Raw genomic sequence first — 69,598 nt, forward strand, 5'->3', positions numbered from 1 at the left:
CTCTGCATCTCATATGCTGCTGGTTTGTAACTGGCTGAGGGGCAGCAGGGGTGTTTAGGTAGAATGCTGCTGTTCCTCTGCACCGTGTGTTTCTGTTCACTGGGCTCTAATCCAAGCTAAATACTTGAATTCATTGAGGAGTCGAGAGGAGCCCTACAGAAAGGTACTACCAAATTCTTCTGAGCTGCCTAACTCCTAGCAGGTAATACTCTCAGCTTTCTCTCCAGTTGACCGTGTGCCACGGGGCTGTTTCTCACTGTGGAATCACTGGGGTGATTAATAGACACGTTGTGTTCGTGCAATTTCACTTCTTGGTCCGCAGGGGCCCATAAGGTAACCAACCAAATGCTTTTTAAAGTTGAATGTTTTCCAGCGTTTGTGTGGGGTTATAAATGAAGCGCTGCCTCCCATGTATCATCCCAAGAGCTGCTTTCTTTCACTGTCCTCCCCTGACATAACAGCAGGAGAAAGGGGATGGGCTGATGCTGAAGGAGAGCTGGCAGCAGGCTGTGTGGTGAGACTCTTCCTGTCTCTCTAGAGGTGCCAGGCAATTCCTGGGGATAGAGGAGCACTGGAGTCCTTGTGCCTTTCCTTTGCCACTGTGGAGCAGGGACCTACAACCCAATCCACACCAGAGAAACACCATCTGGCCAGGCACAGATAAGTTGTGTGCACGTATTAAAGACAGTGACAGTTACGAGTCAGACATTGGCATTCCCTGAAACGTGCTCCAGGGTGACCCCACAGCCTTTCTGGGATGGCAAAGGCCTCTCTGTGAGGCTGCACCCCTCAAATCTTCATTGAGTAGCCAGTGAAAGTCAGGGTGCTTGCAAATCAGCATTTATTTGGGTACCTGATGCTAATGTCTGTATTTATACCACAGGGTACTCATTGTCTCTGGCTTGGGCAGGATTTGAGCTTGGGGTGAGTGTCACGTGCAGGGTCTTTCCCTGCCCGCAGCGTCTCACCATGTCCCAATAGAGTCAGTTTTGACCCGAATATCCAGGCAGAGGAACATGGTGTTTCTTCCTGCCAACCTGAAGCGATGTCCAGAAGGGACAGGGAGGGAGGGGAAGAAGGAGGTGTTGTCACAGTAACGCTGTTGTTCGTGAGGTGCTGAGGCAACTAAGTTCCTGTGTGAGTTTGCCCTGTCTTACCACTGATGCAAATGAAGTGGCTAAAGACGTTTGTGATCTGGATGTTTCCCACATGCTCATCAGGAGGGGTCGCCCAGCATGATCTGTGACCTTGTCACTGAAACACCTCTCGAACGTGGGCTCACTCCAAGTGAAGGGTTGGGAAGTTAAGACCTCAGTGCTATTGGCTCTCATGTCCTTTAGACACACTGATCCTTTGAGCCTGATGAATGTCCATCAGGTGTACTGGTCCTGTATAGCTACTTTATCTCAGGCATTGATTAGTTCTAGGTAATGGGTCAGCTCGAGGCGACTCCAGTCCCTGTGGGCTCACAGACCCCATCAGAACTGTCCCCCAGGGAAGGAGCCCTCTTGCAGTCACACACTGTGCTGTGAGCCCTTCCTCCTTCAGAGCTGGGATGGACGTGTTGCTGGCTCTTAGCATGTGTACGTGTGGCGACAGGACTTTCCCTGCCATCCAGCGCCCTGGTCACCGAGGTTGTGGTGACAGATTCCTAGTGGAGGTGGTCACCTCTGAGCCCTGGCTGGCTTGTCACAGGCCAGTTCCCTGCCCGCATCCCCTCTGGCGTGGGCCAGGCTTGTTTATCCCCTGCTCCTCGTCCTGGAATTGTTGTGAGGGTGCCAAGGCTCGTAGCTCCGTGACTCCGAGCAAGGCGGGGTGTAAAGGTCACAGTCAGGCCCATTAATAACAAGGTGCAAACGGCTGGTTTATATGTAACGTGAAGCTTTTTACTTATTTCATTTTTGCACTTTGGGGCTCTGTTTGCTTATGGAGCTCTTGGTGTCTGGTACCTATTTAGGCGAGCGCAGGCAATTGGGTTCCTTCAGGCCTTCGGAGGAATGCAGAAAATTGTTCTCTGGTGTTGTAATTCTGCTGGGATAACTGGAGCTTATTTGTCTCACTGCTTATTAAATGCATACTTGTCTTGAGGTCCTCTCTTTTTTTCTGAGAAACGTTGGGTGAATCCCAAGGACCACAAGTGAGAGGAAGATTCCAGGGGGAGGGGGGGAGAGTGAAGTGCCTGCACCTCTCGACACGCTGCATCATCTGCCTGCGGTGCCAGCGGGGTGAGGAGGTTAAACACGAGCACAAACTGCCTTGGAGAGAAGGAGATGGACGGATGGGCTCAGAGAGGGGTAAATTCATTCTGCCCTTCCCCTTGCCCCGAGATGACACAGCGAGGGGGGACGGATGCACCTCCCAAACTGCTAATGTCTGGTTGGGGGGTGGTTGGGAGCCACAGGAGGCTCTGCTGGGACTTGGGAATGGGACCTGCTGTGTGTTGGTGCTGTGTTCTTGGCTGAGGACAGTGCTCGTGGCAAGGGTGGGGAGAGCAGATGGCCTTGTGCTGTACCGGCCTCTTGGTAGTCCCCAGCTTGCCCTGTTTTGCTGTTGAGAAGGACAGAGGGACTCCTCCCTTCTCTCCTGCAGAGAGGCTGCACGGCTGTGTCGGTGATGTGCAAGCTATCCTGATCTGCTCATGGGTCAGCAATCTCTAGACATCAGGTCACGTCAACAGTAGCAATCATCGTGGGCTTTGTCCTGGTCTTCTGCAGTCTGAATTCATCCAAGGTCTGGCGAAGGTGGATAGAGTGGAAAGGCAGCTTCAGCCTCCAGCTCGGTCTCCAGGCTCCCTCCTCCCTTCCTCCAGCCTCCTTCCTGGGGCGTGCTCTGCATGCCCCAGCCCTTAGCGCTGTAGTAACGGGGTGATCAGGGATGCTGCTCATGGCCTTGGAATTTTCCTTGCTTCCAGCTCCTGTTGTTGTGTTGTGCTGTTTGGTAGGCCCTTCCGTGTGGCTGGTCATTGGGGAGAGCTAGATAACACACCCACGCCTGCTGCATCAGTGAGGGCGCATCCGTGAGGATGCATGTTTCTCCGTTGGGGATCTTGCTTTGGTTGTGCCTGGCCAGTGACATTGTCCTTTCCTCTGGATGCTGAACGGTGCAGTTGTACCGTGGCCTCCTCAGCCCTGACCCTTCTCTGAAGAACCTCTGGGTTTCTCTTCTGCTGGGGCTGTGGGCTGTCGGTTACAAAACAGTGACACAGGCTGTGACTATTGCATTCTCCTGCATTGACTCACCAGCTGCCCTTCCAGAGCTGTAACCCCCTGCTGCTGGCTGGAGCAGCCCTCCTGACTCCACTCAGGATGCGAGAGCTCCGGCACAGATCACAGGGTCGCCTGGGTTGGGAGAGACCCCTGAGGTCACAGAGTCCAACCACAACCTGACCCTGCCCAGCCCACCTCTAAACCCTGTCCTTAAGGACTCCATCCACAGGCCTTTGAAACCCCTCTGGGGATCCTGACAGGTTATACAGACACCATGTCCCAGGAAATCCATCGCTGAGACTTGGGCCTGAAGAGCAGAGAACCCCACAGCACGCTCTCCTTGGCGCAGGGACACGAGCCAGGCGTGTGTGTGAACAGGATGGTGAGTGGGCAGGGTGCACAGCAGCAACGAGGGGGCTGAGGGCTGGGCTGTAGCTCAGCACTGTACACACTCGGTGTATCTGGGGGTCAGAAACGTGACCCACCCCAGCACTGCATCCAGAAAGAGAGCAGGGTCGCCTGGGCTGTGGCATGCTCTCACCCACACATGGTTTAGTAGAGAAAACACCCCAAATTGATGTGGATCCTGCTTCCAGTGCCTTCTACCTTCTGTGCACCCTGTCCGGATGCTTCAGAGGAGGTAATGTATTCAGCAGCTCATTAAGCAATTAATTCTGCTCCTGGTCCTTGAGTTCAGACGTGCTTTTGACTGACTGGATGATAATTAGAAGGTGATCCTGCACAAAAGGCGCCCTGCACATTTTCAGCAGACTGAGGGGCTTTGGAGGGGAGCTGAGCGCTCCCTGACAGCACTGCAGCCTTCACAAACGTCCGGAGATGGGAACCATCTGCTTGCTGCAGATGGGTGTGCAGATAGGGGTGCTGATTGGGGGTCCTGATTAGGGGTGCTGATGGGAGCTTCAGCAGGGCTCCTCTGTGGGAAGGTACCAGTCTGAACCTCCTTCAGCCGCAGCAGGACATCACCTTGCCCAAGCCCCCTGGGGCCAGCCCCAGCTGCCTGGGTGTTGCTGGTTCCCCCGTGAGGAGCTTTTGCTGGTGGCTGTTAATGAACAAGGTGTGAGCGTTGTGTCATGGGGCCCTTTGCAGAAGAGACACTTGCCTCTTGTGCTGGGAGGACTCGAGCTGGTGGGGCCGTCCCCACCACTGCTCCTCCAGCATCTGCAGCGCCGGTACCAGCACTGAGGGGTTTGTTCTCCCCACATTCACTGCTGGCGGGGTCAGGGGAGGCAGCTGGCAGGGAGTCTGGTCCTGCCAGTGGGGAGGTTGCCTGCCCTGCTGTGGTTACTCCGGGTTTACTATCTCGGTGATGATATGGGAAGAGGGGAGGGCAATAAACCCAAGCTGACTAGTCCCCTGGAGCTTACCCCTTTGTTTTGAAAGGGTGAGATCTGCACCAAGGGAGGGGCTGTTTCAGCAGCAGCCAGTGATGGAGGTATCATTCATCAGGCCTCAGCTCTGCCGTGCTGCTGCTGCGAGACCCCTCCCAGGCTCCTCTGGAGAGCAAGAGATGTTTATTGACAGCTGACCCTGGGTCCCTGCACACCAGGTCCCTCCAGCCCCCTGAGCATCATGTCCTGCTCTGGGAGCGGTAGGGAGGGAGCCCTGGATTGATTGCCCCAGGGGCAGCGTTTTTTTAAGGCTGTCATGAACTGAGGGTAGGTGGAGCAGTAATGAAGATAAATGAGGCAGCTCTTCCCGGTAGATCAGCCGGTGTGCTGACGGACGCTGCGCTACGCGGGCTTGAAACGCCTTTGGCCTGGCTCAGGCCTCCCGCTCACCTGCCAGCATTCCTTGGCGCAGATGGAGGAAATCACTGGGGAAGTTACCTCCCCTCGACACTGGGAGAGGCTGGGCTGGGAGCCGGGAGCCTCCCTGCCCAACACCAGCCTGTGGCCAGGCCCTGTGAAAGCCACGGGTGCCGTGCTGGGTCTGCAGAGCTTTAATGCAGGTTAGGCAGGGGGGGGTGGGACCACCCTTACTGTTTGACAGGCTCCCTTAAACCTTCCTGCTGGTCCGTGGCCCTGCAGCAGCTCTGCTGAGGGTCCTTTCTCTGCCTTGGTGTCTGCCACTGTGTAAGGTGCCCTGGAGTGATGCTCTGACCCATTAAGGCTCATTAGGTGCCCTGAGCAGTTCCCATCAAAGCAGGTTCCAAAGTGGTTTCCCCTCAGGCATAACCCACTATTTCCTAGGGCTGCAGCTCAGGGCAGAGAATGACCCTCTTGGCTTTAATCTCTGCTGCTCTTCCCTTCCCTGCTCACCCCCTGCTCACCCCCTCTACCCCCATGTCTCGCTGCTGCTGGGAGGGAGCAGACCCCCAATGCCTCAATGCTCCAGCAGCTGTGTCGGACCCTGGCTACAAGTGTTTACAGGTGAACGTCACTGCTGACTCCTCCTCTCCCGTTGCTCTAAGCTGGAACCTTGAGGACAACTTGCCTGGAGTGTGTGTAACATCCTGACACGCCGGCACCACAGCAAACAACACCAGAACAACCGTGTTTCTCCTGGGCCAGGGAGAAGGCACAGCCGGCCCAGGGCAGCCAAGCTCTGGGCACGAAGCCCCCAGCAGCTTCAGCACGAGCTCAGGAACCACTGTGATGAAGGTAACGTTGGGGTTGGGGGGTAGGTTTTTACCTGGGTCAGTTAATTTTGCAGGTTTGCCTGTGGTTTGCACAGTGTCTCTGTGAGGTGTGGTGCCTTTTGGCCACAGTCTGCAAAATATCTACGTGAAATAAAACCTCTTTGCAGTCACCCCGTGCCCTAGTGGGGGGGAAAGGACCCCATGTGATGCCTATAGGGGGCTGGTGTCTGTGGGTACCTATGGGCTGAGGTGACAGCTGATGTTTGGGGTGCTGGGGGAAAGGCCTGGGAGCTCACCCACCCTCTGCCACTCTGCACACTGTGTCCCTGTGTGTCCTGGCAGGAAGGGCTGCCCTGGGCTTGGTGTGCTGCACGCCAGGCTCTGCTTCCTTAGAATCAGCTGATTCCTGGGGTGGGGGGTCTGTGCCTCAGGACCATGGGTGGGGGGCTGCCAGCTCGCTCCCGCTCTGGAGCAGCACCCAGGCAGGTCAGGATTTAAAGAGCAAAAGAACATTGTTTTCTGATACAGGTTTATAATGAGTTTTGACTTAAAATACTAAGCAGTATACGCAACATACAGGTGGGTTTTACAGAGATGCCCTTGTATCTGCTGACTTCAGAACCTACCGGTACGGTCACAGGGGGTTTGCTTTCTCTAGCCCTCGTGTCTGCCAGCATCTCGGGCCGGCCCTTGTCTCAGAGCAGTCAGTCAGGTTTCAGTTCCAACTCACAGCTCTGCTGGCCCCTTGGCTGGGGATGGGGAGAGGCCTCACGCTGGCTCCACTCAGGGACACGCGGGATGGTGGAACCACCTCCCGATCCACAGCACCCTCCTCGGGCCTCGCAGGAGGTAAAAGCAAGACTGCTTTCTGTTGGGTGGGTTACTCAGGACTAGTGTTTTTTGGCTGGTGAAATTTTACTGCAACGTGAATTCTCTGGGGAGACACAGGCTTCCTCAGCCGCCGCATCCCGGCGCTCGGTCCCTGCCTCCCAGTCCTTCACGAAGAGACCAACGGGCAGCTGCCATGTCACAGTTTGAGGGGACTGCAGACTCCTCCTAGGCAGGGGATTCGTTTTTGCTGAGCAAATTAGAGGGGCCCCCACAGAGCCTCCTGGGAAGCGCAGCCCTCTCTTCCGTGCCTTGCAGAATGAATTAAATAAAAGCCATGCAGGTGAACCACCGCTCCCGGAGTCCCCCGGCCCGCAGGGCGCAGGGGTGAAACGTTGCCGGGGGTGGCAGTGGCTCCTTTCCCTCCGCGCTCCCTCCGGTTGCTCAGGTCTGGTCCAGCCACTCGGCCCGTTTGGGCGCTTTACACGTGTGCACGTCCACAGTGTCCTCGCACTCCTTGCAGCGCACAGCGCAGCACCAGTGGAACTTGCACTCGCACTTGGTGACGCGGGTGACGCGGGTGGTGTCGTACCCCCGCCCGCAGCACATCACCTCGCAGCCGTCCGTCCCGCGCGACATCTTGTTGCACACGCGACCGGCCGTGCCCAGGGAGCCTGGGGAAGGAAGCAAGAGGGGGGTTAGGGGGTTCCCTCGCCATCCTCTTCCTGTGGTGTTAGGGGGGGCAGGGTCTGGGCCACGAGGCTACAGCGGCTGTTAAATAGTGTTTGTCACAGTGGTGCTGCGGTACGGGGCCATGGTGTGTCCCCCAAGTGCTGGGGAAGAGGTTGGGGTGCCTGCGCTTGCTTTACTACAGGCAGGGGCTGTGGTGTGGGCAGCAAACCTAGCTGGGGGGGACATGGCTGTGGTGACCCCCTGTGTGGTCCCCTCCCCACACCCGCTGCTGCCAAGAGCCAGAGGGACACAGGGACAGGATCTACACAGCCCCTCTGTGCCCGGAACAGGGTTCTGTGGGTGTCCTGAAGCAGCCCTGTCAGGCTGTGGGGCAGAGCTGCCCCTGGGCAGTGCCTGGGGCTTTGGCCTTTACCTGCTGACTTGTCCATCACGCAGTAATCAGGTGAGTTCTCAAAATACACCAGATCTGTTTTTGTGGGCTTTCTGAAGTTCTTGTTGGCCACTGTGAAGCCAGTGCCATCCTGGTTCATGGTCACCTGGATGGCCCCGTTGTATTTCTTCCTTAGGTAATCCCCCGTTTTCCGGAAATCTGACATGGCCAGCCAGCAGGTCCTGAGCGTGCAGGAGCCACTCACCCCGTGGCATTTGCACTCCAGCTTCAGGAAGCGCTTCACAGCCTGTGGGAAGAGGGATGGGTGAGGACTGGTGCTCACCCTGGGCACTGGGCATCATCCCTGGGTCTGCTTATCCCTGGTGCAGCTTTATCAGCCCTCCCCTGGGCAGGACTAGGCTCCTAACGGGTAAGGGATGACGCATACAGAGGACCATTCCCATGGTCACCGATGCCAGTAAGGATACCTGGGGCAAAGGTATGTGGGGTCCTGCCCGCCCCATGGGGCATTCCCTGGGCAGAGCACACAGGGAGGTGTGGGGAAGGCAGGGTGGCATCCTGCCCTCGGTGGGCACCCAGGGCCCCCTCCCATGCCCCAGCTGCTCCCGCTGCCCCTTCCCCTGCTGGGAGGTCCCAGTGGGACAGCAGCTCGTCTGGGGGCTCCACTCACCATCCTCCCGCAGCGGTTGTTGTGCAGGTTCATCAGCGCCCGGGCATCCTTCACCTTCTTCTCCTTGGCGTCCACGAAGGCCTTGGCAAACCGGATCCCATAGTTGATGTTGTCGCTGCAGCCGCCCCAGTCGAACTCCCCGCGCTCGTCCTTGGAGCGGCCCCTCTTGAGCGGGTCGCAGCTGCAGGCCTTCAGGTCCCCTTGGCTGCAGGCCCGCGTGATGGCGTAGACCACGCCGGCCGAGGAGATGGCGTAGACGAAGGCGGCCTCCCTGCTGCCTGCCAGGGGAAGAGACGGGGATGGGGAGTGAGTGCACCGGGCACCTGCGAGGGAGTGGGACATGGTGCTGGTGGCTGGAGGGACAGACTGTCCTGCACACAGGTAAGTCAACCCAGTCATCTCTGCCGGCCACGAGTCCAGCCTTGGCTTCCCTGTCACCTATTGGGCTAAGAGGAATGCTGTGCCGAGCCTTGGGCTGGGCAGCTCAGGGTGCTGGGCCGCTCTCAGGGCTGCCCAGCTGGTCCCCATGCTGACCCATGGCTTGGGGGCCGTGTGGGTGCCCTTCGGCCGGGGCTGCCTCCCTCCCGGGGTGATGCTGAGCGCGGGAGCTGGCGGCAGCTCGGGCCGGGCTCAGCCTTCCCTGCGCAGCACAGCGTGCCGCCTGCTAGTTTATGTCTCTGGTTCGAGTTCACAGCTGGTTTTATAATGCTGTAAAAGAAGCTGCAAATCAAAACCACGTTCGTCTTCATTTTGAGAGCCTTTGAAAGCAACTTCAAAGGCAGCAGAGCTCTCCTTGGGCCCCGCAGGACGGGGCTGTGGCGAGGAGCTTTCACCATTCCCCATCCTGTGCCGGGGAGGATGCGTGCGGGAGCAAAGGTGCCATCGTGGGGCTGGATCAGCCGCAATCGCGCAGGGTGCAGCATGGCAGGGTTGGGTGCTGCATCCTGGTGCTCACAGCCCCCTGCTCCAGCCAGGCTCTGGCTTGCAGACTCTGCTGCTTGTTCGCCCTGCTGGGCGGCTGCCCCATCCCCCCACCAGCTGGGAGCAAGCCCCCCCCCTTCCCCAGCTCCCACCACAGGCGCTCACATGTCCTCCATATGAGCCGCTCCTGGAGAGTGGGATGGCTCTTCCCAGCCGCCTTTGATTTGGAGGCTGCATGGCTGGACGCACCCCAGCGCGGCGCATCACGAGGCGCAGCAGCATCTGTCCCGCAGCACTGGTGCCTGTGTGGGACTCATGCCGACTCTGCTGCTGGAACCCTGTGGGGGGTGGCTGGAGCCCAGGATGCTGCTCCAGCTCTGGAACCACTCCTGTCCCCATCACACCTTTCCTCTTGGCAACTCAGGCACATCCCCACTCGCGTCGTATCCGTCCCTCACCTGGAGCGGGCAGGTCCCTCCAGGGCAGGGGCTGTGCCCAGCCATAGGCACAGGGCTGGTGGCTGTGGCACAGCCACGGTCCCCTCCATGCTGGAGCGCGAGGCCAGGACCGGAGCGGCGGCTCTGCCTTGCCTCCCTTGCCATGCGAGGGAACAGCCAGTTCCCACGTGAACCGCTGAGTCCTGGCCAACCCTGCTCTCCAAATATTTATATATCCCATTACTGTTTACATATGAGCCTGTTCTCTGGAGGTGTCTCCTCCTTCCCCCTTCTCCCCCAGTGCTCCCCCTGCTCCATCTCATCTGGTGCAGCTATTTCAAACGCAGTGCTCTGCTCCCATTACTGCTTGATTAATTTACAGGGAAAGGCAAAGCTCTCCGGAGGGAGTAATCCAAGCCACCGGGCACAGCAGCCCAGCGAGACTCTCCCAGGGAGACGAGGCACATGGCGCTGGGATGGGGACAGGGCAGAACCTACTTCGCAGCATGACCCGGCCGAAGACAGTGTGGTCCCGGTCCAGGGTGCTGCAGTTCCAGCGGTGGTGCCGGAACTGGTGCTGGCACTCCCGGATCCACTCCTTGGCTCCCTCCCCGACGGACTGCATGATGTCAGGGTACCTCTGGCACAGCTGCCGCTGCTTGTTCACCAGCCCGGGGATGTTGTCGCAGATCACCCTCGCGCCCAGCGCCCCGATGTACCTGCGGGAGAGAACGGAGCCGGGTTACCAGGCTGCCAGCATCGGGGAAGGTACAGGGCTCTGGCTCCCCGGGTCCCCACCCTGGGTGGGGGGGTCTTTATATTGAAGTCCCCCTTTCCCTCTTTTCTTCCTGGCCATGTCAGCTTGGCTCTGCTGAGGGAGGCTCCATGCAGCATCCCCTCAGCATGGGGCATCCAGCAAGACCTGCCTGGTGCCGTGGTTCAGCTGGGTGGGATGCAGGGACAGGGCCCTGCTGAGCCACCGCAGCCACTGTGCTTTGGTCTTTGTGTTTAACGAGGGAACCCCAAGTTTTACCAGCCTGGGGTGGGTGATGCTCTCCTCTGTGCACGCGTGGCTGCGGTGGGGAGCAGGGGTCCTGTGGAGCCCATCTCCTGTGGGTGCTGCTGGCCCTGGGAGCCTGAGCACTGTGAGCTCCTGGGGCCGCAGCCGAGGAACTTGCTGATGTGCAAAACCTCTCTCCCGCCCTCTTCCCTACATCCTGGCCCTGCTCTGCAGCCTGGCGCTGCTGAGCACAGCAGGATGGAGCCCAGCTGAGGCCAGCATGGCCGGCGCTGGCTCTGCAATGCTTCTGGCCCGCACGCTGTCTGGGAGGACAGGGGTCTGTGGCACAGGGATGTGCTGCTCAGGGAGAACAAGCTGCAGGTTGCTGCAGTCCTCACTCGCACCCTTATCCCCAGCTCTCCAGCCTTCCCTGTGCATCACCTGCACTGGTGAACGTTCCTGAGTGCTCCAGGGCTGGATAACTGGGAGAACTGGGCAATGGCTCGCCCCCTGCCTGTACCCTGCCCGCATCCCAGTCCTCTCCTGGCAGTGGTGGGGAAAGGGCAGGAGCTGGAGCAGCAGGACAATGCATAAGTCTGTGGGAGCTTGGCTGAGCCCCACAGGCAGCCTTCCACGGACACGGGGGGAGGGACCCCAAGCTCTGCCCCGCGGCCTCACACCAGCCCCGGCAATGGCGGCAGCATGGAATTTTCCATCCCACTGCAGGACGAGGGTTGCTGTGGAGCTGTGATCCTGGCTGGAAGGGATGGATGGGGTTTGGGTGGGATTCAAACTTTTCACCCCCCTCAAGACTGGAACGTTCCTTCAGTGAGGTTAAAAGCAGCGAGGCTGGGCAGCGCTTCATTGTCTGTGGCCGCATTCCGTCGCTTCTGTCAGCCCAGCAGGCTCAGGAAAGCCCTGCGAGCGCAGAGCAGTGGGAGCTGCTCCCTTCTTATAAAGTATTTTGTTTAAACGCTGGCAGAAGCACAAGGTCATCTCAGGCTGGAGCTGAGGATAATAAACCCGGTTCCCCACGGCTCTGCAAGCCCCAGCTCCCAGGGCCAGTGAGCGTTTCTTTCACAGGCTCGGTCGTCAGCCTTTCGTCCTGCAGCGGGGAATGAGGGAGATGCTGGGAGCTCTTTAGGGAAGACACAAGCCAATGGGAGCTCATGGAGTGATGCTGGCCGTGGGTGTTTGACCCCTCGCTCGTGCTGGGCTGCAAGACCGGCTGGCTCCTTCCCAGGGTGAGCATCCTGCTCTGGGGAAGTGCGGCCAAGTACCCCGGCCCTAAGCTCCTTCTGCCCAGCCTGCCTGGTCCCAGCAAGGACTGGGATGGCTGGTGTGGCCCTGCCCGCGTTGCTGAGAGCTGGGATGCTGCTGCCAGGGCCAGTGGTAGCCAGAGCATCCTTTCATCAGAAGAGGCTGCTGGGAACAACGGGCAAGGTAAAGCGGTGTCCCCCCACCTCAAGCCCTCCCCCTGCCCCCCTCCAGCCCCATGGAGCTGGGACACTGCTCTTTAACAGTGGGCAGTAAGCGGGTCTGGCTTTGGGATGCGGCAGAGGAGCTGCCTTGGCCAGGAGACCCATCAGATAATGCACTAACCCCATCCCCTGGGAGACTGAGATCAAGGGAAACCCTCCAGACAAGATAAACACCAGGCACTCCCTTCTTCACACCATGAGCTAATTACTTCTCCTTAATTCTCCTGCCAAATACCCAGATCAGAGCAAACACTATCAGCAGGAGAAAGTGGAAGGAGAGCAGAAGGCGAAAGGCAGCGGCCGCCGAGGGAGCACCCCTGTCCCAGACCCTGCCAGGGCCAGAGGCCGTGTCTGCCTCTGCTTGTGGCCATGAGAAGCAGCACGATCCCTGCGGTACCGACAGGGTTCCATTGGAGCTGACGGAGCGAAATCCACCACTGCACAACAAGGGGAACCCCCTCTCCTGTCGTGGAAAGGCTGTGGGTATCTCAAGATCTTCCATGTCATGAGAAACACTCCAGTCAGGTCCAGGGGCTCTGAACTGGGGTGAGATGGGGAACATCAGAGACTTCTGCCAGGTGGAATTTCAGGAGAAACCCCAAACCTTCGTTCTGAACCGATGGAAGGATCCCTTCCCCTTTTTATTTCAAAGAATCTGTGGTGTTTGCAGAGCACCAAGCGAGGAGACACGAAGGATGTTCTGGGAAGTCACCTGCTGCCTTATCAGAACTGTGTTTTAGAGACTAAAGTCTTGATGGAAGCGGCGGATCTCTGCAAGGTGCTGGGCTCCTGGGGCATCGGCACCTTTACAGCTCCTGCTGCGTCCTGGACTCGTGCTTCGGGAGGAGAGGCAGGAGCAGCCCACAGCCAGGAGGAGCTGGGCAGGTGTTAGTAGCTCCGTGTGTGAGGATAGCAACGCCTGCCCTGCCAGATGGGGTCCCAGAGGGTGCTGCCCTCACCCAGTGTCAGCAGAGCCAGCATCCCCCCACTGAGGGCAGGGGTGCTCACTCGGATGGCAGAGCCACTGGCACCGATCCCTCCAGCAGCCTTTGCTGGCGCAATGCTGCATCATTTACTTCTCACAACCACACACAAGCCCCAGCGTGCTGGATTTCCCGTTCCTCCCAGAGCTCAGCTGCCAGGAGGTGGGTGTGAGCTGCGGTGCTGCGGGAAAGGCCGTGCTCCCACTCATGGTCTGGACCTCTGCTCCCTCCCTTCCCCGCTCCCAACCGCCAGCCAGTCGTACAAAGCAGCAGAGCCCAGAGTTTGCGGGTAGCAAGGGCGAGTAGAGCCCAGGAGGTGATGGAGGCGAAGCAGCGCTCCGTGCTCCCTGCCAACCATCCTCCTCCTGCAAGCACACGGCCCCGCGGCCGCAGCCGCCGGTGCAGCCAGAGCGAGCAGCAGCCCGGAGCTGGGATGCGCTGGGGCAGCAGGAGACAACCCTCACATGTTGGCTCCCAGTTGTTTTTCTTGTTCTGAGAGTCTGCTGACTTCGACTCGTGTAAACATGGAGAAACCTAAATTGCTTCTAAGATAAACATGCAAATCAGAGGCAGACGCATCTATTTACTTGGCAGCGTGTGTCCTGGGCTAAGCCCCTTGCAAGGCTTGCCTCCGTGCTGGATGTGTCCCGCTCCCGTGCTTCCCACGACAGCCTGCCTGGCTTCCCGAAGGGCTTGTGGGCTCCTCAGGATGCTCCTGCAGAACTGTGGAGCCTGTGTCACGTCTCTGCCCCCAGCTGAGACCACTCTAGGGGAAGTCTGAAGGGCTGCGAGCCTTCCCGCTCTCCTCTCCAGACATCAGGAGGGGATGCCCACAGTTGTGTGGGCTGTGAGTTCCTGGGATCGGCTGCATCTTGTCCCGTGGGACAGCCCCCAGTATGCCTCTCTGCTTCTCCATTCCTGCAGTGCTCAGGGATCTTTTGCTGGATCAATGAACTGTGCTTTGGTGCTGACACAGCCCCCAGCTGCTCCTTGTGGGACCAGTTCTGCTCTCAGTCCTGAGCATGCTGTGTTCAACCACGATCGCCGCCTGCCCCCTTGTCCATGCCAGGTGAAGCATGGCCTCTTCTGACCCGACCTGTGCCCATGAGGACATCTCCAGCCTCTTCTCCAGGACCAGCACTAGGGTCAGTGGTCCCCATCTCCCTGGGTGAGCCTCTTGCACCACCCAGCCCTCAGGTTAGGGCTGGGAGCTTATTCTGCACAGGGCAGTGTTGCTGCTGGCTCCTGCTCCGAGAGCTCCGCTGCTGAGGTTGAGATGAGAGTGTGGTCTGGCTTCTTGGTGGTATCAGAGGCTTCTGGAGTCCTTCCCCTGGGAGAACTGATTCATCTCCCCATCGCTCTCATAACCACTTTGATAGTCCTGACAGATCAACTTGGGAGCCAGACTGCCTTGGCTTCTGTTCTCTTCCCATCCCATTGAGTCGACAAGGAATCTGTGTTTTGGCGGGAGGCTGGGAAGCCCTAGGCAGCTGTTGGAGCCACCTCCTTCAGATAGGACCAACTCCAACCTCCCTGCCTGATAAAGAGCAAATTCCAAGGTGCCTGGCAGCGTCTCACCTCCTCGAGTTCCTTGCATACTTCCAAGGATGCTGCGCTTCCCTTCCTCTGCTCTCCCTGGCTGGGGGCAGACAATTTATAGCCAACTGCAGAGCACTTTTGGGTTGCAAGGTGCTATAGACATTTGAGATATTATTTTATTATTATAAACCCTGAGTATTTTATTAAGCCCCACTGGGAACGGGGCCATCCTGGCCTGCTGGAATTGTTAACGCCTCGGAATGATTAATAGTCCTAATTTCCTCACTTAGAGCCACTACTCTGTATGTTGAGAGTGTTAGTCTCACTTGAGTAATTTTTAATATCATAATGCTGGGCTGTGACCAGTGCCAGTCAAAGTACGTTCTCCCTTTCTGCCCTGGGATCTCTGTCTCTGTGTGAGGCTTTGCTGGTGCATCTTCTCTCTAGTGGGGGCTGGAAACCAGGTTCTGTTCTGCTTGTGGTGGTGCAGAGGTGAGGTGAGGTATGGTGTGTGCAGAGGATCTGGGGGCAGCAAAGCCCCCGAGTGCCCGGGATGCCATAGAGCCAGAGGAGGGGAGAGGGAGGGATGTTATCAAAGCACAGGGAGGGAAGGACTCGGGTGCCTTCCGCAGTAGCAGCCCCATCCCGCTCGGTGCAGCTGAGAGCTGCTCCCCACATGCCATGATGTAAGAGTAACGTGCAACCTGCCCATCAAGAATCCGCTTCATCCTGAGGTATCTGTCTTTTTTTTTTCCTCCCAGGATCTCAAAGTGCTTTGCTGAGATGCAGGAGGTCAGACAGTCACCAGGCATGAGGTCAGACAGATGATGCTCCTCCTGTCGCATCGTGGGTGCTGAGGGTGAGCTGCTGGGGCAGAGCCTGAGCGTCTCCACAGGACTGAGCCCAGAGAGATGCTCTCATGGTGGGCTGCAGGCACTGCTCAAATCCCCATCAGCACTGGGAAAAGCTAATGAGTTTGGAAGAGCAGCAGGACTTTTTCTCCTGCTTTTCTTTCTAAGAAAGATTTCCTATAGGTGAAAGTGACCCTAATGAAAAATGAACTAAGACACCCAATTAGGATTATTATCATGGTGCAGAGTGACTGAGAGAACACATCTGTTCAAGACGCCCCAACCACGCACACCAGGGCTGCTGCAAGGCCACAGGGTTCAGTCTCCATCACTCTGACGTTACTTTAGAACTGATTTTTCAAAGCCGGAGCTGCGGAGCGCGGGGGGTAGAGACTTCCCGGTCACTGACCTGCGGCTTCTATTGCCATGCAAAGCGCTCCGCAACAACCAACCTGCAAGCTCCCCGCCCGTCCCCCGAGCGCTGCTGCTCCGTGTCGTCTCCCCTTTGCGATGGCAAATCCCCCTGGCACCTCGGCTGCGCCAGCCCCGGGGCTGTGAGCGGGTGGGCGAGGAGCTGCCCCGCAGCCGGAGGATGGAGAGCCCGGAGCCGGTGCGTCTGCGGCGCGGGATGGCAGCGGGAGCTACAGCCCCGGGAACCGCCACGTAAGCTGCTCGACCCTCGGCTATAGCGAAGCCCTCCTGGGGGTCTGCCCTCCCGCACGGCCGGGGAGGGGAGCCAGCGACCCCCCTGCACGCCCCACAGGGTTACACCGGCTGGCTGCGGAGCTCCTCCGTGCAGCTGTCTTTCCCTTGGCTTAATTTCAAACATTCCTATTGATGCTATTTCCCCTCCCACACACCTCCGTGCGATGCCTGTCGTGGCTCGATTTTTTCCATCCCTCTTTGTGCCCACCCGTGGCCAGCGCCGGTGTCACAGCCGAAACGCACAACAACCCCCTTAGAGCCACGGCTGGGGGAGCACCTCTCCTTCCTTCGACACCCCCCCTGCACCTGCCGTGGGGTGGGCACAGCCGAGCCCTTGGGAAAGGAAGGGTCCCACACCAGCTCCAGGCGTTGCATGGGGACCACGAGGGGCTCTTCATTTCTCTTGTTGTGAGAACACAGACCCCCTTCCCCAGGCAAGGAACAGGGCTGGGATGTGGTGGCTGGAGCATCCCCAGTGCCTGTCCAGGCATCGTGCCCTGGGGTGCGGCAGCTCTCCCCAATACCCCCGATGCCTTGAGGAGCCCACGTGGCCGTCAGGCCCCTGCACGCTCCCCGACCCACGCCCAAGCTTGTGTTCGTCTTCCTTCCCCAGATTTGTTTTATCTCTTTGGGAGCCTGATGCCTCCCATCTGTTCCGATGCCAGATGAAATTAAATATTTGTAGTTTCCAAGGGCTGTGGTTAGCAATGCACAAGCCAGCTAACGAGGGCTTGGTGCGCCCCAGGGCTGGGGGGGTTCACGTGGGCTCGCAGGCGAGCGGGTACGTGTGAGGGTGGGGTGCTGGGGTGGGTGCTCGTAGGGCTTTGTGTACATTTCTCTCTAACCAAACCTTCCATTTCAAATGGCTTTCCACACCAGAGCAGCTAGCCGGGCTCTCAACAGCGAGTAAACCCTACTTAGTTATTTACACCGAGTTTGTTTATTGCACAGTTTGTGTTTATAAGCAACGTTTGCCTAATCTTCCAAATCTTCCAGGAGGAATGTCAGAGGCCGCTTTCGGGGCCCAACGTCCCCTTGCAGCACACCCAGGGCACAGCCCTGCCCGGCACCCACCCAGCAGAGCCACCGTGCTGCCCTGTTCCCCCATCCCCCTGTCCCCCATCCCTGGCCCTGCCCGGGGTGCTCAGGGCAGTGGGATTTGGGGACTTTCCCGTTGCATTCTTTCTTCATTTCCGCCTGGGTTTCAGCTGGTATTTTGTTGCTAAGTTACACTCTGCAGTTTGGGAGCCTTTCCGCACGGATGCTGCTCCCCACGGCCTGGCCTGGCCCAACGGACTCACGCCAGCCTCAGAGCCTGGACACGACCACGCCGGGCACAGCCCATCCGCTCTGCCCACCCAAAACCTGCTCCCCACACACACAGAGGCACCCACGGACACTTTCCCCAGCCCCAGAGTTCGGCGGTTCCCGGCAGCGCTGCGCGGGCCGTGCCTGACGTCACTGAAATTAATAATCTGCAGTTGTTGAGGAGCAGCACTTGGTCAGTAAGTTCCCTTTCCACGCGCTGCCACCAGAACTGACCCAGTTTCTCTCTATTAATCTACTTCACAAATCAGCTCTGGAAATGAGAAGCATTTCCTCCATCGCCACAAGTTTATTGTGTGTGAATCCCTGCAAGAATTTGGCAATAACAATAAACATAAGGAACGATGATGCACCACCAAATGCATTTACTGTAATATCAGTAGTGCTAACGATGTGCTTGGAAAACCTATGTAAATCACTGAATAACTTTTTCCCCAGCCCACAGCTGGCTGAAACCGCTCTCAATAGAACATCCATCCCATCCAAACACGCTGCTGTATCAGAACTGACGCGGCCGAGCGGCGCTGGCTTCGGCAAAGGCTTTTCTTAGGAATGTTCTGGTCCACAGAAGAGAAAGCAGGACTCAGAGTGTGAACCCGGGAGTTTAACATTTGCTTTCTGATTTAGTTTTAGTTACTCGAGGTACCCCAGACCACTTCTGCTGCCAAAAGCATTCCGAGGGGCTGCCCCTGCTCTGCCTTCTGCCTCCGGAGAGGAGCTGCCAGCCAGGGAGCTGCTCTGCAAGCTGAGAACACAAGAGCAGCAGGAGCTAAATCTAGCTTCCTCTGAGCGAGCCACAGCTACCGAGACTGAGAACGTGGCTGGGTTTCCTTCTGTGCTCTCGGAATTAAGGCCGACACCACAGCGGGGTCATCGTGGGGAGAAGCGGGGTACAGCAGCACGGAACGCTGGTGTTTCCCAGAGTCTCCCCAGGGAAGGAGTTTTCACCCTTCAGCCAAGGTCCGAGTGAGTTACAGGAGCTGCCCAGCTCGGAGCTGTGACTGCTCCACACCCGTCCTTCTCCATCCACTTCACCCCACACTCCCCAGCCTCCCTGATAACGACGTGAAGTCACCTCACTTCTCCTCTGCCCTAAGACCCTTCCTCAGCTTTTAGTGTTACCGGCACCATCACCTTGCCGGGGTCGCCATCGCATCCCATCCCTGCCTGTCCCGACGCGTGGGGCTGGAAGCCGTGCCAGCGCTTGCATCAACCTGCTGCTTGCCCACGGCCACTCGTCTGCTCGCCCAGGGATGTCAGCTCCCAGGGGCTGCCCAGGCTGCACAACCCCCCCAATATGTCCAGTAACACCACTGGTCTCACTGGTTTGTGTTATACATGCCACCTGGGCTCCCCACTCCCCAGCCTCACAGCTTTTCTGATCACCCCCTCACCCTGGGATCGCTCTCCCAGGGATGCCAGTGTGGCCGTGACTGCCACACGCCCAGGCGTGCTCTCAGACACTACCAATACTTGCATTACCCACACGACTACCAAGTGCTCCGAGCCCTCACAACGCTGCTGAGGAATTCCAGAAACCCCGGCTGGCTTTCAGTGTCAGATGGGATGGATTTGATGGAGTTGTGCTCCATCCCCTGCCATGCGCCAACGAGGATGAGGTTGTCATGGCAAATGGTGTTTTCCACAAGATTAGAGAGGACTTTTACAGGGTGGGGGCACTTTGAACTTTCCTGCAGCAAACTATTCTGTTCTCCGGCGTTCCTGAGCTCCTGAAGCAGCGTGGGGTCGCCCGGAGAGCTGCAGTCCCTGTTTCCCTAATTCTCTCCTCCTGCAAACGTGAATTTTCCTTGTTGCAGGAACCGAGGCAGGAGGAGACTCGTCTCTAGCAGGCTGGCGCTTCCTACGGCATCATTCCCACCAGAGACAGAGCCTGACCGTGCCCAGCTGGGGGAGAAGGGCAATTTGCTGCCTCACGAGAAGTTACAACCCAGGTGCGGAGGCAACGCCGCAGCCCGGGGGATCTGCGAGCTCCGCCGCGCCTGGGCAGCGCCGGGGGATCCGGGAGCCGCTGCCGCTTCCCCGCTCCGAAGGGCTAATCCTGCTCCCCGCCGCCGCCCCGGGAGGGATGGCTTTTGGGGGGTCACGGCGTGTGGGGCTCGGGGAGCTCCCGGCGTGTGGGGGCCGGCGGGAGCCGGGGGAACTCCCGGCCCGGGGGGCAAACGGGCGGCTCTGGCGCTTTCGGGGCGCGGGGTGTCCCGGGAACACCGCGGTAGCTGCGCCCCGGGGAAAGATCCGGTACCGGCGGTGCGGGGGAGGGGAGACCCAGCAGACGGAGCATCCCGACCGGTCCCCGGCGGCTCTCGCCGCTCCGCTCGGGGCTCCCACGGCCGCACGTCGGGCGCTGGGCTCCGGCACTGCGGGACTCGCTGCGCCGCTGCCCCCAGCCCCCGGCCGGGTATCCCCCTCCATCCCCATCCCGTCCCGCCGGCGGCTGCCCTGGGCCCGTCGAGGCGGCGGGCGCGTCGCGGGGACTCACCACCACGAGGAGTCGGCGCGGGGCGTCAGGGCGAGCAGGAGGAGGACGAGGGGCAGGCAAAGCCGCGGGGCCGCGCCCGCCGTCCGAGGGAAGGCTCCGCACTCCGCACGCCCGGGGGCCAAGGCAATCCCAGGAGACGCTTCCAGGCGGTTTGGGCTGAGCATATCTCTCCGGGGCGGGGTCCAGACGGAGAAATGACCGGGAGGGGGGTCCTGCCCGCGCTCCCCTCGGGGGCACTGCCCGTCACGGCCCCGCGGCGCGGCTGCCGGCTCCGCGCTGCTGAGCGAGCCCCGGCTGGGCCCCCGCTCCCAGGCGCATGCTGCTGCGCGGGGGGCGGCGGGGCAGGGCCGGGCCGGGCGGCGGGGCTCCCGGGGGGTGCCGGGCCGGCGGGCTCAGCGCCCCCCGAGCGGCGCGGGGCGGGCGGCGGGGCCGGGCCGGGCCATGGAGGTCCTTGCGCGGAGGGCGAGGACGCACTGGGGATGGGAGCGCGGGGGCCGCGGCCAAATATTGACAGCGCCCGCCGTGCTCCGGGCTCTCATTGGGCAGAGTCAGAGGCGCGGAGCCGCCGCTCCGGCCGGACCGACCCCCACCTCCCCAAGGGCACGTCGGACAGCCCCCTCCGGGCTCCTGCCCACCGCCGGCGGGGCTGCCCCCGCCGCCGCCGCCCCGCCGCGCACCGCGGCCGCTCCCACCGCCGCGCCCGCACCCGCGGGGACGCGGCGCGGAGCCGCCGGACGCGGCCGCCCCGTCGGGCCCCGCCCGGGGAAGGGGCGCAGCGGCGCGGAGGGATGCTCGGGGCCGGGGCCGCCGCCGGCTCCTCCCGCGCTCGCCCCGCCAGGTGTCACTGCAGGGTGGGAAACGGGCCGCCGCGCTCCGCGGGGCTCCGCGCTGTGCCCCCCACGCCCCGCGGGGGCTCCGCCGCCGGCCCGCGCAGCGCTCGGGGCTCTCTTAGCCCTGGCCCCGCGGCACCCCCGGTGCAGGTCGGCCTGCGGGGCTCTGCGCGGGTGTCGGGGGCGGTCCAGACCCTCAGCTGCCCGGGGACCCGCGGGCAGAGGTCCGGAGGACGGGGACACGGCTGCTGTTTGGGGGACATGCACAGCTCGGGGCGGTGATGTGCCCGGGGAGGCCCACCACCTCCCTGCCCTGGGACTCCCGGTGTCCGAGCAGCGCCACAGCCCTCCGGGACAGTCCGGCGTGGCCGTGTGGCCTCCACCTTGGCCGTGCCTCAGTGGTCCGTGGCTGCAGGACAGGGAGAGCTGGCGGATGAGCTGCCCTTGGCTCTGAGCTCGCCTGCCTTCAGCGCCCTAAAACTGCTGGCTGGTGGCTGCTGAAGCCCAACCTTACCTGGGAGCTCCCTCTTGCCCATGTGGTCCCTGGATGGCTGGTCCTTCCACAGCCTGGAGGTGAGCGGGCGCTAGGCTGCAATGGGTAACCTCTCATTGCAGACACCTGCCAATATGCCTAATTATTTACTGGATTGCAAATTCCATTATCCACCCAAGTTCTTTTTTGCATCGCCAGGGCCCTCAGCCACCCCCACCCCTCCACCCAGCTCAGCTTGTTCTGCTCTTTCCTTCCCATTCCTGTTGCTGCAGATCACAGAGCGACTTCCCCAGCCCCAGAGAAACCAGGACTGAAACTGGCACTTGGTTATAATCCAATTACACTTCTGAAAACGGCAGTGACAGAAAGCTGGTGCTGGTAGGGTGCTGTCCTTGTGCCTGAGAGCCCAAACGCAGCATTGCACTGCAGCTTATTCATAAAGCGATTGCCCTGAGAAGGCTGGTATTTATAGACTGGTGTGGAAGGCTGTGTGCTTGTTTAGAAGGCCCCTCATGGTGGGCAGTGTGCTGGGGGCTCTGCTGCTGCTGGTTCATGGGCTTTTCTCTGTTCCTGGATTGTTTCCATTCAAGGAGAGGAGGCTGAGCTCTCTGTATCCTGCCCTTCTGAGAAAGGGAGGGGAGAAGGTGACAAGTGCTGTGATCACACACGTTCACCTGAGTTGTGTGGGTCTTGGCTGGGACGTGGGGCTGGGCTGGAGACCACTGGGTCAGGCTGTAACTGCCCAGGGGTGAGAGGCAGCTGGTGTGGGCAGCAGGGAGGGTGATGGGTGTCTGCAGGGAGGGTCACAGCTCAATACAGGTGTTAGGTGGCACGTTCGGGCTGGGTTTCACAGGGTGTTGCACCCAGCGTGCCGAATTTCCACCTGCCTGGTGGTCCCCAGGGCCTGGCTGGCAGCCCACGCGCGGTACCCGACCTCCCTGTGCCCGCATCAGGCTGTCCCTTGCCTGCCTTCAGCAGAGATGTGCTGGGAGGGGGCGTGGGGACGCCGGGGCAGCCCTGGCTCCTCCAACTGTGGCTCAGCCGGGCAGGGACTCGCATTTGGTCTTCCACTCACAGGACCAGCGAGCTGGGGGTGTCTGTGCGCAGCGCCCACATGAGCCGGGCGGGTAAATAAACAGGGCTCTGCTTTCAAAGGCTTTCACGATTCATTAACTTCAAAGGGACGAGCTCTCTATTTTCTTAGCAGGTTGGTCAGTCCCCAGACTCGGTCCGGGTGCTGAGGGCGGTGGGTGTTCAGCTGGGCAGCCACTGCCTTGCGCAGCGTGGAGCTGTGGTGAGGGGCAGAGGGACGGCCCGTGGCTCTTGTTACTCCCCAACCCCGAGAAAAGCAGAGCAAGAAATGCACAGGGGAGGGTGCTCTGAGGCATTCTCTGCCCCAAAGAGCTGCCCCATAGGGTGCTGGGGGCACCGTGGGGCAGGGTCTGCAAGCCAGGGCAGAAGCCTCCCCATCTTTTCACAGGGTGAAGGCAGCGTGGCCTTGCCTGCTGGTGCCACCTTCCCATGGGAGAGGGCAGGGGTTGCTCTTCATCCCCAGCTGTCCATCCTGCCACAGCACTGGATTCCTGCTTTGACTGCAGGCACAGGTGCTGGGGCTGTGCCAGGAGCGCAGAGCTAGCAGAGAATGCAGGGGCATTGCTGCACCCCCAAAGTGCCCGTGCTGGGCACAGCTAGGAAGCTAACCTTTCACGTGGCAGCCCCAGGAATAACTCAGAGCCTTGCATAATCACAGCTGCCTGGAACCCCAAGGGGAAAAATCACTGTCCTGGGATAACCCTCAGCACTGATAGGCTGACCTCATGGGAAGCCTATCTTCTGAGGCAACAAAACCCCCTCATAAATATATTTGTTGGAGATTTGGGATGGATAGCATGGCTCAGCCAAGCTTCTGAACGTGTGAAAAAGGGACAGTGGGGACACGGGGCTGGACATGGTCACTGCCCAGCACAGTGGCACCAGTGGAGTCCAGGTGAGAGCCCTGCTCATGGTAGCGTGTCCTGCTCTGTGCTGGGGGCTCTGCTGCTGCTTGGTTTGTCCCAAAGAGGATGCTCAGGAGAAGCAGCCCCAGGCTGGGTCAGGGGTTCCTTGCTGGGGGGCAGCACTGGGACACGATGGTGATGAGACCCGTGTGCTCCCAGCAAGCTGTGTCTGTCTGGTGAAGGAGACGGTGTGGCAGATGCTTTGTTCCTCTATCCCCTGGTTTCCCTGTTAATTGCTTTGTTCCTTTCCTCCTCAGATTAACTGATGACTTGCTGTGGGGACATGCGGTGCCCGGCTTTGCAGCCCTGTGTGCTGGTAACCCTTTGGCCTCCATGGATACCTGGGCACACACAGCATGAGGACAATCTCTGCTCCTGTGCATCCCCAAGGTGGGCAACTCCTGCCTGGTAAATGTGGGAAGGTGTTTGTTTGGGCACTGGTCTGGCTGCAGCACAGGTAAAGTTTGAATAGTTCAATTAAAACCCTGCCCAATGTCAGACCCAGGTTTGTGCCTTTTCAGAGGCATTTGCCATATGTGGTGCCTTGGGAAGAGATGGTTTCCCATTGTGGGACCCATCCTGCACTGCAGCATCCACCTGCATGCAGCTCCCTCCATCTGTCTATCCCTCCATCCCTCCCTTATTCCCTCCCTCCATCTCTCTATCCCTCCCTCCCTCCCTCCCTCCCTCCCTCCCTCCCTCCCTCCCTCCCTCCCTCCCTCCCTCCCTCCCTCCCTCCCTCCCTCCCTCCCTTATTCCCTCCCTTCATCCTTCTATCCCTCCATCCCTCCCTTCCTCTATCCCTCCATCCCCCCCTTCATCCCTCTCTCCCTCCATCCCTCCCTCCATCCGTCTATCCCTCCATCCCTCCCTCCCTCTATCCCTCCCTTATTCCCTCCCTCCACCCCTCCCGCCATCCGTCTATCCCTCCCTCCCTTCCTCCCTCCCTCCATCCCTCTATCCCTCCATCCCTCCCTTCCTCCATCCCTCCATCCCTCCCTCTATCCCTCCCTCCATCCCTTCCTCCCTTCCTCCATCCCTCCCTCCACCCCTCCCTCCATCCCTCTATCCCTCCCTCCCTCTATCCCTCCATCCCTCCCTCCATCCCTCTATCCCTCCATCCCTCTATCCCTCCACCCCTCCCTCCATCCCTCTATCCCTCCATCCCTCCCTCCCTCCCCGGGGCCGCTGGAGCGCAGCTCGGTGCGCAGGAGCCCGGTGCAGACTGCTTGCTGTGAGTCCAGCTGCGTTAGTCATAAAAGTCCCCGAAGGCCAGAAATGGTGCAACAACACCTAAAAATACCCGCGCCGCGCCGAGCATCCCCGGTTCCCGTCATCCCCCCGAAGGCGTCTGTGTATTGTGCGCGGCGGGGAGCGCGGCGGAGATGCCGGGCAGGAACCGGCCATAAATCCTGCCGGCCGCCGCTCGGCTTCTCCCGCCCGCCGCCCGCGGCCGGCCCGGGGCTGTCTGGCAGCCGCCGGCCCCGGCTGTCATCGGCAGATCAGACGGGGCTGAAATTTGACAGACCTGTGGAAAAACACAGGGTGACATCACGCAGAGACACCGGCCCGCTGATTAATCTCCCAGGTCAGCGGCTGCTTTATTTATAACAGGAGAGGGGTTGGGGATGGTTCGTACGGGAGCAGAGCGGTGTGGGGTGCTGGTCTCGCAGTGCAGCCGCCCTCCTGTGCCAGTGGGGACAGCGCTGTCTCCTCTGGACACTGCTGGACTGGCTGAAACGGGGCTTAAGAGCATCAAAGCCGAGCCTAAACCAGCGCGGGCGCACCGGAGCCTGGCTGGAGGGACCGGTACTGGTGCTCCATGCCCTGTTTTCCTTGCTCCTGGAGTTCTTCCCGGCCCTCCCCAGGGGGAACAGCTCAGCTCCCACCCCCAAAAAACGCAGCACATCAAACTTGAAATGTTTTGTGAAACCCTTGTCAGGCTTTGGGGGAGGGGGGAGGTGGTCACCAGGGCACGAAGTGTTTGGTTCCTGAGCTTTCAAAACAGCCTTTTCCACTTCCGATGACTTTTGTTCTGTGATGTCAACATTTCCGTCCTACCCCATAATGCAAACCAAAATCACAGTTAAAATAATATATTTAGCATTTATCAGCTGAAGCGTTTCAAGCCATCCATTTCCCTGGGCTTTCTTTCACAGATAACAGGGAAAGCTCCGGGGTGGGTGATTCTGGGTTGGAACAGAAACAGGTTTCAAATGTTTTGCAAAGGCAGAACTTCATCTCTGCTGCCAAGTGGTAAGTGGCCAAGGGGAAAAAAAACCCTGCTTATCAGGTAGATATATCTCTAACGTTGTTTCTAAATGGAGAATTTTTCATGTGATTGATAAAAAATGGGGAAATAGGGCCAAATCCTGCACATGCTTTGACTGCAAGGCTTGTACTGTCACGCTGGTGGGGCTTTGGCTGGAATAACCAGGGGTAATGAGTTCCCCCATATCTAGGGATGTGGGTTGTGCTGTCAGGGCAAGGAAGGATTTATGTTTCCTTTTCCTGGGGAATACGGTTGGTCTCTAAGCAGGATGAATACCCAGTTCACTGGTGTGAGGGGAATTTCTTATCCCACACAGCTGATAGCGAGGGGGATGCTGCTGAGCTGGGGATGCTGCATGGCTGGCTGCCCAGCAGCGATGACAACCTGCTGCTGCTGTGATGAGCCCGTGCCGGTGCTCGCCTGCTCCTGGGGCTCTCGGATGCTGCGCTCACACGGTGGAGCTGGAGGTGAGAAACCCACAGCTCTGCTGACCTGGAGCTGCGTGCCGGAGCCTGGCTCACCGTGTGGGACCAGCTCCCCCATGGCACTGGAGCCTGGCTCACCATGTAGGACCAGGTCCCCCATGGCACTGGAGCCTGGCTCACCGTGTGGGACCAGCTCCCCCATGGCACTGGAGCTGCCTTGCTTGGCATGGGCAGTGCCAGCTTGGTAGCTGTGAGGTGCCTTTTTTCTGCACCCAGCATGGATTGGGCCAGCCCCGGGCTCCTGCCACATCCAGGGCTGAGCAGAGGAGATGCTCGTGGGCTGGTGGCAACATCACAGCAGCTTTTGGGATCAGTGCCCATGTTTTCTGTTCTGCCCTGTGAAGCAGGTAACCCTGTGCCTCCCTGGGCCTGCTGTGCACAGACCGGATCCTTCCTGGCTGCGTGCTCTCTGTCACAGCCACGGTGCAGGCACTAGGTCCAGGTGAATCCCCACTGGCCCACTCAGAGTTCTGAGGGAGTTTGGAAGGAGAAAGAGAAGGTGGAAGTGTGGAGAGCCGGTAGCTCCAAACTAGGGCAGGAAACGAGGGGTGCACAGCTCTAACCTTATCACCCAGGATGGATTTTAAGTGCTTTATCAGTGACTCATCGTCCCTGAATGGGCTTGAAGGACTGAGAGGAAAGGCCAGAGAACTCCAGATCGGATAACAGGTTATTAGGGAGCCCACATGCTGCCAGGACAGCAGCCTGGCCCAGGGACCCAACGCAGTTCCTCAAGTGCGATTCGGGATGGGCAGGGGCTGGTGGTGGCTCGGCTGAAGGAGGACAGCCAGCATCCCTGCCTGCTCCTGACAAACCCTGCTGGGATGTGCTGGGATCTGTGGGGAGTGAGGGATGGGGCAGGGCAGAGCGCTCAGCTGACATGGCCAGGCTCAGTCCCATTGTGCTGATGGTGAGGAGCTTTGTCTGCTCCAGACCAGGCGTTACACAGAGCTGGTGGCAGCACCAGCAATGCCACAGCAATTAATATCCCCAATTAATAACCCAAATTAATGATAACCCTTCTCCTGGATCCTGCTGCTTTGTTCCCCTTCTAAACTGCTGAGCTCCCCTTTCAGTGATGGTGGAAACAGCTGCCTGGTGTGATGAGAACCACTAACGACCCTCTGGGTGCTGAGAGCTGGGGTGTGTGTTCACAATGGGCATACGTACCAAAACCTTTCCAGCATGGGGGTCATGAGTCTTAACTAATGAGTATCTCTCTGTGGCTGTGAGAGCATCCTTCCTGGGGACAGGGGCCTCTTTCCCCTCTGGTTTATCCCAGTCTCATCCCACAGGTTTCACTGGGGACCACTCACAGGCACGGTGTGGAGCTCCGAGGGGCAGAGCTGGTGCCCATGGTCCGTGCTCCATCAGAAGGATGCTGTGAAGGTGGGTGCTGCCCTCATACCCCAGCTCCCACAGGCAGGTGAGGACGGGGGCAAATAGAGATGGGCTGAAATACGTGTTACAGATCGAAACTCGCTGTAAAAAGCCCTCTCTGCATTGTGCTGCACATGAAAGGTGCTGGCACGGTTCAGAGGTTAACTTTCATCCCAAGCTCAGCTAGAAGCTGGAGAGTTTTAGCATTTTTTAAAAATACCAGAAAAGTATAAAAAAAATGAAGAAAAAAAAAAGAGGAAAAATTCTGATCTCTGTTTCATTGGTGTTAATGGAGAGAAATTTAATGGCAGTCTGGAGAAGCTTCTGATTTACTCCTGTGTGAGATGGGATAGAAATAGCCCAAAGAATCCCATTGCTGCTGCCTGGATTCATCTGCACAGCAGAGAGCTATTAATGCTCTGTTTTCTTGCCTTTGGTCAATACATCTTGCAGGGCAGGAGGAAGCTGGATTATGTCTGCAAGTGTCCCGATGTCACGCTATGTCGGATAATGAACTGTGGCTAAATTGGATCAGCTTTTCAGTTGCCAGCCTCTCTGAAATCCAACAAGGAGTCAGGGCAGCAAGCTGTGCTTTCAGCCCTGGTGTGCCAAGAACAGAGCAGCAGATAACCTGTGTGCTGCCGTGCTGGGAACCGGTGTTAGCTGGCGGCAGCTATTGTGGGGATCTAGGGGCTGGAGGAGCTGGAAACCATTGTTAACCTGGAAACGTACTGCTCTGGTTTGCTTTGTGCTTCCCCCTGCCCTAAAAACATCTGCTCTGGGCAGACCATAGAGATGCAGTGAGAGCAGCCTCTCGCCAAGATTGTTCCCCATTTGCTTTTGCCCTGGTTATTCCCTTAATCCCAGGGGGTGAGGACTGTGGCTCGGGGGACATCCAGGCTCTCTGGAGGGATGCTGAGAAGACCCCTGTGTTTGACACCTGAAGGTTTGGATTTCCATGGAATTCGGGTTTGATTCAGAGTTACTGGAGAATAGGGCAAGATTCCCCTTGGGAGCAGGGAGATCTGACCAAAGCTGGAAGTGGAAACTCACCAGCTTGTCCCCTGCATGCCTGGGGTCTGGTTGTGCTGTTGGTGTCACAGATGCCCCTTCACTGCCCCGTGCCTGTGGTGTGTGTTCCTTGAGGAACGGTGGTCTCTGACCTGCTCCTGGTGATGCTGGGATGGGATCCCAGCTCCCAGGGCGCTGCTGGGGTGGCACCAGCTCTGCACAGCTCGACAGACAGAGCCTCCTGGTCCTGCTGGGTGAGATGCTCTGGGGGTGGCTGGGAAGCGGGGGTCAGCATGGAAAACCGCTCCCGATCCCTGTGCACGAGCTGGGAGTTCAGCCCAACGCTTGATTATGACATTGCAAACAAATCTCCCACCTGGGGACCTGTGGGGATGCTCTGTGAGCTGGTGGGGGGGCTGCAGGGGAGTGGGGGCAGCCCGAGCTCTGCAGCTGCACCACGGGCAGGGCATCTGTATTTGCAGCAGCGTTCCTGAGAGCGTAATCCTGTTAAGGGCTGAGCGTCTGATTCAGCGCTCCTGCTATATGGCTAATCCTGCCAGCAGGAGCGAGCATTATCCCCTGGCTGGGGGAGGATCCCGGGCCCCTCCAGGCACTGGGGTCACTGCGGGTGTCTGCGGCCCCTTCACCCTCCCCGTGGGCAGCCAGGACCCCCCGCCGCCCACCCTGCTCCCCTCCCTTTGGGAAGCGAGGCCCTGGAAAGCCAGGGTATTGTGTCCCACCACGGGGACTGTGCAAGGTTGTGTGGGCTCCTCTGAGCTCTGCTGAGCAGCTCACAGCCCCGCTGTTACCGCGGGCGCGCAGCCGCACGCGGCGGGCGCTCCATTGAGGCTGGCCCAGCGCAGGGACATCCCAGCTTTGATCCCATTGTCCCCTCTGGGGCTGCAGTTCCGATGGTTTCACAGCCAGAGAGTTAATTTGCCTCACTGCCTGTCTATTTGCCCGGCTTTAAGTGCTGCTCTGCCCCCATCGGCCCTTCTCTTCTGTGCTTCCCCCTCTCCCTGGGGTTCTTCTGCATTCCTGGCTTCCCATGGGCAGGACACAGCCCAATGGGGGGTTGTTTCACTGGTGCTGCCTTGGTTTCTTGGAGGATTGTAAAAATAAGGTTTCTATGGAAGAGGCAGGTTTGGTTGGGAAGCTCTTTGGCCACAATGTGGTTTTGCCCATCCCTCCCCTGGAAAACTGGAAAGAAGAGACCCCACGCCTGGGGGGGGTTAGGAGTATGTTGATGGAGCTGGTGGCAAAGTGTGAGGGTGGTGAGGAGGTGCATGGGAAGCCTGCAGCACTGGGGGGGTTGGCACACAGCAGCCCTGGGTTGGTGCTCATTTGGCCATTTCATTATTGAACGTTTGGCTACAGCCTGTGCCCTGAGCAGGGGACAGCACTCGGCCCAGGAATGCCCACTGCATCCCTCTCCACTCTAACCTGAGACAGTGAATCTGGGGTTAAAAGCCTGCAGGAAAGCTGATAAATGTGTGTAATATAAACTACTGAAGAGTAAAAAATTCTGAAAACACCGGAGAAAGTAAATACAATAAATTTGGGGTGACATTTCTCTCCCTAACCCGGGTTTTCCAGCAGCAGCTGCCCAGCCCTCCAACAGCTCAGCGCTCCGTATCACCTCCAGAATGTGAGGAAGGGAGACTCCTGCCAAACACGTTTTCCTTCAGCTAACCATGAGTAACCTTGGCTCTTCTTTCACCTGGGCTCTCCAGTCGGGTCTGGCGGTGCCGGTGATGAGGGACAGATGCACCGAGCCCTGCGGGATCCTCCTGGGGAGCTCCCGTTATCGCCCGGATCTGCCCCTCTGCCGAGGGCTCGGTGTGAGCCCCCGGGACCCTCGCTGGATGGTGTGTTTATTTCTTCTTGTCTCTTCCAGTTTGGCTCTGCAGGAACCTCTTGCTCTGCATCCCTGTGCCCCGGTCCCAGCGCCGTGCCCAGACGGGGTGGGTTTCCACATGGAGAGGTGGGTGCGGTGGGAATGGCCAGGCTGGAAGTGGCTGCACGAGGGAGCAACGGGTGTCTGGCCATGGTCAGTTTGTTAATTTTACTCTTCCCTTTGCTCAGAGACAAGGACACAGTGAGGGTGCCAGGGGCTGCATGCGGCTGGGCTGCAGATGCTCCCACCTGAGGATCGTGCTCCTGTCTCCTGCAGCTTCCCCAGGGGGAGCTCTGTGAGCCAGGCACCCCTTCCCCATTAATGCTGGCTCCTCTACTCCCTCCTCACACAGCTGCTCTCTCCCTCTGGCCAGGGGGTTTCACCTACCTGGGGGTGCAGGCAGGGTGGGTGCTGCTCTGCCAGAAGATGCTGATCAGTGCTGCAGCTGCTGCTTTGATCTATGGGCAGGGCAGGGCTGCGTGAGGCTGGGGCTGTGCAGAGCAGATGGTGGGGGCTCTCTGTGTTCCTGCCTGCCGCCTTTTGGATGCCTGACTTTCCCCTCAGCTGCCTGTGCCAGTACCCAACCATGCGTGGGGTGGGCAGCAGGGCTGCGGGCTGGTGGTGAGCACTGAGCTCCGGGTCCCTCCTGATGGCGAGGCCACTTGCAGGGCACAGGAGAGCTCATGAAGATGCTGAGATGCCTGGAGGGCTCCTGCCAAGTCGCTGTATGCATTCAGCAGAGTCCTGTTTATCCAACAGCGCCAGGGCCCTTAAGCCCTTTATGAGGGCGAGAGTTATGCCGTGTTTACCGGCTGGCGCGTGACGCTGTCTGCGGGGCAGCGCCCAGCTGGGTGCCCGCACTGAGCTCCCCGGGGTGAGCACACGCTGCCCGAGTGACCCCCGTGGGATCCAGCCCTTGGCTCCCCACCAATTTGCTGGCATCTCTTTGTGGGTTTGCTGCAGTGCTCTGCAGATCATCCAGCAGCCTATTTATCCTTGAAATGTTTTGGAGACGTCCCTCGAGGATGTTAGTGGTGCCTGATTCACAGGGTCCTGTGTGGCAGGTGGGTGCAGGGGAGCTGCTGGGACAGCATGGGGGGGACAGGGGTTTATTAGGGGTGAGTCACCAGGGCTTTTAGACCCTGATTCCCTCTAGTGTGGGATGGCAAAGGGGGGATTGGCTGAGCCGTTGTGCTGGCGACGCCATCGCGCTCAGAACTTGTTGTATTTGGATGGAGTTCCTGAGCCCCCTCTTCACCCCCGCAGCATTAAACACGGTTGTTTATTGGAGTTGACAGTAGAAACACAAGCAGTTGTTGGTCCTTCTGCAAGAGCAGTGTCTCCCAGCCGCAGAATGAACATGACGGAGCCGATGACTAATACAGCTTTGAATTTTATATGCTCCCAGCTAACGGGTCCCATATGTTCGTCCCACTGCTGTGGCCGGAGGAGAGAGCGGCGCATTCGGCACAGTGCTGGGCCCTGGGGCTGGAAACCTCACTGGCTCAGGGCCTGGCCCCACAGAGCTGGCTGCAGCGCCAGGGCAGGGCAGCAGGGCTCAGGAGGACCGTGTGGTGCCCGGCTCTGCCCTTTGGAGCCCACAGCCAAGAGCATCTTGCCCGCTGTGGGAGCTGGAGCCGTGCTGTGGGTTTGTTTGGAGGGGAGGTCCGAACTTGCAGGGGGAGCAGGAGGATGTGTGCTTGTGGCTGTGGGGCTGGTGCTGCGGGCGAGCTGTGCAGGCAGCACTGAGCTGGATTTGATGGATCAGTCACCAGCCTTCCCTGGCTAACCTGGACCTCTTGCTCTGCAGGAGACGGTGGTGTCCAGACCTGGGCCCTGGGCCGGCGTGCTTGGCCGCAGCAGTGGGAGGACTGACCAGAGGGGAAGCACTGCTTCCTCAGCAGCCTGCTGCTGGAAAACCAACCCGCTGGCTCTCACAGATCATGCTCAGCAGAAACCTGTGTGGCTTTACTGCGAGGGAGCCTGGGAGAGCCCAGCAACCTGCTGAAACCCGTCTGGAGTGGGTGTTCCCAGGCATGTACCCCCCGGCACCCGGCCAGTTCCCATGTTGGCCCACCAGTGCCATCACAGCATTGCAGTTCCCTGGGGAGCTGGGGCACTCCAAGGCCCTGCATGGCCTGGGCAGGGGGCTTCCCAGGACCCATCACGTGAAGAGGCATTCCCAGCCGCGTGGTGCGGTGCTGCCGGCACTGGGCCGGGGCTGAGCCAGGGGAAGGCTTTTGTCTCGTGGCTTCTGTTTGTGCAGCTCTGGCCGGGCCGCCACTGCCTTCCTGTTTGCTGTTGCTGTGAGGGCGTGTTTGGGTTGTGACAGGAATCGGAGCTGTTCCCTTCCAGAGGAAGAGGGAAATGTCACGGAGCCCGGTGGCTCTTGCAGGCGGCTCGTCTGCTTGTCTGCGGTCGGCGAAGCGTTGCCCACGCGCCGTGGTCTCACCTCCTGGTACATCTGCTCCCTGCCCAGCCCTCTGCCTGACTTAGCAACTGGTCGCTGCTCAGGGATGCTGGGCACGCAGGCACAGCTGCAGGCTGCTGCTGCTGCTCAGACCAGCGTGTGGGTGTTCCTGAACAGTGGCGGACACTGGGAATAATTCCCCAGGCAGGGAGGAGTTTGGCATCCCAGCCTCTGGGCAGGACATCGCAGCCATGGTGGTCACTGGCATCACCCTGTGACTGACGTGCTGGAGCCTCACGGGCCCTGCCCAGCCTGGTCTCTGCTCCTCGAGGAATTCTGACCTTGTATAAGCTCTGAGCACAACCTGAGTCTGGAGCTGGTGGAGCTGGTGGGCAGGGAAGGTGAGGGTGCTGCCTGTGCCCTGCCTGTGGAGAGGTAGCAGTGGGGGAAAGACCTTCCCTTCAGTGATGCCCTGGGTACCGGTCACTGCTCCGGGCTGGGAGCACGGGCTGGTGTGTGTGGCACCACACAATGCCGCCCTGGCTCCTCTCTTCTGGCTGTTAGAGGGGAGCTCACACATGATGACTGGATGCTGTCCTGGCCACGCTGCACCCCTGAGTGCTGCTTTGCTCCAGCACCAATCGCTCTTCAGCCTCCTCGCTGCTTCTGGGCAGCGGTGCCCTGGCAGTGTGTTTCCAGGGGTGAGCTGCCAACCTGGCGCTGTGCAGAAAATCCCATTACAGTGTCTCCAGCTAGTTCCCATCTGTTTCTTCACTCACTTGATTTATCTGCCAAAGAAATTCCTGGTATAAACACAGCAATATCAGAATTTTACTCCAGACTTGGCCCCTGGGTTCCCTGCCAGCTTTTGCTGGTATTGAACTTTCGCCACAGCATCTCTTCAGTGCAAACAAAGGGCCGTGGAACGTTCCGGAGGCCAGGCACCCAGCTGGGGAGCTGGGGTGCTGTGGGTCAGCCCCTGGGAAGGGTGGCGGGTGCGATCCTACAGGGATCAGCTGTTTGCATCCCAGCCGCGAGCCAGTGCGGCCACAGCGAGTGCTGGGGCCACGGGGACGTTGGGTCTGGAGAGCGCCAGGAAAAGGACCTGTTGTGACCCTATTGCCCCTTCCCTGTCTGCACAGATCCACACCAGGAGCAGCCGGGGTTCAAGCTGCCACCATGGCAGGCAGGAGTGCCAGGAAGAGGACACACATGCTGCGGGCACGGGAGCTGCTGGAGAAGGTGGCTGCTGCAGGAGGGTGAGTCTGTGCCCACGTGTGCGCACGGGCACATCGCCACCGTGCCAGGGACGTGCGGCTGGCCCCTGCGGGCAGACCTGGAACTGGCTGTGGGTCACGATCACGTTCCCGCTGACAGCTGGTCCAGGAGCCGCTCACCAGTGAGGAGCTGCATTTCATCACGCTCCCTGTTAGCGTGAGGCTGAAGGTCACTGGGGTGGTCTCGCTAGTGACGGCCTTAGGACAGCCCAGGCCATGCTGAAGGCACAAGCAGGATGGAAAAGGCCTGTTCCCAGTCCAGCGCTGGGACTGATGCCAGTTCTCCCAGGGCAGAGATGGAAAATGTACCTTTAGAGTGTTCCCTGTGAGGAGTGAGCCAGGAGGCTGGAGGGTCACCGGCTTCCCCCAGCCCTACCGTGGTGCTTGCCCTCCTTCCCACCTCTCTTTGGCCTTGAACCTTTCCCAAGCTGAGTGCTGGCATGCTGCAGCAGCCGTGGGGACGGCGCTGCCCAGCATCAGTGTCTCTAACAGCAGACAGGACTCAGAACCAGTCTGTGGTCATTACTGGTTTGCAGTCAGCACTGGTCTGCAGCTCGGCTGAGCCAGTGGAAGGGGTGAGCCATGTGTGTACCTGGCACTGGAGCCAGTGGGATTTGAGACTGGATTTCCCTGCACCCCTGCTCCTTTCCTCTGTAACGAACCCAAATCAAGCCCATCCATTGAGCAGAGGAATTTGCCCCTGCCGTCGGGGAGCGATGCTGCTGAGCTGCTCCCCGGGGAGCTGTGTGGAGGCAGATTTTGTTCTCACCACCCACCTGGCAGCTCCGGCCGGAGGCTCCGGTCCTGTCCTGCACTTTGTGTCCCGGCACAGGGCAGGGAGTTTGCTGGGAGCCGTCCCCTGGCATCCCTGGAATCGTTTCTGTCCCTGCAGGGAAGAGCGGAGCAGCGCAGGAAGGGTTTCCCCTGGTAACGCTGTAATTAATTGCGGTGATGGCAGCGAGCGGTTCTGCCCCGGGGAGGATGGAGAATGGCCCTTTCCTCACGCCCCTCCGGCTGAACGGACCGGGAGCCGGGCTGGGAGGGTGGAGTGGCACAGGGGTCACACCAGGCAGTCGGTGCCCCTGGCAGGAAGACTTGAGCTGGGATGCTGGGATGTTGGTCATCACGGGCTGCCGGAGCATCCCGCACCCGTTGCGGGGTCCCTGGCACGTCTCGCACCGGGGGTCCCGAGGGATGGCAGGGGCCGGTGCGTGGCGTGAAGCGGGACCTGTCGTGTGCCACGTGTGTGTCCCCGTGTCCCCACTCCGATTGCAGCGGGGACAAGGGGCTGTGCGGGACAAGCCCCTCAGCTTCCCGGCCGGTCCTTCGCAGGGGGTGGCCTCGCCTGCAAGGGGGGAGGCGGGGAACCCGCGGGGGTGCCCGGGGAAAGGATGGCGACACGACCCCCGCCCACCCCTCCAGAGCTCGGGCGGTCCCGGCCGGCGCATCCCGGAGCGGCGGTGCGGGGACCCGGCGGAACCCCACGGCCCCGGGGACGGCCCCGCAGCGCTACCTGCTGGCTGCGGCCGCCGGGAGGGCTGCGCCGGGGCTGCCCTGCGCCGGGGGGCCCGGGGATGCGGGGGGGCCCCGGGGATGGGGCGACCCCAGCCCTGCTGCGGGGGGAGGGGGGGTCCTAACCGTACTGAGGGGGGTCCTAGCCGTGCTGAGGGGGGAATCCAGCCCTGTGGGGCGGGTCACGGGCATGGGGGGACCCCAACCCTGATGTGGTAGAGGATCCCAGCCCTGCTTCGGGGGGTCCCAGCCCTGTGGGGTCCCAGCACACATTGGGAGGTGGGGGGACCTCCTTGCACTTGTGCTCCACGGTGCCTCTCTGGTCCTCTTTGTCAGCGTTGTGACAAACTGGTGTTGTCAGTGAAGGGTATGAGGTGGGGGAGCCCCTGGAATGGTGCTTTACTATCGAAACAGGTACGTGTGCTGGGTTTGAGCTGTGCCACAGCTACAGGAACGGGCCTGTTTCCCCCCAGGGCCTGGCAGGGAGAGGGATGCTCGTTGATGTGCACAGCGGTGTGTATCCACCCAGATGTCTGCTAACACAGGGAACCAAAGGCTGCTGGTGTGCTGACCCCTCACAGGGAGGGACAGTTCCTTGGGCTTGTCCCACTGCAGGCTCTGTCTTGAGTGTGCTGGCTTCGTTCCCTGCCTGGGATGAGGTTGCTCTAGGGATGGATTGAGTCTCTTGTGCAAGGTATTTTTCAAAACAGGCCTTTTTTCATTCTTTCTCCCCAAAGCAGCTGTGGGACATTTCAATGTATAAAATATTTTTTTCCAGCTATTTTGGCACAGAGAAGTTTTCAATACAGATTCCCTTATTCCCCTCAAAACTTGAAAGAGCTTATATCTCTTCTCTTTTTTTTTTTTCCTCTTTCTCCCTGTGGAAGTGAAAGTCACTTCCCAGTCCCGTGCTGGGTCCTGCGAGCAGCGTTCCAGCTGGGATGGCTCTCCCACACCGACTCCATCCCACTGTCAGTGCACTGTCCTCTGCTTGATCTTCTCGGAGCCTTTCAGAGCCCTAATCTGTGTTTACTCAGCCGAGCACCGTTAAGGGTTCCTCACTGGTAGTCTAATGTCTGCAGGAGATACGAACCTGCCCTTGCACGGCGAGGGCACACGGGTGGGCGCACACGCGTCCGGCCAGAGCTCAGTCCCCATTTCCTCTGGGATTTACTGTGGGGGGGTTTCTCCCTCCACTCCCACCCCTCTGGGGGACAGGATGGGTTTGCAGGTGGGTGCCCAGGGCTGGGTGCTGCAGCAGGGGGGGAAGTGGCTGGCAGCAGCACAGCCGTCTGCAGCCATCACTCCTGAGCACGGGCTCTCTGTTTGTTTTTGTAATCCCCCTTTTTTTTAATCGTGGTTTTAGCGCTGGTGAAAGGTGCTGGATTGACAAGCCGTGGAGACGGAAGGGCCTCTGGACTCCACTGAAGTTTACATTTACAAAGGACACAGAGAATAAATAGAAGACAGTGTTTAGAGTCCTCTGTAGACACTTCAGACTTGCTTATAATTCTGCAGCAATTCCATCACCTCCACAGTGATTGATGCTCTCTATAAAGTCTTGCCTTAAAACATTTTCCTATGTGTCAGGGGAAGAAGTTTATTACACTTTACTGAAAGGGCAGGATTTGTGTTGTGCTGGAGGCTGAGTCCTTCCCAGCCCCGTCCTCAGGAGAGAAAATAATCAGAGAGCTGGAAAAAACGAGCCTGACCCAAAGCACGCATGTGGTCTGTGGTGAGCCGGGTCTGCTGCTGGGGTGGGGATGGAGCTCTGCTTGGGTGCTACAGACAGGGCTGATTTAACAGGTTTTCACCGAATTGTTGCCTTCTAAGAGCTCAGCTTTTCATTCTGAGGAAACACGAACTGTGTCTGTTTTCAACAGCAAGGAAATAATGGGGTTTATTAAAGCACCAGGTATACTGAGGAGAGGCTGCTCTGGGAGGGAGCTGCTGGTGGGCTGGAGCGAGGTGCAGCAGCTCACAGGCTTTCTGCTGGAAGTGTCACTTGGTTTTCTCCTTTAGCTTGGCAAACTCGGAGCAAGGGGATGCTTTCCCTGCCCAGGAGGGAACCCCCAGGCTGTGGCACTGTGAGAAGCTCAGAGGGTGATGCTGGGAGGGCACAGCTGGGCTGGCACTGGCAAGCTGCCTGCTTTACAAGACAAGGAAGAGCTACCTAAGGAGTTGCTGGGTGATGAAATCATCTGGAACGGCCACGGCGCCGTCACCAGTTTCACCTCTGAAGGCAGCAGAACTTCTGGGGGTGTTTATTTTATAAACCAGCTGAAAACAGCTCACGTGTCCCCCCCCTCCCAGCACTGGCTCTCAGCCGACCCCAGAGTTTGCCCAGAGTGGCAGGAGACGTGTCAAGAGCAATGAAGAGAAATAGCAGCGTGTGTGGAGCTTGTCAGGAGAAATAAATCTCCCCTGCTGCATCCTGGGGTGGGTTTTTCCTTCAGGAGAAGAGCGCTGGCAAAGGCAGGCTGGTGCCATGGGGATCACTTCCAGTCCCATCTGATACTCACGGTGAGAGGGAGGACGTGGCCCTGGGGAGCGAGGGCTGCACAGGAGCATCCTCATCCCCAGTCATGGTCAGGGCTGCCCCCAGCGCAGGCAGGGCACAGGGGCTCCCAGCCTCTCCCTGCCTTCTGGAGGGGAATTTAGGGCTAATCCAAGTCTGCTCACTTCTCCAGGTTCTACATCCTCTGCCTGGTTGCTGCACTGGCTGTTCACACCAGCATCACTCCTTGCCTGACTGCGGGGTGCAGACGTGAGGCTGGCAGTGCTGGTGGGAGCTGAGGGTCTCTCTCACCCTGCTCCTGTCCCGTACCAGGGATGGGGCTGTACACATCCCCCTGCCACCTTCTGCTGCGCAGCCCCAGCCGCTGATTTACTGCCGGACCCACTGGCCAGGAATCAGCAGTGTCTGCCTACATGTAATCTCTGTTTTGATGTTTTAGGGAGAACCTGATGTTAGCTCAGCTAATTGTCTCCTAAAGACTCTGCTCCTTCCCTGCTTTCGTGCTGCAGTCACCTTTTTCCCTTCCCTTCCCTTTCCACAATGCCCTCAGGTAAAAGACAAATTGCAACGTATAAAAACCGACCCGAGTCGCTTAATTTGAACCAGAGAAGATACCAAGGGGCTGGAGGCAGAGCTGGATTTATGCCCCTCTCTCTCCCTCTCTGGAGGAGCCCCCTCCTCCAGCGCTGGCTGTGGAGCGGCGCGAGCAGCATCTGAAGCAGATTGCGGGTAACCTCTCGCACGGGGGATGCTGCAGCAGGGCTCGCCGCTCCCGGGGACATCTGCCTGCCGCATGTTGGATTTGGCAGCCGCCGAGCCCATTGTCAGCCAGTTCCATTGCATGAGCTGGTGATGGAGCGGGAGGCGCCTGCCAAGGCGGCCCAGGCACGCGGAGCCACGCGTGGCCGGGAGCATCCCCGCCCTGCGCTGCCCGTGGCCCTCGGACGTGGGGTGTGGGGGTGCTGATTGGGCGGCATCCTGGGTGTGTCAGATACTTGGGCAGCATTCCTGGTGCCATCAAGTACTCGGGCAGCATCCCTGGTACCTTCAAGCGCTTGGGCAGCATCCCTGGTGCCTTTCGGTGCTTGAGCAGCATCCCTGGTACCCTTGGGTACTCAGGCAGCATCTCTGGTGCCATCAAGTACTCGGGCAGCATCTCTGGTGTCCTCAGGCGCTCGGGCAGCATCCCTGATGCCATTGGGTGCTTGGGCAGCATCCCTGGTGCCATGTGCTCACACAAGGTGCCTTTCGCAGTCAGCTCCCCTCCTGCACACCACAGCACTTGTCCTTGTCTCCCCTGCCTGGGCGTGCGTGCGGGTCCCCGGGCAGGCATCCAGCCCTGGCCTGGGGAGGAGCCATGGAGCAATCAGAGTCTCGCCCTCCCTGCTCATTCAAAGGGATTTTTTCCCCTTGTTTTCGTGGTGTCCAACAACATGGAAAAATGCGAATGATGCAGATCAAAAAGAGGAACTGGGAAGCTTAACCTCTGGCTCGCGAGCTGTTGGACCAGCAGCTCCGGGATGAGAAGCCAAATGTCAGACACGTGATGCCTGTGTGGCACTTTGGGGTTTGGATAATTGGGGTTTCCAGGGTTTGAGCCATTTGCCTGCGCATCAGTCGCAGCTGCTCACCATGACAAGCTCCCTCTTCCACCGTGTTCCTGGGGGAGAGGACAGGCTTGGGGCATTCCCACACCTCTCTGAGCTACATGGGGTGCCCCCAAAACACTGAGCACCCTCTTCTCTGCTGGCCCTTCGCCCTGGTTGCATAATCTGCATCTTGTCAAGACCTGCACATTAAACAGGCAGAATAGGGCCAGGTTGGGGGCTGGTGCAGGACTGCTGAGCCGTGGGGAGCATGGCACATGGGGGTGATTCCCTCCCGTGAGGAACTGTTATCCATGGGGTGTGTCCCAGATGGTGACAGTCAGGACTGGGATGTCCTGGGTACAGCTGAGTGCTGAAGTGACCACACCAATGCCCCATCACCACAGTGCCAGCCCAGCTGTCCCCTTCCCATCAGTCTTCCAGCTCTGATCTACAATTAAATTCGCACAGTGACCAGGGGGCAATCAGGACGCTTTAGAAAAAGGTTTAGCTGCATTTCATAACCTCTTTCCATCAGGCATCCACATCATGTTTATAAACTCCCCAGTGCTTGTTTCCTGGCTCCCACAGCTGAGCTGCGGCTGTGGCTGCAGTTCCTGGGGCAGCACCAGCTCTACCAGCAGCCCTGGGGAAGTCTGAGCTGCTTCCTCAGCCCCAGCCTGGCCCAGCTATGCTGGGTAGATGGGGTGGCTGGAGGAAGGGCAGCAAAGCCCTGGCCCCCCCGGGTGCTGGAGGAACACACACACACACACACACACACAGAGCTTGCCTGGTTGAGCCAGAGCACGGTGCTGCGCTGAGGCTGCTGTAACATCACCAGCAGCAAATGGCCTCAGGGTGTCACTTATGGGAAGCAGGAAAACAAACACACCCGGAATAAACAGCCTGAACATCTTTGGTGGGGCTTGCAGCTTCCCAGCTTGATTTAAAAAAGAAGGGAGGGAAAAAAAAAAGGAACTTTTCCCTGTCAGAGACCTGTGATCATCACACAATGGCACTTAGGAAGATTATAAACAGCTCCCTCAGTTTATGGGCTGAGGAGGTTTTCCTGCAGCTCACACAGCGTTGCTCTCCCAGGAGTGCGACAGGATGGCTGGGCTGAACCCCCCACCCCGGGCCTGGGAAATAAGGGGCTGGTGGAGGGGTCTGCCAGGGCTTCCCATCCACACCCCGATTTCTCCCAGAGCCGCTCTGGCAGCTGCTCACAGCCCTCATCCTGGCCACGGGCATCGCTCGCCGGGGTGGGATGGTTCCTCGCCAGGGCAGCGCTCCCCCCACACGCCCTGAAACCTCCCCGGCAGAGCCCCCCTCCTCCCCCTAATCTGCTCCTCATTTTCTCCCAGATCAGCACTTTCTCCTCGTGTAGCTCTGTCAGATGTCAGGCTGTAAATCAGAGCCCAGCACTCTGCAGCCAGGCTTTGCGCAGCTGTGGGGGGGGGTGGGAAGAAGAAGATGTTTTGGAGGGTTGGGGGGAAATGATCCAGGCAGTGAAGGATCCCCCCCCCCTCGGTGAGTGCTGCTCTTGCCACAGGCCCTCACTGCACACCCGGTTGTGGTTCCCTGCTCTGGCACAGTGGCTGCATGAAGGGTTTCCTGGCAGCAGAGCATCACCTCGCCAGGCACGGCCAGCCCAGAGCTTCACTGTCTGCAGTGGAGGACAGAGATGTGTGTCCTGCTGCAATGGCTGCGAGGGCATCTGGCCTTTCTGCCCAGAAAGGGACCAGGCTGCCAACCCCAAAACGACACCCCTCATGCTGCGGGTCCAAGGCTGCAGCCCGAAGCTCCATCTGGGTTCCCAGCGCTTGCTCTGTCCCTTACCTGGCAGATGGAGCATGTAAGACACACCCCATAATACTCTCCCATCGAGCAGCACAAGATTTACAAGCTTTGTACGTGACTGACAGATAAGGGACTCCCACAGAGCAGAGAGGGGAGCGGGGAACCAGCCGGCTCTGCCTGGACCCGAGTCAAGGAATCCACAGCCCCTCTTGCTCGGGCAGGTCCGGGCAGGGGATGTGCCAAACCGACCCGAGACCTGAGAGATGCTGCTGGAGGAAGGGCTGGGGCACAGAGAACATCCCCCCCCTAAAGCCCCGCGCCCCGTCCTGGTATTTATGAGATGCCGGTGCTGATACAGGGACATTCTTGTGAGTCAATAAAATGGAAAAGAAAAAAGAAGAGAAAAGGTTCTGCTGGGCTGGGGGGTGGCGGCTCCGAGGGCAGCAGAGGATCATTCCATGGATCATTCCATTGTTTTAAGGTTTCCATAACTCACTGTGCTTAAGCACATAAAAATGTAGACATTTTGGCAATAAAGTTTGGGTAATTTTTGAGTATGATTCAAAAATCTCTCCCTCGTGCTCCCCTCCCCACCCCCCCACCCTCCTTTTGTTGCTGCTGCCGGCAGCCGCCCCCCCCCCCCCCCGCCCAACCCCACCCCATCCCCCCTGCTCCACCCCATGGCCTTGAGAATGGAAAAATATCTTCAGCAGAAAACTCCCAGATTTTGGTTTTCTGATCGGCAGCACCCGTGCCCTGCCCAGCTCCCGGGGCTGTCACAGCGCAGCCTGGCCCCCAGCTCACGCACGCCGGCACATGTGGGGCCAGCTCCCTTGCTGGGCAGTGCAGCCAGGGGATGCAGCCCCAGCATGGGTGGTTTGGTCATGCTGTGCCCATGGGCACTGCCACTGATGCCACCCATCACCTCTGCACATGTGGTTCCCACCAGCCTGGGTGAGGGCCAGAGGCGAGGTGATGGGCACAGGGCATCCTGTCACCGGGGCTGCTCAGTGCAACCCAGGCGCTGCCCATGACTTGCTGTCCTTAGCCATGCAACCAGCTCCTGCCTGAGTTTGGGGGGGTTTTTGGTTGGTTTGGGGTTTTTTACACTCTGTGGCACTGGATGCAGAGCTGGGAGGAGTGACGTGAGCCGGCGCATCCGTCCCCATCCCCTTAACGACCGGGGATGTGGGAGGTGCTGGACCACTGCAGGTAGCAGTGAGGGCGGCAGCAGGAGCATTGGGATGTGGTTCCTGCCCCTGGAAGGTCCCCACTAGTCAGGCACAGGAGGCCGTGAGTGAGCCTGAGGCAGATGGTGAGTGCTGGTCCCCACAGCACTCAGGGTGCAGGGACCCAGCACTGTCCTGGTGCACTGGGCTCCGCAGCCCATCCAGCCCCGATGGCACCGGCACCGGCTGCTTTGCTCCTCCTGACCTCTTCGACTTCCCCATGGAAGTTTATCCCTGAGGAACTGGACCTGTGTGAGGTTCTTGCATGGCCACAGGCAGGGGGTGGGTGGGCTCCCCAGGAGTTGGGTGCCTGTGGAGCTGGGGGTCCCCCCTGCCCGTGCCAGCAGCTCCTGTGTGGTGTGATCCCACACCTGCCATTCCCTTCCAACTTTTCCCTGAAGGGCCAAATATTGAGTCCAAATATTGTCCTCCAGGAGCAAACTTGTTTGGGTGAAATGGACATTGTTTTGTCAACACCTAATTTTCTCTGGGAAAACAGTTTCCTGGGGGGATGGGTGACTGGCTGGTGCTGGCAGTGCCTGTTGGGCATCTGTGGCATGCAGCCAGGCCCACTGCCCTGTACCGGGGTGGCATGGGATGCAGTGCCATCTGCATTGCTTCCCTTCATCACACTTACCCACTCTCACGTCCCAGGTGCCAGACGGGGCTGTGCTGCTCGTGCTGGTGTGGTGGCAGCTCTGCCGTCCCTGTGCCATGGCTGCCAGAGCATGGTGGTACTGGTGAGCTCATGGTACACAAACCCATGAGGTTTTTAAACCAGAAGGGTTGAGAACAAACACCACCTGCCCGGTGCTGGGTGGTGGCAGTGCCAGTGCAGAGCCAGGGCTCCCATGATGTCTGGCTGGAGCATCCCTGTCCCTCCTGAGTACTGGCTGCTCCCCACAGGCCCCAGCACCCAAAGCCACTCTGCTTTCCCTTCTTCCTCCTCTTTTTTTTTTCCCTTTCTCCTCAGCGAACAACTTTATTTCCCACTTTGACATTTTCCAGACCCACCTGGGAGCCTGCCTGCCAGAGGAGAAATGGCACAGGAGGAAATACATCTTCACAGCCTCGGAGAGGAGAGGGCTGGAATCCAGGGCCGTAAACAGCGTTGCTGCGCAGTGAGCAAAGGCAGAGCAGGTTGTGCTCTGGAGAGTGTAACCCCCCCGTCCCCCCCAGCACTCCTCTTCTGAGCTGGAATCGCAGTAAGAGAACAGTGTCTGTCTGTCTGTCTGTCACTCTCGGACTGGATGCTTGGGGACACTGGGCAGGGAGCAAGTGCACGGCACCCCCTCCAAAAGCTGGGGAGGACTGGAAGAACCCTTTCACAGAATGGTTGGGGAGCTTTTGCCTTGTGACCACCCCCCCTCCCCCCCCAGGGGCATGGGCACAGCTCTGGGCTGGCCTGGCTGGAACCCTCGGGCAGGTGCTGGTCCAGCAGCACCTCAGTGCTGCTCACCGCAGCCTCCCTGACAGCCAGGGACCTGCCACCCACAGCCACCCAAAGCCCCCACGATGGGCACGGGGACAGGCTCCGCAGTGGGGAGGCAGCTGGGCTGACCAAACCCACAGGTGGGAAATGGGGACCCCCCCCCCACCCTGAACTGCCCCACATCCCCCGGGACGGGCGGGTACGCGGCGCATGGGCTCTGCGGGACGCGGGGCAGGTGGCTGGGAGTGAGCCAGGCCCTGGGAGCTGTGCCGGGGTCTCGGCCAAGCTCGCAGCACCTGTCAGCGCGGCTGACGCTGTGCAGCACCGCGGGTGCCCCGGCGCTGAGACTAAACAGCTCCCGCGGCACGGCCGGGCTGGCGGCAACGGCCCTTGGGTGTCACGGCTGCACGACGGGGGCACTGAAGGTCTGGCCTCTCGTGGCTGGGGCCTCGGACACCCTCAGCACGTCCTCTGGCTGAAGAAGGCTTCTCCCAGCGGTGCTTTCCCGTGGGTGGCAGGGAGGTGCCGAGAAGCTGCTTTTCCCCTCTGGCCCCTCTCTGCCTTCCCACGCTCACTGGGTCACTCTCACCCAAAGTGAACTTCCAGCGCTGGAGAAGAGCAGGGGGTACCCCCCCACCCGACATGTCACGGTGGTGGGGACGCTCCTGCACCACAGCACCTGCCCTCAGGAGCCCATCCCTGACTCTATGCTGTCCAGGAAGGGTGGGCTGTGCTGCTGGGTGCCCCAGCCTGCTTGGGGAGGTCTGCACCATCCCACCATCCCAAGTTTATTTCATAACAGTCAGGGCCTGAGCCTGAACAAATGCCCTTTCCTCACTGCTGGTGCTGCTACCCGGTACCTCAGGGCTGGCCCCACAGTTTACTGTCCCCACACGGTCACTGACAGAGTACCATGGTATTTCCCAGTGTGCCAGGGCTGGGGGAAGCTCTGCCCAGCTCCTCGCAGCCGCCACCGCCCTGCCGCAACTTTCATCCCTTCACCGGCTTTTTCCAACTCAGTGAGCAACAACTGTCATGTTTATCCCCCCCCCGCCCCCAGTCCTGCTCTACCTCAAGGATTAAGCTTTCATCCTTCATTACGAGCTTCTCCCCCAGGCAACATTTTCCACGAAGAAGAAGGAATTTCTGGGATTTTGCTTTTAAGAGATTATGTTACTGAGTGTGAGTGTGTTTGTGCTGCGGCGAGGAGCCTTCGGCACAGGCTGGTGACCGGTCACAGCCTGCGGCAGCACAGCGGCTGCTGGCTCTGGTGGCAGGGAGAGGGGTCTGGGGGGCTGCCTGGCCCCACGGCTCACTGCTCTTCTTCCCCTGGCATCCTGCATCCTCCTCTCTGCACTGGCAGCAGGACAGTTGGGAGGGTCTGTCCCCACAGCCCTGGAGACTGCGGGGGTCCCAGCGCTGTGCTGGTGTGGGGTCACCCCTCTGGGATGGGGATGTGGGAAGGGAGGGGGGCTCAGCCCTGCTCACTGTTTTGGGGGTTGCTGCTGTGGCCCCACTGTTTAAGCCAGACTCATCGGTGCCCTCTGTGTGGGGCTGCTGTGTGGCTTTCCCCATCCCCATCACGACAGTCCTGGGGGGCTCATGTCCCGACAGAGCTGGGAGCTGCTGGCAGCCACCTCCTGCTCCTGCGGGGTGAGCACTGACCTTGCTGAGCTCTCCCCTGTACTTACATGGCTCCTCAGCTACTTACAAGGAGCTTACACCACGCCTGGAGGCTTGGCATGGAAAATATTTGGCTGTACAGGAACTGCTGAACGAGGCTGTGTGATCACCAGCAGTGGCTCACGATGTTACATCCTTCTCAGGAACTCATCTAGGCCCAACAAATTAACACCAGGGAAGCAGGATAACGAATGCCAGCCTACCAGAATGATGTGCAGGTACAGCCAGGAGTCACAACCATGGCCCAGGAAGAGTAATTGCTCCAACTTCAGCTTCCACATCTGGGCTGTGGCTTGGGAAGTCATCCTGCCTTGCTGGGAAACAAGGAGGGGAAGGGCAGGTGCAGCCTGTGAAGACCCCCACCCCTGTCAAAGCCACTGGGGACACGCAGGGCACAGAGGAGAGGCAGACCCCCCCCCCCGACACCCACAGCATCCCCTCCCCAGTCTGCAGCCCCAGTGAGTGCAGTGCAGGGCCCAGTCCAGCCCGGCACCTCCCTGCCCAGCACTGCAGAGCCTGGACCACGGCAGCTTCCCCCGGTGAGTCACAGCACTGACTCAGGCCCTGCTCAGCCTCTGCGCCTACAGTGTTGCTTGTCCCACGTGTGCTGGGGGACACCTTCAAGCTGTGTTCCTAGAGGGGTAAGAGGCTTCTCCCTGGCTGTGGCTGTAGCCGTTACACATGATAATTACGCTGTGGTAATCGGCTTACTGGGGATGCTGGAGAGGGGGATGTGGGATGCTGTTGGGAAGCAAAACCAGTACCAGCTCTCCCCAACTTTTTGATAACTCATTTTCAGCTTTCCCCTAAAAACCATCCCATAAACCCAGCAGCTCTGTGGAGCTCCAGCCCAAGCAGGGCTGGAAAAGAGCCCCAGTGACCGGGCAGCCCAGCCCTGCCCCCCCAAGCAGCGTAACAGTGGCTCCATATCACACGCACAGACACACACGACTGTGGGTATCAAAGAGCTTAAAGCTGATTAAAGCCCTTCCAGCCCCACCAGTGGTCAATCCCAGAAACCAGTTCATCCAGGAGGCTGAATTCATTTCATCCCCAACATCTAATTAAAGCCATTAGTGTATTCCTTGTCTTTCTGATAAGATCAAAGCATTCCAAGAGCCAGCCATTACCTTATTTTCAAGACAATTATACAACGTGCAGCATCGATTCATCCCGCCCCCAGCCTCAGGCGTGTGTATCTCTGTCTATCATCGGGGACCAGCACCCCGCTTCCCTTCCACCCCCGGCTGCAAACTGACACCCACAGCAGAGCCAGACCCCGGCGCCCGCGGCGAGATGCGGGGCATGGCCAGGTGACCGTGGTGGTGGGCCATGGTGGTGGGCCATGGTGGTGGGCCATGGTGGTGGGCCATGGTGGTGGGCCTGCTCCTACACGCAGAGCAGGCTGGGGCTGTGGAGAAGTCAGGGTGCTTGCACCTTCCCTCCCCACCCCCAGGTCCCCTCATCCCTGCTGCCCCCCACCTGGCTTTGGGAGGGGGACACAGCCCCGCAGAGCAGCGATGGCTCTCTGTGCAGGGGGACCCTTCCTGATCCACGGTGCTGTGCCCAGCTCCGCGCCGCTGTGGCCGGTCACGGGGACCACAGGCTGAGTGCTGGTGGGGGGGGGGGGGGGCGGGCAGCTTGCACGGGGGTGCTCCCCTCACATAAACACATCTCCAGCAGCTCACGGCCCCGGCAAAGAGCAGAGCTGTGAATTTTCATCTCTCAGCTAATCAACTCGCCGGCTAGTCCAAACTTGTCAGGAGCTTTATCCCTGCCCTGCCAGCCTCCTCCCGGCCCACGAGTGACAGAAGACGTTCCCATCCCTCCCCGAGACACATCCAGCTGCTACAAAAACAAACATCCTCCCGATGGCGATTGCTCCCGTCAAACAGCCCTGACCCCGCTCCCCGGGGCAGCCCCTACAACAACAGCTGCGCTGCGCCCGTGCCCGGCGCCCGGCGCATCCCGAGCCGCGGGCGGTGAAAGGGCCGTGTTTACGGCGGGGACGGCGCAGCCGTGTTACTGCCTAAGCCGGGGGTTTATTAATTGCCGGTTCTCCCTATTCCTCCGTGACAAAAGATTAATCACCGGGCCGGGGCTGCGCTGCCCGTGAGGCTCCTGCAGACAAGAGGCAGCTGTGGCAGAGCCGGGCCCCTGCACCGGCCAAAGAGCCCCTCGCTGCGCCCGGGGAGGACAGGGCAGCCCCTGGCCCATGGTGGGGATGTCTTTTGGGAGCCTCGACAGGGTTAGGGTGGGATGCACACCAAGGGGCTCCCAGAAACCCACCGGGGAAGATGCTGTGGGCCATGGGGGTCCGGTCCTGCAGCTGATCCTGCCCCCTGCCTGGCCACGTGTCTGTCTCAGCCCATTTTGGCACCGTGCTGCCTCACGCCCTGAGCACTGTGCTCCTGCTTGGCCCAAAACATGTGGGCAGAACCCCCTCGAGACCCCAGTCTCCATTCTCTGAGCCCCCCTGCTCTGAGCCAGGCCGGGAGAGAGGGGCTGGCCCAGCCCAGAGAAGAGAAGGCTGCTTCTGGGGAGAGGGAACACTGGGGCATCTGAGGTCGTTTCCCCCCAAACCTGTCTGTGATTATTTGGGGTTGCAGCCCTGCCAGCCCCCCTGCAATGGATAACGTTTCACTGTTCCCAGCACCTGGCTGTGGACAGGCAGCAGGGCTGGGGGGTGCCAGGGGGTCCAGGGGCTCCAAGGAGGTCTCTGCTCCTGGTGTGACAGTACAAGGCAAACCCGTGCACAAGCCCAGTGCCTGAGCTGCTCCTCTGGCTCTTCATGAACAGATAGGGAGCTGCTTCATTGACATGTAAACAGCTCTTGGACTCCCATGAAACAAATTCCCCTCTTGCTTTCAGAGCAGGATGAGAACCATCAGAATCAGTTCTTCAGCTGGATTCCCTCTTGGGAGCAGCACTCCAGAGCCGTTCACCCCGTGGGAGCACAGTGCAGGGACTGAGGCAGCCGGTGGGATGCTCCACAGCCCCTGGCCTGGGGGTGAGCCCTGCATGGCCTGAGACCCACCTGGGCTGGGACCAAGCTGGGGTCGCAGCACCCAGTGCAGACCCAGCATCAGTACGGCTCCCCATGGGGCTCAGCACCAAGGCAGAGCTGGCCCCTTGCTGCCCCTCACAGCCACAGGTCCTTCAGCCAGAGCCACAAGCAGACTCGGGGCATGTGATACGTGGGCACAGTGAGCTGCTGGAGCCGAGGCCACACTGCTCCAGAGGAACATGTGTTCAGCTGGACATCACCAATTGAACCGAGTCTGGTTTGTGGAGCAATTACACCTCTACACACACCACGCAGCCACGCACACCGATTCCCTGCCTGCAATCCTGTGGCTACAGAGCAGGAGCTGCCTGTGGCCTCAGAGCAGGTACAGCCACATGGGCTGAGCAGAGGACCCTGCACAGGGCAGCGCTGGGACACACACACCTGCTAGATGCAGCAAAGGACCAAAGCCCAGGAAACGCAGCATTTCGCCCTCCAAATCCTCACCCCAAGAGATGCTCACCCTCCAGACTGATTTTCCCAGAACCTTTAACCTGCCGTGGTGGGTCGCTGCCCAGGGCTGGCAGCTGATGGGTGATGGGCTGTGGTGGTGACTGCGGCGCCTGGATGGCACCCAGGGGTTATCAGCGGCAGCAGCTGAGGCTGAAATAGCAGGGCAGGAAAGCGGGGTAAGCAGACCTCAGCTTCTTGGCATGTTTGCTTGTGCTAAACCTGCAGCATGAAAACTTTTCACAACAACACTCAGCGCTTGAAGCCTCCCTTGGCTGCGTGCGCCCCGGCGCAGGGCGAGAGCCAGGCCTGGCTCACAGGCTGGATTGTGCAAACAAACCACATCCACAAGCACCACGGCTGGGACAGCCCGAAGCTGACACTACAGGGTGAACACACACCAAAGGAACAGCTATTTCTCCCGGCAGAACTGTAGGTTACAGCGTGGGGGGACAGCCAGGTTTCCCCAGGGATGCTCCTGGGTGCTGCCCCTACATGATGTGCTCAGCCCAGCCCCTCTCTTGCCACCCTGCATCCTCCAACTCCCACCGTGGGTCCCCCAGGGGGTTTTTCTCCCCAGCACCGAGGTTTGCTGCTGTTATTGCTCCAGGGCTTTGCTCAGCCTGAGGTGTTTCCCAGGGATAGGATGCTCTGGGCACCAGGGTTGCTCACTGCCGCTGCAGCCTGAGCTCCCAGCCCCGGGAGAGATGATGGGATGCGGGAGCTGAGCCCAAACAAATCCATCCCTCGTTTGAAAACTGATTTAGCGAACCGAAGCTCCTGGGGTGCGGCGGGATTGCGGGACTGGCCTCGCTGAGCCGCCGCCGTTATAGCTCTGGGATCACCGTCAGCGGCGGTGCCGACGGCGTCAGACGAGCAGCCGCGTCCCTGGAGAGCAGCCCCGAGCACAAGGCCGGTACCGGCGGGCAGCAGCTCTCGGGGTTCGGCCGCGGTACCGGGAACCATCCCGCCCGCCCTGCCAGCCCCGCGCCCCGTGTCCCCGGGCCCATCGCTGGCTGGGGACGGGGCGGAACGGGCAACCAGCTCCGGGGAGAGCTGCGGCCGGGCCGTGGGACACACAGCAAGTCCGCGCCTCCCTGCCCAGCCTCGTCCCGTCCCATCCCGTCCCGCCGGCCGTTCCCGGGACCAGGCTTCCCTCTAGCGGCCCCGGCCCGTCGTGCAGCGGGCGGAGGCGGGAGAGAAACGCGGCTCCTGCCAGCCCCGCACGGCGGAACCGCCCCAAGGCAGCGCGGCCGGGGCCGGGCGGGGATCGGCGGGGCTGGGGCCGGTCACTGCGCGCCCCGCACCGCAGCTGCCGCCATCCCCGGGCGGGGCTCGGTGCCTGCGGGAGGGAGAGGTGGGGGAGCGCCCGCGGGAGCCCCGCACACACGCAGCCCAGCCCCGCACGGCAGAGCTGGTGCGGGGTGAGGGAAGCCTCGGGCTCCAGGGTCTGACACCCTCCGGCACGGGGACGTGGGGCTGGGTTCGGCTCCTCGCGGTACAAACGGGTTTGAGCCTCACCCAGCGCCGGAGCCGGGATCAACGCCCTGACTCGCGGCGCATCAGAGGGCAAGGGAAGGAGCAGGGCGCTGTTTGCAGAAGGGCTTGTGGCATTCCAGGCTTGGGCAAGGCCCTTCCACCTCTGCTGCTATAAAAAGCACTCAGGGCTGGGGCTGCGCCCCGCCAGTTCCGAATCCTGCCTGGGCAGGGCTGCTCACCTCGGCGTGGCTGGAGATGATGGGTGCAGGGAGGAAGCAGGGCTGCTGCTGCTGGTGGCTGGGCTGAAGGTACCATCCCTCACACGGGCTCCTCCCAGGCGTTATCGAGAGATGCACAGAGAGCTTCTTCCCAGGGCGTTGCAAAACCTGTTCGACCCAAGCGATGTGGAGATAAGGAATCCAGGTCACTCCGGAGGTAGATATTAGGGAGACAAAGCAGCTCTTCCCCAGGGCTGGGCTGGGGGCACGTGGAGCAGCCCCCCAGCTCTCCCGAGACACACACAGTGGTTCCCTGCAGGGACACGCTGCATCTCAGGCATCTTGGCCTGGGACCCTGTGCTGTATCCATGGCACAGCTGAGCCCTGCTCCATGCAGGCTGAGTGCTGAGGGAATGCCCATCAGAAATTCTGCATCCTGCTTGAAAAAAACCCAGCAGGGCACTGGCACCCCAACCTCCCCCCAGCCCCAAAGTGTTGTTACCAGCTTGATATCCAAACTCTGGCAGAGAAGTGCTTTTACCAGCCAGCCTGTGCCTGCAGCTTGCTGTGCTGCATCACTCACTGCTCCCACCAGGCACCTCCCAGCAGCACCAGCTCTGGGGGGCAGAGGGATGGGTGATACAGCCCAGGCTGTGCCAGCCCCCACAGCTCATTACCTATTGTTCTCTGGATTCTTCTCCTTTGCAGGCTCAGAGGATGAAGCTCCAGTCTGCACTGGGATGCTCTGGCCCCAGACTGGTCCCTGCTGAGCAGCCTCAGTCCACACACTTTCCTTAAGCATTTTCTTAAAACAATTTGCACATCTTAAAAATAAAATCCTTTATTGATAATATGAATGTTTAACATGTTTAATGCCATCAGCTATAAAAATGATTAGAGACTTCAGCTCGGTACATTTGGCTTTACAAATTTACAAGTGTTAATGAATTAATACTAGTGTATACATTTTGCACTTCATTATACTCCATTAGCCAGTGACAAACTCTGCAACAACGTCTGTTATAACAGATGTGAGTTATAGGAGAAATATTTAGTTGCTTCCACACAGAATCTACATCAACAGTTAAATACTAACTCTACAGTCTTACTGAATTAGTTGGAGCCGTTTTAGTATCTTGTGCTTAGTTTCTCTCAGAAGACAGGCTACCAGCAAAAATACATTCCTCTGCACACCCCTCCCCACATTGTGTTTGAGAAGAAACAGTACTCAGTGCATTTCCTAACAGACTTCACCATAGCATCTCTCTTTCTATCGAGCTATTGATAAGGAAAGGGGATAATACCGTTTAGAGTAATGTAAAAGCAAAGAAACACGTTAAAGCAGTGTATACAAGAGCCTCACTTCTCACTGGGAAGGGATACAGGGCCCAAAATCCACGTGCCCATCAGATTTTGCAGTTACTCTCACCAAGAGGAAAAGCCACTGTGAACACTTTGAAACGTGCTTCCGAAAGAGCCGCTGCCCCCTTGGCACCCCAGCTGGCCCTGCCTGCCCCAGACCAGGAGCAACAGCACATCACACGAGTTGTGAGGCTACTGAAGGGTCTGCAACCCCTCCTGTTCCAGTCCAAATCCCCACCGGGGCTGTGTGTGGGGAGCAGCGGGGTCGGCTGGGACAAGAGCCACCCCAAAGCAGCGCAGGAGCTGCAGAACCCGGCCCAAAGCCAGGGGGACCTGCTGGGTCACACAGGCAGCGAGCTACCACGGGGACCTTCCCAACCACAAATGCTGCTGGAAGGAGCTCTGCCTAATTCCCTGCTGAGAAGGACGATGGAGGAAGCGCCTGGCAGTGAGAAGCTGAGCTCTGCGCAAGCGCGGCCCCGCAGCTGTCAAGTGACTCAACCTCAGGCAGTTCCTCTCTAAGTGATTTTTTGCTTTTAAGCTCCAGGAATCCCCACATGTTCTTCCTCTGAGGCAGCAGGTCAGGGGCAGACAGAGATGCTCCTAACATGGTGTGTATTTAGCATGTGGAACAACTCCCATACCCACACCTTGTTACATGTGACAGCAATGATTTGGTTCTGTATCTGCAGCAAGATCCCACAGCTCGTTACTGAGTCAAGTCCAGGTCAGCTGGACACAACTGATCCAGAGGAGGAACACAATTATTGCTTCTGTTTATAGCAGAGGATCCCACGTTACTGTCTGCAAGACACCTGCAGCATAGGGACCAGTGATCTTTTTTCAAGTAATAGTGAGATCTTTGTCAAGTAAGAGCAAGATCCTTTTCTCAGAAGTTCTACACACAACAGTAGACTGCTTGAAGAGTTTGAAAATTCAGGGTGCTGCACCAGGAACTGAGTTAAGCCACTGAAAACACACGGGCACCTCTGCAGGATGTGCTACAGGAAAGCAAAGAGCTACATGGACAGTGAATACTGAGAGGAAAGTAATCTGGGTTGTGATACAGCTAAATTTTACCCCAAGAGTTCCGTGTGCTTCCTCAAATAGCTGGAGTGACGTCCTAAAGGACACGGCGTGGGTGCTCCTCAGTCTGGTGGGCACCTTACAGAACTTGTAGCACATTCCCTAACTTACTGTAGCAAACATAAAGAATTAAAAAGAAAAAAAAAACAGTGTTGGTTTCAACAGTCAGGACTCACAGAAGAATTCTGCAGCCAGATGGTCCCCCTCCTCGCCTTTCCCAGGGAATCACATTCATATTGCAGGCTTAGTTCAGGCACTTCTTAGAAAATGTTCATCTGGAGTAAAAAGTCCACAACAGTTATTTCTGCATAATTTAAAAGTAGCTTTTCAGTCCCATTAGAGTTTGATACTCGGGTCCCACCACGTGGTCACGGATCTTGTTATCTCTAATGATCTGACTGTTGCCAAGAGACATTTTGAGGCTACTGTAGAGCTGGAGCTCAGGTTTCTCCATAAACAAAAATATTTTCCTACCTATTAAAAAAGGGGAAAAACCAAAATATACTAAATGCTTTATACAGACAGAATCTGCTACTATGGAAATAAATAACATGGAGTGGAAAAACAGTGTCTTAGCTGTAGGATGCTAAGCCATGGAATGTCACATTCACATTTTCTGGAGACTAGCTGCTGGTTGGCAGGAGGATCTCAATGTCTTTGCCGTTTGACACGGCAGTGTTGTTAGAGCAGCTGCTGGCCACGTCCAGGGGGGCACCCAGCGAGGCGGCTGGAGAGGTTTTGGTGAGTGGAGCAGGAGCAGCAGGGGACTGAGCCAGGCCGGGTTTCTTTGGAGGAATGGGCGGAGGGTTCCCCCGTTCCGCTCGAGGAATGGTCGGCGACTTAATTCCAGGAGAGAGAGGGCTTAGAGGGCTGGAAACCTTGCCAGGGCTTGGAGAGTGACTGGATTCGTTTTTGGGGCTCACAGCGTTTGCCAGGTTTCGGTAGTCCGTGCCAAAAGGTGAGCTGTTAGGGGAGACGGGCTTAATAGCTCCCTGCTGGCTGGTGAACCGGGAAAGGACCTGAGTGACCGTGTTGCGGGCCAGCTGCTTGGCCGCAGAGTTGTCTGCCAGAGTAGGAGACAAATCCCGTGATGGTGGGCTCTGCAGCCCGCTGCACTGGTGGTCCTGTTCAGCCTGGGACTGGAACTTGTGCCGAGCTGCATGGAAACGCTGGTTGATCCCCACCTGGTAGGAGGACTGGTAGCCAGGGCTGCTTGCTGAAGCTCCCACTAAGCGCTTCGTCAGAACCGGCGAGGAGCAGGGAGAGGGTGTTAGGGAGGAGGCAGCCGTGCTGCTGGGAGACAGGGACACCCCGCTGGAAGGGAGCTGGGACATCAGATGCACCGGTGACTCCGTCCTCACAGGGGAACTTCCATTCTCCACTGCGCTCTCTGGGGCTGCAACAGCCGACCTCTCCTTCTGAGCCGGGCTCTCGGCTGCGGGTGCCTGCGGTGGCTCACTGCTCACCTGCCCGTCTGTATCACAGTGCCCGTTGGCTTTGGCATGGGAGTGAGTAGGTGTAGTGGGGCTGGGCAGCACGGTGTGTACAGCTTTGCTTGCGCTGGCAAGAGCTGCTCTGTCTGCCTGCTGACACTCTGTCTGGCAGGACACGGACTTGACCGTAGGACCATCAGTTGCAACACCTCTGGACATCACTGAGGGGCTTGGCTGCAAAGGCTCGGCAGGTCTGTGCTCTTGGCAAGAGGCCTCCAGCTCCTTCAGGGCTTTCTTCAGACATTCCACCTCTTCTTTGAGTGCTTTTGTACGGTTTTCTTCTCTGTTCAGCTTGGCTTTCAGCTGTTCCCTTTCAATGTCAAACTCTGAGAGCTGCTTTTCTACCTGTGCTTCCATCTGTAGACCCCGCTTCTTCTTGGACGCCAGCTCCTCTTCCAGCTTGCTCACCTTACTCTTCTCCTTCTCCAACTTCAAGCTCAATTCTGCTGTCTTCTGCCCCTCTTCAGCAGCTTTGGCAGTGGCCTTCTTGCACTCCACTACCAGCATGGAAGACAGCTGCTTGTGGCGGGCCCTCTCCTCCTCCAGCTGGCTCGACAGCTTCTTTTGTTCTTTCTCAAACTTCTTCACTTGGGATTTTTCAAACTCCAACTGGAAGATAAGAACAAAAGGGATGGTAAGGGAACTGCCAGACCTTCTGGAAGGGAAGGAGGTCTAATGCCCCAAATGCAGATGGGGTTACTCTGTGTCTTGGAGAAGTTCCTCAGTAAAATGCAATGACAAAGAGAAAGGTTCTTGCCCCAGGTACCTGCAAGACAGCCTTGCATGACTCAGGCTGCATGTACCTAAGCATCATTACCTACTACTAGTTGTATCACCTATGAGATTCAGCATTCAGTGAGATGTACACCCAGTCAGCCACACACTGACTGAACAGATGTGGAGCAAAGCATCCTTCCACCTCTCTTCCTACTTTGGCAGTTTGTCTTTTAAAGGCATTGAGACTTTAAAATCTCATGTGTTATGTATAGTTAATAAAGTCTGCCATGCTCCAGTACCACAAAACAGTAGCTTAAATATTTACTGTCATCTCTGAGTAACTCCCCCAGATCTTTTGTGACTTATTCTGAATTCTGAGTGCTAGAGGGCCCTGTCATTCCTAAGTGCAGCTCCTTTCTGGAGAATTGCTCAGATTTCAAGCTGAAGTAAGAGTTCAAGGCGCTCAACTGCCTATTAACATCTGTCAGACTGCTCAGCTGCCAAACACCCCGAGAAATTAAGGTTGTTTTTCATATGGAAACGGCAACACCTCACAGGGGGAGGTCCCTGCTACTCCTCCAGCACGAAGGTGCAATTAGACATCAGGGCCAAGGTGACCGCCCAGGAGCCCTGGCTTTCCGTGGGCTGGGCAATCACCACCATACCTGCTGGGTGAGCCGCTCCCGCTCCTTCTCCAGCATGTAGGTGACATCATCCCCCTCCGCAGTGTCCTGGGCGTGCCGCTGCCTCTCTTCCTCCAGGTCCAGTATCACCTGCAGAACAGACACCCATCACTCCTGTGCCCAGGCACACTGGGAGAGACCGGTGCCTTCACACACAGTCCAAAGCCAAGCGATGCCAGAGAGGAGAGAGCTCTCTGCAGCCTCAGACACCCCAATGCCACTCAGAGCCACCTAAAAGCAGCTTTTGGACAAGCTGCAATATGATGTTACTATTTGGGGTAGTTGAGTCAGTTTGTGACAGAAGTTAGGGACACCTCACCCTGGAGGGACCTTCATTTGAGTATTAATTAGCTAAATTGCCTGCTTTTCCACAAGAAGCTGACAGTGTCCTGCCCTCATCAGACCTTCCTGGCAGGACCATGGCTGCAGCCCAGCAGGAGAGGGGCAGCACCCCAGAGCCCCGTTCCAAGAGGATCCTCGCTGGGCTCCCGCAGCGACACGCACACAGGCTTCTCCCCAAGTGCCTTGCAGGGGATCTGAGGACTGCAGTGCTAAGTTTATTTTAAAGAACATTAATTTGTTCTCCCACTTAAGAACAAGATGAGCTCTTGAAATAAAGCTGCTTGCCATAAGGACCCAGCTAAGGAGCTCCTTCATCCTTAGCACTGAATTACATGAATAATTGAAATTCTATTAACTCAAGGAAAACGCCAGAATAAACCTCCCCAGAGGCTCTGCTGCGTCTCACCACCAAAACAGGAGGCTCTCCCAACACATGCTCACCATGAATTTAGCAGTCTTCCTGACATTTAAGCTTCAAAACAATGCCTAAATGCCTTGAAGTACACAAGGAACCTTTTCAGAGGAGACAGGAAGGACAGGAGAAGGGCGATAGCCATCTCACTGCAAAAGCTCAATTTAGCCAGAGGCTTGGCTGAGAAGTGAAGCACACAGCCTTGCTGTTAGTTCCAGGGATTTACAGGACATCTGAAAGCTGAAGGTACCTCCAGCTGCCCACCCTCAGCCCTCTGAGCAAACCTCTGGGGAAAGACTGTGGGACATGTGGACCAAAAGCTTCATTCATGTCACTGTATGTTAAAGCTCCATATGAAGAATAATAGGCACGTGATCAAGGAGCCCAAATAGCATGGAAAATAGCTCTGGTCACCCCATTCTTTCTTAGGAAAGCACAGAAGATGCACTCCCATTAAGTGCCTGGTACCAGCTCCTCAATAAGCACTGAGAACAAGTAGAATAGGGATATGTCTGCTGAGAAGTCAATCTTCCAGGAGTCCTTCCTTGCACTTTGGGAAGCACTAGCTCTCTCTCCCTCCAGCTGTGAAGAAGCTACCTCCTTTTTCTGTGTCCTAGCAAAGCCACCTTGCCTGTATTCCAAATTTCAGAATTACAATGAATTAATAAGCTTACCAGCTGCATTGCACCAAGTGAAGCTGAAAGAAAGGTGCCAGGTCCTTTCAGTTCCCAGAACTCAAGGCATTTAGGTGTTTTGGCTGAAGTTAACATGTAATGCAACTGTTGACTTCTGCACATCTTACTCGAAGCAAACCTACCTTTCTGTGCCTGCTTTCCGCAGCAGCCAGCTGGGATAACATTCTTTCCTGCATATTCTTGCAGTGTTTCATCACCACTTTCAAAATAGACAAGGGATTGGCGCATACTGGTTGCTTTTCACCGTGATTTCCCTCTTTCAGGGTCTCAAAATCTCTCTGCAAAGCCATTAAGGGATCACTGATGTTGTACTTCCCATAGCGTTCTTCAATGAACGTGTCCCTGTGCTGGGCCTGCAATACAAAAACAAACTGGCATGTCATACTTAAAATAGAAAAGGAGCTAAAGAGAAAGTAACTTGCAGCTAATACCCCTCTTCCTCAGTTTTCCACTTAGAGATAAAGAGATATTAACACAGCCTGATTCATATCCTGTCATCTGCTGTAAGAGTATTGGGACAGGAGAAGACACAAGGGTGGCAAGTGAGAGGTGCTTGCTTCATAGACATGGCAGAGACAGCAATTCCTATGACAAACCAGTGAAGGGTCTACCTGCTGAAGGGCAGCACCATCCGTGGGACCTCCAAAGCCCTTCTGCTCTGTGCCACTTTGGGGGAGACACACTGTTACACACACAGTATCCTCTAGCACTGGTCAGGTTATGACTGTGGAAAGATAATGCACAGCAAGGACAACAATGCTGCTGCCATCAGAAGGGATTTTTAAGCTATTAGTGTGTAAGGTTTCCACTAGGCTCCAAGCTTATAAAAGTACTCGTTAATACATTTAAAATGGGCAAAAGTTGATGGTCTCCCAGTAACAAAGACAATGAAACCTAGACAGATCAGAGGCAAGTGAAGCCGGCTCTTACAGGGTGCTCAGCGCCGTGCAGCTGGATGCTGCCCTTCACTGCCAGCCCTGGCAGCTGCCTCTCTCCACAGAGCATCCTCCAGTCTTGGAAAGCCTCATGAAACACACTTGCATTGCCACAGCTGGGGCACAGCAAGTACCACTGACTGGCAGCTCGAAAAGCAAGTGGGAGGTTCCACGAGGCACGTGCTCAATTATCGCCTCACCACCCCCAACTTGAACCATCTTTAAATGAAGTGGCCCCAAACAAAGGGGAAACAAAGGAAAGACTTGCTGAAGAACACAGCACCTCCACAGCACATCCAGCCTGCTGGCACCCTCACACCACAGCCACCTGCTGAAGTACCACTGCTCGCTCAGCAAGGGACAGCATCACTCGCTGCTGCACTGATGGAACAGCAGCTGGGTGGTTGTCTTGGCTATTTCACCATCAAACAATCTCATGTTGAGCAACTGAAGAGTTTATGTTCTCACAGTAGCCTATAAATCTGCAAGCTGTTAATAAAAGTCTTAATATTCTCATCCAGACTAAACAAAGTTTAGTTTCTCAAGAAGTGAGATTGGAACGCTGAGGTTTCCTTTGGTGGTGTTTAAGAACCAAGGACACTCACACGTCGTAGGCTCTACGTTTACAGTGCCTTGGACCAGCCACTCCAGCTGGCAACCTGTGCAGTGGGATACCAGCAGCTTTATCCTACTGAATGAGAAGTTCTAAAAGCAAAACAGATCCATAAATACACAGATAGTACAATGTTATCTATATGTTTACCACCACAGGAGAGGAAGCCACATGAAAACAGATACCCACACAACAGAAGATGCAAGAGGGAGAACAGACCTAGATTAGGGAGTACTCAGCACTGATCTATCTTGGCTCTGGGAAGCTTAGTCACTGATTGTGACAGAACTGGATACAGGGTCAGTGTCTGTGAAAGGCCCGTGGCGGCGTTTCGCTCCGGCACACATCGCTGACAGCGCGATCCCGCACAGCAGCGCTGACGCAGCCTGCCAGCACAGAACGCCTCTCAAATCTGAGGACTGCTCTTGGTTCTTCTCCACTCGTTACAGCCATGGTAACCAGCCCTCCCCAAACAACTCATCCTTTACTCTTCTGGAGTAAGTGCTGCCTGACCGTTCCGCACAGGCGTGTTCTCAGTGAGGCCAGGCGGGTGCTGCTCTGTGGCTGCTACCTGTGCCCACCTACACTGCCCCTCTCCGGGGTGAGAGCCAGGATGATGTGCTGGAATTAGCCAGGTGCTGATGTCCCAGTAAAGCACTGAAAACACCAACACTCCCTTGAGCACGGACAGCGATGCTCCTGCCACACAGACACCACAGCAGCAGGCTGCTGTGACCCAGCTGTACAGATACACAGGGAAGCAAACAACAGAGCTTCACTCTGCTCAAACACTGCTGAGATCAGCTGCTCCCCCCCTGTGTTCTGCATCCATGTGATTAGCACAGAAAAAGGAATAAAAGTCAGTCTCTGCTCTCAAAGGGAGAGGCCCATGTGTGGCCTTGACAAGAGGCACTAAAAGCCAAAGCACAATACTTTTCCTTTCAGTTCCTCTCCATGCCCAAACCCAGTTGGGGACATTAGTCCCATGACACCCTTTGGCAGTGTGTTTTAATGCCTGCTGTAAACACAGAGGAACAGCTCACCCTCACAAACACCCCTCCCTCTTTATCAGCAATTCCCACCAGGAACAGTGCATACCTTTGATCAGAGCTTGAGATATTGTTCTAACTTTACATAAAAAAGCAGAAGAGGAAGGAAAAGATCAGCCCTGGAAATGGGAGGGCAGCCCTGGACACCGACCTGTCCCTGGCTCCTTGAATCACAGGGGAAACCAGAGGCGGTTGTGCTTGGTTGGGTTTCTTTCTCAGGGACAGGGACTCTGCAGTTCTGAAGAATTTACCAAAATGACTCAACCAAACCTCACTGTAAGTGTGTTGGGAATTTCTAAGTGACTCAAGCACTAAACAGTCTGTAAATACAAATGGGGACATTCATCCAGCTGGCCTAACTCCTGAGGCAGATGAGCTGCTCCCCCCTCAAACCCAGCCCACGCTGGTGCTGGTTGCTCTGCAGCCACACGAACGCAGAGAAGCCCTTCAGAAGGGCACTGGTGCTTCAGCAGGGGAAGCAAACGGTGGGGGCTTTGGAAAGCTCACTCCTGGGCAACTTCTTTCCCAGAAAAGCTTAGCAAATGGGGGTGAAAGTCCCACCCACTACCTGTAACCTCTGGCTTTCTGCAGGTACTGAAGGCACACCAGGAGCTGTGCTGCCCTCTGGTCCTCACAGCATCGGGCTCTGAACGCTGCTGAATTTAGAGGGTGGTTTATTTCCTGTCTGGGAAAGAACAAGAAGTTCTTCCTTGCTACTGTGAGCAATTAAGTGTTTTCCTGAACTAGCATGACAAGCAGATGAGACTATCACAACATTAATAGCTTTCTCAAGTCCAGCTATTATTCTTTAGTAGCCAGCAGAGTATAAACATTTAATTAAAGTTGTCTAGACTAGGAAGTGTCTTAACAGGTCATCCTACTCCGACCAAGTCCAGTTTACAAAAACAAACCCAGTACTTTGGCACTTGGAAACGTGAACTTGGGCTTTTGGGGCTGCTGCCAGGACACCCCCGTGCCACAGGTCCCACCCAGCAGCCACTGCTCACTGAGGTAATCAGGACACCTCTCCCAAAGACACACCAGTGCCCTCACTTGCACGGGTTCTTTCACACCAGCATGGAGCTGTGGCCAGCATCAGGCACACAGCTCTCACCGAGGCAGCTCTGCAGCCCAGCCTCTATCGCCGGACATCTCAGAGGAACACCCGCAGCAGTTCTGGTTCCCTCCTGTCTGAACTGAAATTCAGCCATAAAGACAGTTTTTGTTCAATTTTCAAAGCAGAAGCAACTTGATGATGGAAGAGAAACAGTCTACGAGCGAGCCCAAAGTGGAAAAATCAACTTAGATCCCAGTATCGACTGATTAAAACACATAAATCCCTGGGAAAACGAGCTTCAGCAAGGAGGAAATAAGGTTTGCAGAAAGCATTGTCAACCTGGGACTGGGAAATTTAATCTGGAAACCCAGAGATGACACCCAAGCTTCCAACAGTATCAACCACACTTTGAAATAAAGCTCTATCTTCTGCAAGGAGATGTTTCCCTTTAGTACCTCCATCAGTACCAGCTCCAACAGCAGACCCAGGGATTCCTGATCCAAACATTCCAACTCCAACAGCCACTGGATCTGCAGACCCGAAACTGCCCTGCCCCAGCTGGAATAAGGTAACACTTGAGCTGGGGCTGCTCTTAAAGGGAAGCAGCTATGGGGTAACTGCTCTCACAAACCCCCCCTGAGCATCGGGACAGCAGGCATGTGTGGAAGGGGTCTCACCTCAAACTGGTTGGCTTTCAGCTCCCAGTTAGGGCAACTGGGCTCTGCTGTCTGGGTGGAAGGGAGCTGGGATTGTGGGGAGCAGAAGCAGCATCCATCGGACACATCTGAAGTGGTGCTTCCAGAGTGGGTTGGCAAGGCAAAGCCCTCACACTGTTAGGGAAAAGCTTCTGCTTCCTTTTGGGATTCCTAGACTGTCTGGGGACGACTGTTTCCCATAATCTGTGTCATTTTATTTCTTTTTTTTTTTAAATAAAAGATTTCCTTTCACTGAAATCTTGTTTATGAGACAGCATTTTCTCTCTGCCTTTACAGCTTGTTTTACTGGAACATTGAACGGGGATTTCCAAGACTTGTTTCAAGTATTTTTTTGGACACAAAGTGGAGTATCAGTCTTGCCTGTAATGTCAGCGTTTGGGTTTTAACCCTCAGCACAACACAAACACTGTTAATGAGCTGCAGCTACTGCGCTCGCAGTTCTCCAGCAGTAACTCGCACAGAAGTTCCTCCTTCATGCTGCAGAGACTGGTATAATCTTTAAATAGCTTCTTACTGCCTTGAACTTCCTTATTAGCTTCTCTTCCCCAGAGACAAATATTGGGAATAAAGACAAGCTGAGGTCATGGCAATTGCTGACAGAGAAAAGGGAAATGGGGGTGGGGACCAGTGGCTCTGCACGAAAATAAATGTCAAAATGCTGGAGTGGGATTCCCAGTCTTCCTCCAGCTCTGAAGCAATGCCCAGCACAGCTCCAAACAGCACAAGTTACACTGCTCAAATACCCTCTCTGTCTTAATTGCCATCAAGCGACCAAGCCAGATAAACAAGAGCTCCCCAGATCTGCTCTGAGACCTGGTGTCAGCTTCGGGAAACATAAGGCATTTCTTGGGAAGCATCAAGCAGCACAAAGCTGCCACTTCTCTCCCCAGGATCCTTTGGCTGCAGGGAACAGTACAAACCCCACTGGGCTTGGCTGTGCCAGGTCCCAGCACGCTCAGGACGATGCCCTGGGCACTGCATCGTGCTCGGGACCTGCGCTTCGGGCACCGTAACGCAGGGAGCCTGAGAGTCTGACGGCTGAAACACAGAGCTGGAGCTCAGGACCCAGCTGCGGGCCAGGACCAGTCTTTCAGAAGGTAGCAGGCAAACCCCACCACTCTGAGCAGGAAAGGAGAAGCAGATTCCCCAGAGTTGCAGGAGAAGCTGATGAGAAGCCTGTCTCCCAGCAGGACAGCGCCCAGGGCAACACGGCTGGGTCCAGGGTGCTTCGTGAGTGATGCAAATGCTCACTTTGCCCCATCTGTGGAAGATTTACTGGCACCTCCACCAAGGTTTTATATTACTAAACTTTTTCCCCTATTTAAGCAAGAGGCAGACTTGCAGTTTTTGAGGCTGCATAGAACTTAAATTTCCAAACCCACTGACAAAGAACCGAGCGCTTCAGCTTGCCCTGCATTAACATTGCTTGGAGAGTGAATCACCACATCCAGGAGCAAGGCAAGGCAGAGCAGCTCCCTCTCATTAACTCAAAATAGATAGCTTCTATCCCAGCACAGGCTGCCTACAGCCTCACTAACATGAGGGACTAAGTCAGGGAGCTGCTTCCTGTTCTCCAAAAGCCAACTGAGCTCCATCCCCAACGCCTGGTGAGCTCCGGGCTAAAGGAGGGCAGGAACAGAGTGCTCCAAGGCAGGGATGCAGCCCTGGTAAACACGGCAGTCTCCAGGCAGGGTGTGCTGCTTCCCAAACCCAACCTGTGCTTCCCCCAGTGGTAATCCCGCCCTCGGGATTATGCAACTCTCTGACAGCATCTGGCGTCGGGGATGATTTAAATATCCCTGTAACTACAGGAGAAGGAGCACAATAAGAAGTGAGACTTAAGGTCTGTTCTGTGGAGGACACTGAGATTTATGTACTGGACAGGAAGCCACTTTCAGGCCAAAAAAAAAAAAAAACCAACAACCCAGCTTGTTTTCCAAAGAGGGTTTAAAATAGAGGAAGCAAACTGAAGTTCTGGGAAAGAGTGTGTTGGCTGCAGTGGAACTGCTCCCTGAATCCTTTATACTGGTACCTCGTGTTTGAAGCTGAGGAACACGGTGATTTGAAACAGGTCTCACAAGTCCAGTCCAGGCTGGCTGCAAACGTGTTGGGAGAGCTGGGGGTCCCCATGTAAGCACCCACTGGGCAATTAAAGACAGAGCACAACAGCCAACCACAGAAAAACAAACAGCAAGGGAGGAAGTCAGCAAGGACAAGTCCTAACACGGCAGAGGCATCGATTAGAGGTGACCTAACAACTGCTCCTTCCAGCCTGCACTGGAGCCCTGGACATCCCACTGCAGGGTTGAGCCCCTTCCCCAGCACACAGAGCAGGGTGCTGCACACCCAGCAGCGTGGCAGAGGGGAAGGTTTGGGGAGAGGAAAGTGAAGGGGTGAGTTCAGCAGGCAGCCCTGAAGCCAGGCTCCCTTTGGGCACAGCGAGACCCAAGGCAGCGCCAGGCAGCCAGCGGCCCCATGCCACAGGGAGAGGAAGACTATTTTAGGCTTTGTCATCTGCATGCATGGACTCTCTCTGCTAGCTGCCAGATGCTAAATGCTCTTCTCCAAGCGTGCAGCAGTACCAATTATTGCAGGCTGTGCTGTAATCAAATTACAAGCTGACAAGTTAAGGTGCTCCTTGTCTCCGCAAGTGCCCGTTCTTCCCTGCAACCTGCCACAGGGTCTGCCTCAGACGTCCAGAGCTCAGCAGCATCTCAGTCTGAATTAGAAGCCAAGTCAGCCCATGAGGGAAAAGGCACTTTCCTTTCTCTGGGAAGTAAGCAGGCAGATAAACCTCTGATTTTAACCACTGACATCTCTGTGTGTAATGTGACTGCTGCAGGAAAACACTGCTGGTGCACAGGGTTGTGCAATCATCAAACCACATCCAGGTTCCACTCCACCTCTGTCCAACACGTGGGCATGTAACAAACCCATCATGCCTGGAAGAAACCTGACTGCAGAGGCAGCACGTGCTGCCTGTGCTGCTGTTGGAGCCATCCCACAACCCCACGGTCCCTGTGTGGAGCAGCCAAGGCAGCCACTGGCCCCGGACGGTTTGATCCCCCCTCCCCACAAGCTGCAGCTCAACTTCCCAACTTCTCGTGCAAGGCAAACCTGACACTCTCAGGGCTTCACTCTTTAACTCAGCCTTGGAAGGCTTTTTCTTTTGGGCAGCATTTTTAGCTGCATCCAAACGTGAGAACACAGACTAACAAAGTGGGTTTTCCGTTAGTTACAGCCACACACAATAAAACTCTTCCAGCTGGTGAAGCACAGCAAAGCTGTTGCCACAGCAACTATCAGTAAACAAAAGAGAAAGCACAATAAAGCCAGAACTTCTCCAACTGCAAATTCCAAATACACAGATGAAGCAAAGGTGGGAGTTTTCTGCCCCTAAACTGTCCCCCCCTAGAGTAGTTACCTGCCTTGTTTCCCCTTCATGTGTCCAAAGGGCAGCACAGGCTTCTGCCAGCAGGAAGCTGGACCCAGGCTGCAGCACTGCTAACTGTGGCTTTTGGAGCTGAGGGACAGCACTGCTGGAGACCCACAGCATCTGGCTGCTTGCTGTGGCACGGGATGGTTTGGGAAGGGAGCTGCATCTTCCCGTGGGCTGCAGGCAGCTGGAGCCAGCTCCAGTTCGAAGCTCCTGCTGCCCTTTTCCTGCTGCCTTGAGCTTCCTCCCCTTCTTCAGATGAAACACTACGGTGTGTGCCTCAGAGGAAGGGGAAAAAGCACTGCCCTTTGATTAGCTGGTCCTTCACACCGTGTAATTATCAAGTATAGGTTACAATTTCATTTAATTTCTTCTCAGTTATGAGTACTTAACGAATTATGTCAAAGTGCATTTTAACCCTATTAATCTCCTCATGCAAGAGGAACTGCAGGTTAAATTTCAACAGGAGAGATCATTGTGTTATGCCATTGGATGGTGCATGATAAAAAGCCTCTGGAGCAGAGCTGCTGGTTCCTTCCTGTCGCTGCCCTGCGCTCCAGCACACACCTCTGGCACCAGAGTGATGCTTGTCTGGGCAACACGTCCTGGACACACAGGACAAGGGCAGGGGGTTTGCAGGGCTGAGCCTGAGGGGGCTTGAGAGGGTAGCAACATTCCTCCCAAGTCAGAAGGTTGCCTAAATGCAGAAGCAGTGAACAACAAACACATAGGTATCCTGGAGGTTTTGGAGGAGGATGTCCCTCCATCCCCCAAAGGTGTCTGGGTTTGGAATTGCACTACAGAAGCTGAGGCTAGGAAGCCAAGTCCCCACAGCACTCAGGCCTGCTGGCTGCCATTCCTCTTCTGCAAGAGCTGGAAGGTTGAACATCAGGAGCAGTGACAGGTCAGCTGGGAAAAGCCAGCAATGTCCAACCCTGACACAACTCACCTCTTCAAAAACCGACCCTTTCCACTTGGCTCTGTACCACACAGCACCAGGGATGCTCCCTTCCTGGTGCCTCGCTATTCTTGGGCAGACTAACCTGCGATCCCTCCTGGTGAGGAGTTTCTCCTTGAAGAAGGCCTCCTTACTACAGGAGGACAAAACCAGCAAAGGGAGCCTGACAGAGCTTTTCCATTCCTCAGGACAGCAGCACCACTCACTCCTCTCTCAGAAAGGATGGGAGCACACACACAGCACTGCACCGCCACGCTGAAACACTCCTCACAGCCAGCTTTCAATAATGAATTCCAAGATGCAGAACGATACACAGCATTTATTATCTAACACTGCTGACATTAAGGTGGGGTTCTGAACTGGTAATAAATCTTTGCCTCTGAACTTCACGCTGGGTGAGGTGCTTTGCAGAACCTGTAGTAGCACTGTTGTCATTTTTGTCTCTTATCGCGGTACTCACAACATACCTTTAGGGCTTCTATGACAAGATCTCTTGCTTCTAATTCTCCCTCAAGAATGCTAAACAGCGTCAGTAGTTCTGGTTTGCTGAGTTTTTCCAGATTCATCCTGAAAACCTGAAAAAATGGAACATAGTTTACCAGGTGTTTCTTTGCACATCAGAAATCAGTATACTAAGTTAGGACATATAATTGCCATTTAACTCCAGCTTCCAGCTTTTTGGACTGCAACTTGCCCTGGGGTGGGGAAGGGGACAGTACACAAGGGTCACATTTTCTCTTCAGCTTCCAAGACCAGGTGCAGAAGATGCCTTTCACACCCTCTCCCAAGGGCTCTGGAACATGCGCACACCCTGACGGCGCAGGCAGATGTCAGACACTGTGCAGTACCCCCAAAGCAGCCCGAGTTAACAAAAGAGGTGCAGCCATGGACATTTAGAAATGCTGCTACTGTAAACCACACATCTGGGTCAAACCTCACTGAACAGAGACTGAAGAGCTGTGATGAGTGGGGTCTGAACTGGCCCACCCAGGCAAACCTCAGGGGACGTCCACATTTCAGCGCCGCGATACGCTGCTGGGAAGGCTGTTAGGGACTGCTGATGGAACTGGCCCAAACCACTCACAAAGATCAATGCCACAAAGAGCACGCACTTAATTATGCTTCTTCCAAACTGTTTCAGTATCACCATCATGTATTAAATGTAATTTTACTGCCCACAGAAGAGCAAAGATCCATCAGCCGAGCTGCGCGTACGAGAAGCATTTCCCTCCTCTCCCCATCGCCCCGTAACGTGCCTTTTCATTACCCTGTTTTGATCACAGTGGAAATAATGTCACATACTAAACCCCTGTCAACTAAGCACCCACTAACCGCACAGTCTCTCCAACATACTTTTCCAAGTCCCATCCATGTTTTCCCCTCTTTGCAGCAGTCAGAAAGGGCAGCAGCAGAAGCAGCGACTCGGAGACACCCGGCTCCGCTGGCAGGAGATAAAGGGTTAACATAACCTTTAGTGGAGAGCCCATCCGGCAGCAACACTCAACTGAACTCCATTTTTCTGGAGTCACTGCTGCTTTACAACCTATTTGCATAACTGTGCCTTGGAGAATTATGCACAAATGCAAGTTGTGTCTTGCTTATGCCAGAGCAGTTTTCCAGTTGCCAGGAACAGCCAGTTCTGCGTACAGCGAGGGGCAGGAACCTTCACACCGCCAGAGGAATCGGAAACCTGCTTCATGCCCCCTCTGCTAAGCAGCCAGTTCCTCATTGTGCAGTCACGTTCGTGCTTCACACTGCATTTCATGTGAAATCCCACATGAAATCAGCAATGTTTCTTGGGGAGTTTTCCAGGCAGCCTCACCATCGGCACAGGCTGCCCAAGGAGACTGCAGAGAAGTGACCGTGATGGCACCAGGTATCGTGGCTGTGCCAGAGCCAGTTGAAGTGGGGCAGCCCAGGCCTGTCAGCACTGCACGTACGTTCCTTATTGCAGATCCATTAACACACGTTCAAGGGGAAAATGCACGCAGAGAGTGGCTGGCAAACCTGTTGGGATCTGTCGTGGTTCCAAAGCAGCCTGCTCACGGCTCGACACAGCAGCAGGGTTTAGGAAGCTCCTCATATGGCCTCACATGGCATGTCAGTGGGCCAGGGCAGTGCTGGTCACCGTTCAGCTGCTGAGCAGCAAGCAGACCTTCACAGAGGGATGGCCAGGACATGAGCCTGACCTTCAGCTCTGGGTACGGCTGCTGTGGGTCTGTCAGCACGGGGAGCCCAGCTAGCTGAGACTGTGAGGAAGAGTGCAGTTTACAACTTGCTGATCATATGTAAAAAGGGAGAGTGTGACAGAAGCAGCAAACCAATGTGAATACACAAATATGCATCCATAGGTGGTGAAAAAAGGGGAGGCTGCTTTTAGCCTGTAATGTTCACCGTGTTTATGCTGGTACGTTAGTCTAAGCCCCACCACTCCCCTGGGTAGGTATGAAGACTGGAACATCTGAACACTCTGCTCATGGCTTCATTTCAAAACCATCTCGGTCCTTGCTCCGAACAAACTCCTAGATGCCAAGACAGAATCGGCATTGACAAGGAACACCACCACCTTTTCTCTGCTAGATACTCCTCTCATTACACCAAGTTCTGTGATACTTTAAGCCAGATCTGAAAAGGACAAGTTTACTTTGAGATGCTGGAACAAAGCGTAGCATCAAACCCCACAACCCCAGGTGAGTAAGTTTTGCATGTGGACTTTCCTTGTGACTGCTCCTGTGCTCCTCCCTTAAAGAGAGGAGACAGGGGAACAGGCAGCTGCATCTTGCCCTCAGCTACCGGACAGCACGCTCCTGACTGCGGGTGGGTATTTTCCAGCTGCCAGCCCTGGCAGTAATCACTTCTCCTCTATATTCTAAATACCCCATTGTGGCAGC

General features: G+C 57.3%; 2 protein-coding genes and 1 long non-coding RNA gene across 4 annotated transcripts; 1 reads left to right on the forward strand and 2 right to left on the reverse strand.

The window, feature by feature from the left end:
• Positions 1-7,036: 7,036 nt before the first annotated feature.
• On the reverse strand, positions 7,037-20,291 carry WNT2B (Wnt family member 2B; the record flags this gene model as incomplete). Its single annotated transcript, XM_084275961.1, has 5 exons — positions 7,037-7,307; positions 7,739-8,003; positions 8,388-8,665; positions 10,244-10,464; positions 20,128-20,291. The coding sequence occupies 5 exons, from the start codon at positions 20,289-20,291 to the stop codon at positions 7,078-7,080; spliced, it is 1,158 nt and encodes a 385-aa protein (XP_084132087.1). The 3' UTR covers positions 7,037-7,077.
• A 3,075-nt stretch (positions 20,292-23,366) lies between these two features.
• Positions 23,367-43,997, forward strand: LOC311201593. 2 transcript variants are annotated; one of them, XR_014617870.1, is made up of 4 exons: positions 23,367-23,437; positions 23,705-23,837; positions 34,045-34,161; positions 43,833-43,997. It is a non-coding gene; the product is annotated as an uncharacterized lncRNA (long non-coding RNA). The 2 variants fall into 2 exon arrangements; XR_014617871.1 differs by lacking the exon at positions 43,833-43,997 and adding an exon at positions 37,058-37,161.
• Positions 43,998-54,224: 10,227 nt separating this feature from the next.
• On the reverse strand, positions 54,225-67,546 carry CTTNBP2NL (CTTNBP2 N-terminal like; the record flags this gene model as incomplete). Its single annotated transcript, XM_084275767.1, has 4 exons — positions 67,175-67,546; positions 58,066-58,296; positions 56,477-56,584; positions 54,225-55,703 (listed from the first exon to the last, which is right to left on the reverse strand). The coding sequence occupies exons 1-4, from the start codon at positions 67,271-67,273 to the stop codon at positions 54,225-54,227; spliced, it is 1,917 nt and encodes a 638-aa protein (XP_084131893.1). The 5' UTR covers positions 67,274-67,546.
• Between the last annotated feature and the right edge of the window lie 2,052 nt (positions 67,547-69,598).

The sequence above is a fragment of the Gallinula chloropus genome (genome assembly GCF_964237585.1).
Source record: "Gallinula chloropus genome assembly, chromosome: 27".
Lineage (NCBI taxonomy): Eukaryota > Metazoa > Chordata > Aves > Gruiformes > Rallidae > Gallinula > Gallinula chloropus.